The sequence below is a fragment of the Coregonus lavaretus genome (assembly GCF_964263955.1).
Source record: "Coregonus lavaretus genome assembly, chromosome: 33".
NCBI classification, from domain to species: Eukaryota; Metazoa; Chordata; class Actinopteri; order Salmoniformes; family Salmonidae; genus Coregonus; species Coregonus lavaretus.
The window spans coordinates 20271187-20325664 of record NC_140020.1 but is presented as its reverse complement, the minus strand read 5'-3'; the positions used below and the strand labels follow the sequence as shown (position 1 = coordinate 20325664).

Below are 54478 nucleotides of genomic sequence, written 5' to 3'. Positions count from 1 at the left end.
GTCTCGCTGTCTCTATCTGTGTCTATTTCTCATGCGCTCACTGACTTTTCCTCTAGCAGCAGTGTTGACACTCCAGCCAGTGAGGTCTTAACTGTTGTGGCTCGCTCTATGATAGAGCACTCTAAGCTAGGGCTGGCCCTCATGAATATCCAGGTACTATTTTGGATGCCCCTCCCCCTGGACCACGATGTCGGCATTTGATTGGCCACCGTCTACTCCAATGAGAGCCAGACTCTAAATCGGAATTTCTAGTAAGGATATCTCTCTTTGTCCTAATGAAAACATTCTCCAATAGTAAATTACAGCCTGGGAGGCTGACCATTTAAATGAATTGTAACATTTGAATAGAGTTGCAGTTGAGATGTGTGTGTGTGTTTGTGCGTATTTGCAGGGTAGGGGAGTAACTGATTACATGTAATCAGTTACATGTAATCTGATTTAAAAGAAAATGTAATCAGTTATGTTACCAGCATAAATATTGTAATCAGTTTACAGATACTTTTGAAAAACTAAATGGTTACATCTTGGATTACTTTTAAATTGAGAAAGGATGCTTGCAATTTGTTTTTGACCTTTCTGTTTTCTCAATGACATTGAATTCAGCACTGAAAAAAGGCACAAGTTTAAGTTTCTTCCACCTGAGCGAGTCTGACCACAAGTCATAGACTACTATGATGACACACCAAATGCATTTGATATATCCTTTTTGTCTTCTGCCGCTTAATGGGAAAGTAATCTGAATGTAATCAGATTACGTTACTGAGTTTGGGTAATCCAAAAGTTACATTACTGATTACAATTTTGGACAGGTAACTACCCACTGGGCACACACTGGTTGAATCAACATTGTTTCCACGTCATTTCAATTAAATTATGTTGAACCAACTTGGAATAGACGTTGAATTGACTGTATCGGATTACATTTATAAAGTAACCTAGCCAACCCTGCGTGTTTGTAGTGAGGGAAGTGAGTACTGAAAGCTTTTGTCCTACTGTGATGATATCTGATCCTAAAGGACATTCTATACATACATCTATCTAGGTTGTGTGTGTATTTCTTCATGTGCGAGTGTGGAGTGTGGAGTGTGTGTGTTTGTTACTATGTGTCCGTGTCCTACTTTATAACAGGTGCCACAGCACTGCCTCCAACCACCCCCAACCCCAAACACACACACACATGCACGTCGACTTACTTTATTTAAAGCCCTGATTGACATAAGTTTAGGAACTCAGTGATGCAAGCCTCCCTAGCTGTTTAACTCACAGATACCCCGTCACCAAACCTAGATCTGATAATCAGTCACTAAAATGTGCCTAATATGAAGCTCTGACCTCTCCCTGACTGACACACATACAGTGAGGGAAAAAAGTATTTGATCCCCTGCTGATTTTGTACGTTTGCCCACTGACAAAGAAATTATCAGCCTATAATTTTAATGGTAGGTTTATTTCAACAGTGAGAGACATAATAACAACAACAGAAATCCAGAAAAACGCATGTCAAAAATGTTATAAATTGATTTGCATTTTAATGAGGGAAATAAGTATTTGACCCCCTCTCAATCACAAAGATTTCTGGCTCCCAGGTGTCTTTTATACAGGTAACGAGCTGAGATTAGGAGCACACTCTTAAAGGGAGTGCTCCTAATCTCAGCTTGTTACCTGTATAAAAGACACCTGTCCACAGAAGCAATCAATCAATCAGATTCCAAACTCTCCACCATGGCCAAGACCAAAGAGCTCTCCAAGGATGTCAGGGACAAGATTGTAGACCTACACAAGGCTGGAATGGGCTACAAGACCATCGCCAAGCAGCTTGGTGAGAAGGTGACAACAGTTGGTGCGATTATTCGCAAATGGAAGAAACACAACAAGAACTGTCAATCTCCCTCTGCCTGGGGCTCCATGCAAGATCTCACCTCGTGGAGTTGCAATGATCATGAGAACGGTGAGGAATCAGCCCAGAACTACACGGGAGGATCTTGTCAATGATCTCAAGGCAGCTGGGACCATAGTCACCAAGAAAACAATTGATAACACCCTACGCCGTGAAGGACTGAAATCCTGCAGCGCCCGCAAGGTCCCCCTGGTCAAGAAAGCACATATACATGCCCGTCTGAAGTTTGCCAATGAACATCTGAATGATTCAGAGGAGAACTGGGTGAAAGTGTTGTGGTCAGATGAGACCAAAATGGAGCTCTTTGGCATCAACTCAACTCACCGTGTTTGGAGGAGGAGGAATGCTGCCTATGACCCCAAGAACACCATTTCCACCGTCAAACATGGAGGTGGAAACATTATGCTTTGGGGGTGTTTTTCTGCTAAGGGGACAGGACAACTTCACTGCATCAAAGGGACGATGGACGGGGCCATGTACCGTCAAATCTTGGGTGAGAACCTCCTTTTTCTTTTTCTTTTTTCTTTCACCTTTATTTAACCAGGTAAGCCATTTGAGAACAAGTTCTCATTTACAACTGCGACCTGGCCAAGATAAAGCAAAGCAGTGTGATAAAAACAACAACACAGTGTTACATATGGGGTAAAACAAAACATAAAGTCAAAAATACAATAGAAAATATATATACAGTGTGTGCAAATGTAGCAAGTTATGGAGGTAAGGCAATAAATAGGCTATAGTGCAAAATAATTACAATTAGTATTAACACTGGAATGATAGATGTGCAAGAGATGATGTGCAAATAGAGATACTGGGGTGCAAATGAGCAAAATAAATAACAATATGGGGATGAGGTAGTTGGGTGGGCTAATTTCAGATGGGCTATGTACAGGTGCAGTGATCGGTAAGATGCTCTGACAACTGATGCTTAAAGTTAGTGAGGGAGAAAAGAGTCTCCAGCTTCAGAGATTTTTGCAATTCGTTTCAGTCATTGGCAGCAGAGAACTGGAAGGGATGGCGGCCAAAGGAGGTGTTGGCTTTGGGGATGACCAGTGAGATATACCTGCTGGAGCGCATACTACGGGTGGGTGTTGCTATGGTGACCAATGAGCTAAGATAAGGCGAAGATTTGCCTAGCAGTGATTTATAGATGGCCTGGAGCCAGTGGGTTTGGCGACGAATATGTAGTGAGGACCAGCCAACAAGAGCGTACAGGTCACAGTGGTGGGTAGTATATGGGGCTTTGGTGACAAAACGGATGGCACTGTGATAGACTACATCCAATTTGCTGAGCTGAGTGTTGGAGGCTATTTTGTAAATGACATCGCCGAAGTCAAGGATTGGTAGGATAGTCAGTTTTACGAGGGCATGTTTGGCAGCATGAGTGAAAGAGGCTTTGTTGCGAAATAGGAAGCCGATTCTAGATTTAACTTTGGATTGGAGATTCTTAATGTGAGTCTGAAAGGAGAGTTTACAGTCTAACCAGACACCTAGGTATTTGTAGTTGTCCACATACTCTAGGTCAGACCCGTCGAGAGTAGTGATTCTAGTCGGGTGGGCGGGTGCCAGCAGCGTTCAATTGAAGAGCATGCATTTAGTTTTACTAGTGTTTAAGAGCAGTTGGAGGCTACTGAAGGAGTGTTGTATGGCATTGAAGCTCGTTTGGAGATTTGTTAACACAGTGTCCAATGAAGGGCCAGATGTATACAAAATGGTGTCGTCTGCGTAGAGGTGGATCTGAGAGTCACCAGCAGCAAGAGCGACATCATTGATATACACAGAGAAAAGTGTCGGCCCAAGAATTGAACCCTGTGGCACCCCCATAGAGACTGCCATAGGTCCAGACAACATGCCCTCCGATTTGACACATTGAACTCTATCTGAGAAGTAGTTGGTGAACCAGGTGAGGCAGTCATTTGAGAAACCAAGGCTATTTAGTCTGCCAATAAGAATGCGGTGGTTGACAGAGTCGAAGCCTTGGCCAGGTCGATGAATACGGCTGCACAGTACTGTCTATTATCGATCGCGGTTATAATATCGTTTAGGACCTTGAGCGTGGCTGAGGTGCACCCATGACCAGCTCGGAAACTGGATTGCATAGCGGAGAAGGTACAGTGGGATTCGAAATGGTCGGTGATCTGTTTGTTAACTTGGCTTTCAAAAACTTTCGAAAGGCAGGGCACGATGGATATAGGTCTGTAACAGTTTGGATCTAGAGTGTCACCCCCTGTGGATGGGTATTCCAGCATGACAATGACCCAAAACACACGGCCAAGGCAACAAAGGAGTGGCTCAAGAAGAAGCACATTAAGGTCCTGGAGTGGCCTAGCCAGTCTCCAGACCTTAATCCCATAGAAAATCTGTGGAGGGAGCTGAAGGTTCGAGTTGCCAAACGTCAGGCTCGAAACCTTAATGACTTGGAGAAGATCTGCAAAGAGGAGTGGGACAAAATCCCTCCTGAGATGTGTGCAAACCTAGTGGCCAACTACAAGAAACGTCTGACCTCTGTGATTGCCAACAAGGGTTTTGTCACCAAGTACTAAGTCATGTTTTTCAGAGGGGTCAAATACTTATTTCCCTCATTAAAATGCAAATCAATTTATAAAAAATTTTGACATGCGTTTTTCTGGATTTTTTAGTTGTTATTCTGTCTCTCACTGTTCAAATAAACCTAACATATAATTATAGACTGATCATTTCTTTGTCAGTGGGCAAACGTACAAAATCAGCAGGGGATCAAATACTTTTTTCCCTCAATGTACACACATACAGTTGAAGTCAGAAGCTTACATACACTTAGGTTGGAGTCATTAAAACTCGTTTTTCAACCACTCCACAAATTTCTTGTTAACAAACTATAGTTTTGGCAAGTCGGTTAGGACATCTACTTTGTGCATGACACAAGTAATTTTTCCAACAATTGTTTACAGACAGATTATTTAACTTATAATTCACTGTATCACAATTCCAGTGGGTCAGAAGTTTACATACACTAAGTTGACTGTGCCTTTAAACAGCTTGGAAAATTCCAGAAAATGAAGTCATGGCTTTAGAAGCTTCTGATAGGCTAATTTACATAATTTGAGTCAATTGGAGGTGTACCTGTGGATGTACTTCAAGGCCTACCTTCAAACTCAGTGCCTCTTTGCTTGACATCATGGGAAATCAAAATAAATCAGCCAAGAACTCAGAAAAAAATGTGTAGACCTCCACAAGTCTGGTTCATCCTTGGGAGCAATTTCCAAATGCCTGAAGGTACCACGTTCATCTGTACAAACAATAGTATGCAAGTATAAACACCACACGCAGCCATCATACCGCTCAGGAAGGAGACGTGTTCTGTCTCCTAGAGATGAACGTACTTTGGTGCGAAAAGTGCAAATCAATCCCAGAACAACAGCGAAGGACCTTGTGAAGATGCTGGAGGAAACAGGTACAAAAGTATCTATATCCACAGTAAAATGAGTCCTATATCGATATAACTTGAAAGGCTGCTCAGCAAGGAAGAAGCCACTGCTCCAAAAAACCCATAACAAAACCAGACTACGGTTTGCAACTGCACATGGGGACAAAGATCGTATTTTTGGAGAAATGTCCTCTGGTCTGATGAAACAAAAATAGAACTCTTTGGCCATAATGACCATCATTATGTTTGGAGGAAAAAGGGGGCTACTTGCAAGCCGAAGAACACCATCCCAACCGTGAAGCACGGGGGTGGCAGCATCATGCTGTGGGGGTGCTTTGCTGCAGGAGGGACTCGTGCACTTCAGAAAATAGATGGCATCATGAGGAAGGACAATTATGTGGATATATTGAAGCAACATCTCAAGACATCAGTCAGCAAGTTAAAGCTTGGTCGCAAATAGGTCTTCCAAATGGACAATGACCCCAAGCATACTTCCAAAGTTGTGGCAAAATGGCTTAAGGACAACAAAGTCAAGGTATTGGAATGGCCATCACAAAGCCCTGACCTCAATCCTATAGAACAGAAAAAGCGTGTGCGAGCAAGGAGGCCTGACTCAGTTACACCAGCTCTATCAGGAGGAATGGGCCAAAATTCACACAACTTATTGTGGGAAGCTTGTGGAAGGCTACCCGAAACTTTTGACCCAAGTTAAACAATTTAAAGGCAATGCTACCAAATACTAATTGAGTATATGTAAACTTCTGACCCACTGGGAATGTGATGAAAGAAATAAAAGCTGAAATAAATCATTGTCTCTACTATTATTCTGACATTTCACATTCTTAAAATAAAGTGGTGATCCTAACTGACCTAAGACAGGGAATTTTTACTAGGATTAAATGTCAGGAATTGTGAAAAACTGAATTTAAATGTATTTGGCTAAGGTGTATGTAAACTTCCGACTTCAACTGTATGCACACACACATGCACACACACGCCAGAGTGTGACTCTAGCAACTTGCCACCTCTGGCACACGAGCAGGTAACAAATGTGTTTCAGAGTCACTTGTTTTCAACTTTTTCCCTTATGACCGAGGAACGTTTTTCAAAGAGGAGCAACAATATTCAAAAGCTGAGAGACTTCTATGAAAAGGGGGTGTTAGAATTACCACTGGAGCACATTGACTTTATATGAAAAATAAGACCATCATCAACACATTACTATGCCTACATGCTTAAGGCATACTTTGAAGACACTCCACTTGTCTTCTCTACAAGGCACATATTTTCATTTTCTTTCCTTTACTAAAGAATTCAGAACCCTCTTAGCCCTCAGCAACATGTCCGGGCTGAGTCTTACGAAATCTCTGATCACTGGATGGTGAATCACTTAACAGAGAGATTCTGCCTGCGATCAGCCAGTGGCCAAATCACCCCCACAAAGCCACTCAACTGGATTACTGTATCAGGCAGGCTTAGAGGAAAGAATATAGAGAGAGGTATACAAAAACACAAACAAAACACAAGACACAAATCACAGAAAGAGAGAGAAGGTAAGAGAGAGAAAAAAAGAAAAGAGGAAGAAGAGAAAGACTGATCAATAAATAGAGAGAAAGAGGTGGAGGGTAAAGTGATCAATGTTAAGCAATGCTGGGGAGGTCCACATACTGTCTATTATGCTGACGTCCAGATAACAATGACTGTTTCCAATTGTCTTTTCGAATTTCATTAGCTGGTCGTCTAACTCAAAGGAAGGTGATGCAGGGGTGAACAGCATAAATGTGCATACAGGATGTGTTTCTGTGTGTATGTGGTTTTGATATCAAAGCAGTGGAAATGGACACTTCAGATTCAAATCTACGTAGTCTGAGTAGTGTTCAGTGTTTTGAAGTGAACCTAGCCCCCCCCCCCCCCCCCTCTCGCTTTCATACGCACATAATGTACAACACACAGTATCATGTTCTGAAGCGACCCCTGGAAAACCAAACTGTAGCAAGGCGAAATCGCTTTGCTAATCTGCTTTTTGATAAGCCCCAGACATCAGACTCCATAGAGTGGTTCTTATCACACAGGTAATGTGCTCCACATTAAACACCTCACTCACATACACACATATGACGCATTAAACACCTCACTCACATACACACATATGACGCATTAAACACCTCACAAAACACACACACGTGTGCACATATATACAAACAGTAGACAGTGGGGTCTGGAATTATTGGGTCCCTTGATAAAGATGAGCAAAAAATACCTGTAAAATAACCCAAATACTGAGCTATATTGTATGCTCAAAACATTTTAAAAATACATATTTCTATACTAATACAATTTCTCAGAGAAAGAGATTTAATTTAAGAAGAAATACAATTTTTTGGGGGATCCCCTGTTTTCAATGCTCCAGCACCCTCCCCTTGTGAGGATAATGACACTGAGCCTTGTTTTATGAGATTGGACACGTTGGGAAGGATCGTAGACCATTCCTCCATACAGAATCTTTACAGATTCTTGATACCCTTTGTCAGAGCTTACGAACTGCCCTCTTCAATTCAAGTCCGGAGACTAAAATGTTGATTTTGTGGTCAATGAACAATTTCTTTGTGGATTTTGATGTGTGCTTGGGGTTATTGTCCTGCTAGAAGATCCACTTGCGGCCAAGTTTCTGGCTAAAATGTCCTGGTACTTGGTAAAGTTCATGATGATGCCACTGACCTTAACAAGGGCCGCAGGACCAGTGGAAGCAAAATAGCCCCATAACATCAAAGATCCACCACCATATTTTACAGTAGGGATTATGTATTTTCTACATATGCATTCTTCTTTCGAAAGGCCAAACCCACTGTTGATGTGGCCAAAGACCTCTATTTCACGTCATATGGCCATAGTGTCATATTATCTGCGTCTGTGTTAAGTGCTGCTATCATATACAATCACTAAATCTCAACCTAATCCCGAATGCAGATGTAACACATGAAAATAATCTTCACAGGGAAATGATCTTCAATAAACCATTTAGGAAGAATAATGTCTATGTTGGTGAAGTTTCCCTAATAGATTTTAGTAGCTGTTACTACCAATGGATTCTTTATAGCCTGAGCCAAGTTATTGTGCTGTTTTGTTCGGTCGTACACATTGACTAATTCAAGTTCAAAGCCATAAGCAAATTTAATAAGGAGGGGAGAGCAAAGATTATTTATTTTATCAGTTAAGTCGTTGTTTGAGCAAGATTTACATTTTATTTGGCACAAAGCAGTCATCCTGGGATGGAATACAACAATAGCGAGACACACAAGAGCAGGGCCACAGTGGCGTCTAGCTAGCCACTTGAGTTTAATATCACGGAAATTCGTTTGTTCACTTGCTCTAATGATAATACCTGCATCACCTTACCAGACCGTTCCTATTTACTAAAATACTCATGTATTTTAATGCATTTCTGAATAAAACACATGAAACAAACCTGGGGTACTGTTCTGTATTTGGTGCCCTAAGCTTAATGTCATTTTTTATGAGCTTCACGAAAATGGATGTCCAGCATAGTAAATACATTGGCTTTTTCAAGGAAGATTGACAAGACTTTTGTGGAATCTATTAAAATAAAGATCACATTTTCATGCTCGATAAGCTCTCTACCCAGAGGTCGATGCTGTGTAGCCTACCCTCTCAAAGCTCTGAAAAGTAGAGACCTGTAACACAAAACCAAGCAGTCAGCATTGACCATGGTATGGATTACTTCAGTTTTCTCAATCTGAGCGAGTGGGGGAAGCAACCCTCAAACCTCACACTGTAAAAATGGCAGAGTAAATTTAACTCTAATTTAAGGTTTAACTCTGTTACAGATAACGTTTGGTCCCAGTCTTAAAAAGAGTAAAACATACTCTGGCAATAGAGTTATTTTTTCAGAGTTGTATATGCTCATATTTAGTGTTGATATTTAACTCTGCATCATTGGGTTTCACTCTGTACAGTATTAATTGAAAATAACTCTCTGCAGTGTTGTTCAGTATTCTAGAGTTAATTATTTAGAGTAATGTTTACTCTCACAATATAATCACAATAGTTAATTCAACTCCTATTGAGACGAACTCAACACTATTTTGGGGTCTACATGGTCCCATTTGAAGTGAAAGGGTGGAAAGTCTAATTTACATATTTCTATGTCATATTATGGTGGCTTACAATGTGACATCCTATCTCTATTCATATCCAGCAATCACCCACAATTTACACTCAGAATGCATGTCAGAGCAGGGAGTAGAAAACTAGTGTCAGAGTCTACTAACAGTACATAAAATAAGCTGGAACAGCCTTCTCAGTAAAGGTTTAAATAAATCCAACCCTTTACAGATTAGATTAGTTTAGGAAAATATATGTTACATATCATTGTGTAGCATAAGATCAAAAACAATCAATGTACATGCGAAAACACAGATATTGAAACAAACAATTCAAAAAATCTACCTGAAACAGAGCATGCTGGGAAATATGACAATGGTGCCCCTCCCACATATGTGGATGCTCCATAGTTTTAACTCCCTGTCTCTGGTTACTCTTAATGGAGTTAAAAGTACTCCGTCCCATTCAACTCCAGTTATCAACACTAACTCCAGTAGAGTCAATTTAACTATATATTTTTTTTTACTGAGTGATGTCAACTCACCTTGATTTACTGTACACCCTGCCCAATCCCAGCACCCCCTCCATAGGGACAGCTGTCAGATTGCGTTCCAAACCAAGAGTGTCACTTTCTGGTGTCCCTAACCCCCTACTGTCTCACCTCATCATTCTTCATCTGGTCCTTCTGACATCATCACTGCGAGACGCACTGAGAATAATCAGTTTAGCTATCATCTAACTCAGTGCAATCCATCAATTACTTAGACATGTTGTAGGCAAACACTCTTGTCTAACTGCACAGATATAGTACATACTATCTGACACTTAAGTGGTTTAAAGATGTCGAGATGGAGGGAGAGAAGGAGGGAGAGAGATAGACAGATAGAGGGAGGAGGACTGGAGGAAGGGGTAAGGAGTAGGAGAAGAGAGAGGGAGGGAGAAACTATACGGATGGGTCTTTGGATAGATAGACTGATAGATTGATAGATTAGTGCCAAGATGAGCAGATTTGTCAAAATATTGATCAGTCACTCACACATTGAATATTGATCAGGAAACAGGATGTATTCACTATCAGAGCCTTGCCACCAGTGGCTGATCCCTTCCTGTGTGGGAAACTGTAGTAGAACCTCTGGGACCACCTGATCACGCCACTGACCATAGAACCGCCACTTAGTCTATTGGGACAACCAACTATTCAATGGTTTTAAATGGTTTCCACCGCTCACATGACCTTGTATGGTCCCGTTTGGAATACAGAGGGAAGAAAAAAACACTGTTGGGTCACTGCCGGACCATAACCACCCTATTGCAGCTGTCCCTAAATATTTTTGTATGGATTGCCCCCTAGTGGAGTCCTAAAAAGCCAACATACTTTCTTCCTCCCTTCATTGGAGTAATCACTGATCTGAAACTATAACGTGGAACACTTGCTTTCACCTATGATAGGTTTAACCTCTCTCTCTCTCCCTCGCTCTCCTTCTATCTCCCCAATTCCCCTTCTTTCTCTCTCTTCCCCTCTGTCATTGTGTTTAGCAGGTCACCCACCAACCTGTATTTTCAGGTTTTTATGTAAGCAGACCTTTATTAACCACTGGATGATTACAGAGGATGTCCTCTCAGCAAGGAGCACAGGATTAACAAATTCACTTCTCTTTCTCTATCTCCCTATACACAGATACACTATATATACAAAAGTATGTGGACACCCCTTCAAATTAGTGGATTCAGCTATTTCAGCCACACCGTTGCTGACAGGTGTATAAAATCGAGCACAACGCCATGCAATCTCCATAGACAAACATTGACAGTAGAATGGCCTTACTGAACAGCTCAGTGACTTTCAACGTGGCATCGTCATAGGATGGCACTTTTCCAACAAGTCAGTTTGTAAAATTTCTACCCTGCTAGAGCTGCCCCGGTCAACTGTAAGTACTGTTATTGTGAAGTGGAAACGTCTAGGAGCAACAACAGCTCAGCCGCGAAGTGGTAGGCCACACAAGCTCACAGAACGGGACCGCCGAGTGCTGAAGCGCATAGCACATAAAAATCGCCTGTCCTCAGTTGCAACACTCACTACCGTGTTCCAAACTGCCTCTGGAAGTAATGTCAGCACAAGAACTGTTCGTCGGGAGCTTCATGAAATGGGTTTCTATGGCCGAGCAGCCGCACACAAGCCGAAGATCACCATGCGCAATGCCAATGCCGGCTGGAGTGGTGTAAAGCTCGCAGCCATTGCACTCTGGAGCAGTGGAAACGCGTTCTTTGGAGTGATGAATTACGCTTCACCATCTGGCAGTCCGACAGCCAAATCTGTGTTTGGCGGATGCCAGGAGAACGCTACATGCCCGAATGCATAGCGCCAACTGTACATTTTGGTGGAGGAGGAATAATGGTCTAGGGTTGTTTTTCATGGTTCAGGATAGACCCCTTAGTTCCAGTGAAGGGAAATCTTAACGTTACAGCATACAATTACATTCTAGACGATTCTGTGCTTCCAACTTTGTGGCAACAGTTTGAGGAAGGCCCTTTCCTGTTTCAGCATGACAAAGCGAGGTCCATACAGTAATGGTTTGTCGAGTTCAGTGTGGAAGAACTTGACTTGCCTACACAGAGCCCTGACCTCAACTCCATCGAACACCTTTGGGATGAATTGCAACGCCGACAGCGAGCCAGGCCTAATCGCCCAACATCAGTGCCCGACCGAACTAATGCTCTTGTGTTTGAATGGAAGCAAGTCCCCGCAGCAATGTTCCAACATCTAGTGGAAAGCCTTCCCAGAAGAGTGGAGGCTGTTATAGCAGCAAAGGGGGGATCAACTCCATATTAATGCCCATGAATTTCGAATGAGATGTTCGACGAGCAGGTGTCCACATACTTTTGATCATGTAGTGTATCTCTCTAAATTACATATCTTTCTGTCTCTGTCCTCCTGTCCTTCCTGATTCTTTAAACTCTTCCCTTTCTCTCTCTTTCTTTGTATCTCTCTTTTTTGTTCTGCTCGCCTCTCTCCTCAAAAATGTTAAACAGAGATATAGAGAAAACTAAACAAAAAGAGGGAGGGAGAAGATGCCCAAGGTTACCACGGCTCTCCACACCTTATCTCTGTTTTATTCTTTGTCATCCTCATATCTGGCCTTTTCTGCATACACACACCTGCTTCCCAGGCCTATCACGGGGCACATCTCAGGTGTGAAGCTGCCAGGGTGGTGCTTGCACAGGTGGAATACTGTTAGTCAGCACCTGACCCTCTCAGCATGATGTCTCAAACTCAGACACCTGCTGACGACAGCAGGAACCTCACACACACACGCACGCAGGCAGACAAACAGGCAGAGACACACTCTAAAGATCGGATTACCTGGCCTACCACACAGTTAACCTCTCTCTCCACAGGTGGTATAATCTTACTCTGTCTGGATGTCAGTTGACTTAATACACAGGGTTTTTAGGTGCCAATTTCCTCACACTTCCTCCCACCTCTCTTCTGTTCTTCCTCTCTCTCACTCTCTCCAGTTCCTATACCCATTCTCCTTCTTCCATTTTCTCTCCCTCATTCTCATTCTCATTCTCTCTGTACCGTCCTCTCTCTGCCTCTCCTTCTCTCTCTCCAATTCCACTCCATCTGTCTCTTTTTTCTCCCCTCCTCTCTCCTGTCCCTCCCCCTTCTCCTTCTCACATACCTGTCCCTCTCTCTCTATGCCCTCTACCTCTCCCCACCGCCCCTCCCTCTCCCTCTCTCTCGCTCCTATAAAGGTGGATAGGTTGAGCAGCAGCCAGTTAACCAGGCTAACACAGACCAGTGGGTCTCAGCTACGCCAGGAACACCACTCCAAATGTAATTTTCTGCAAGATTACACATGATAATGACGGTCCTAGGAGGACCGCCATAATTGATGTCTTCCAATTATAGATGTATAACTATCGATCTGTCAACACTAGAGAGAGGGAGGCAGTAGAGAGGGATTGAGGGAGGGAGAGAGTAAAGCTCTGTAAATAAATGTTTACTTAACCGCTGCGAGATGGAAAGAAGGATGAATATGTATTGGAAAAATGACAGAGAACAACTCAGTACTGACCAACTTGACCTTAAAATGCAGGCGGAAGATTGAGGAATGTAATAAGATAGCTATTCTCAAAACTAATTGTGGGTAATGGCACACACTGTTTTGGGAGAGCAGAAAGCCGATAGAAACCTAAGTGAGGTGGGTATACCTGAGTACAGGACAGACCTCTACCACCTGGACAAAGGAAACACACACACACTCACACACACATTTCTATCCCAGCCCAAATGCCCTCTAGCCAACTGCCCTGGTCAAAATACCCCACTCAAGATACACACTTTCAAATACCCTCTAAATGTCCCCAGTCTAAATATCCAACAACAACATCTCTTAACACCCCATCCAGCCCCTGCCCTGTCCGGCTCAGTACTCACTCTCACTGTTTCCTCCAGAGCCCTGCAGCCAGCTGCAGTCAGTCAGTCTCAAGGACAAATGCCTTCAGCTCTACCCAGCTCTCTTCCTTCCTCTCCTCTCTGTGGATCAGCGATGCAGCAACACAGACCTTTCTCTCCTCTCCTCTGGACCAGCGCTGAGTTCACTTACCCCACTCAGTCCTGAGTGTGTGTGTGATAGGGGAAGAGGATAGAGAGGAAGTAGAGGACACAGCTCTTCTGCATTGCCATAGATACAGGGATCGCTGTAGCAGCCTTGCAGAGGGGGGGAGAGGAAGGGAAAGAGATGGCATCACGTTTTAGTGAGGTTCTCTGTCAGCATGTGAGTTTGATGCAAGTACACTACATGTACAAAAGTATGTGAACACCCCTTCAAATCAGTGGATTCGGCTATTACAGCCACACAGTTGCTGACAGGTGTATAAAATCGAGCACACAGCCATGCAATCTCCATAGACAAACATTGGCAGTAGAATGGCCTTACTGAACAGCTCAGTGACTTTCAACGTGGCACCGTCATAGGATGCCACCTTTCCAATAAGTCAGTTCCTCAAATTTCTGCCTTTCTAGAGCTGCCCCGGTCAACTGTAAGTGCTGTTATTGTGAAGTGGAAACGTCTAGGAGCAACAACGGCTCAGCCTCGAAGTAGTAGGCCACACAAGCTCACAGAATGGGACCACCGATTGCTTTAGCGTGTAAAGATAATCTGTCCTCAGCTGCAACACTCACTACCGAGTTCCAAACTACCTCTGGAAGCAATGTCAGCACAAGAACTGTTCGTCGGGAGCTTCATGAAATGGGTTTCCATGGCCGAGCAGCCGCACACAAGCCGAAGATCACCATGTGCAATGCCAAGCGTCGGCTGGAGTGGTGTAAAGCTCGCCGCCATTGGACTCTGGAGCAGTGGAAACGTGTTCTCTGGAGTGATGAATTACGCTTCACTATCTGGCAGTCCGACGGACAAATCTGGGTTTGGCGGATGCGAAGAGAACACTACCTGCCCGAATGCATAGTGCCAACTGTAACATTTGGTGGAGGAGGAATAATGGTCTGAGGCAGTTTTTCATGGTTCGGGCTAGGCCCCTTAGTTCCAGTAAAGGGAAATCTTAACGCTACAGCATACAATTACATTCTAGACGATTCTGTGCTTCCAACTTTGTGGCAACAGTTTGAGGAAGGCCCTTTCCTGTTTCAGCATGAAACTGCCCCTGTACACAAAGCAAAGTCCATACAGAAATGGTTTGTCGAGATTGGTGTGGAAAAACTTGACTGGCCTGCACAGACCCCATCAAACACCTTCGGGATGAATTGGAACGCCGACTGCGAGCCAGGCCTAATCATCCAACATCAGTGCCCAACCTCACTAATGCTCTTGTGGCTGAATAGAAGCAAGTCCCCGCAGCAATGTTCCAACATCTAGTGGAAAGCCTTCCCAGAAGAGTGGAGGCTGTTATAGCAGCAAAAGGGGGACCAACTCCATACTAATGCCCATGACTTTGGAATAAGATGTTCGACAAGCAGGTATCCACATACTTTTGGTCATGTAGTGTATATCAGTCGAGTTCATACAATTTATGAAGCATGTTTTTGAAAAAATAGCATTTTTATGTTTTCTGAGTGAGGTTTTCTTCTGTTGCTTTTTGCTTGAGAGAAACAGAGAGAGAGAAAGAGAGACATGGTAAGACACACTGAACCCACATCTGCTCATAATACCAGGGGATTGTTTCACTCAGGCCTTCAGGTTTAATGAACATTACATTGACAATGGTAACACTTTATTTTACAATCATATTTCAGTTGTTATTTACCAGGTAAATAGATGAGACTATTAAGTAAAGTGCAACCAATATAATTTTTTCACTTTATAGAACATGTTACTGTCTACCGTACACACTGGGAATTGTAATTGTAAAGACATTTCCATGTGATGGTTGCTACACATACCCAGCAAGTACAGCATGATTGGGAAACATGGTTAGAATTTTGTTTGGCTTCTTTTTAAAGCCCCCATGAAGAATGTTTTATGTCATGTTTAAATCATCACTGTATGTCTAATAAATCACTGTGTTTATTTCAAATACATTTTTTATAATTTATTTTCCAGAGCCTCCTTGCCATTGAAATGCTCAGTCTGATCGTGTGGGCGACGTGTTGATACACATTTAAATATATTTACATATACAGCCCTGATTGGTAGATAGGATCGTCTAGACCAGGGTTCTTCAATTCCGGTCCTGGAGGGCCGAAACACTTCTGTTTTTTATTTCTACCTGGTAGTTAATTGCACTCACCTGGTGTCCCAGGTCTGAATTAGCCCCTGATTCGAAGGAGAGGATGAAAAACAGAGGTGTTTCGGCCCTCCAGGACCGGAATTGAAGAACCCTGGTCTAGACTATAGCCTACCCCACTAAGCCCTTCAAAGTAGGAGGATAGATATGCAAATAAAAGATGACTGGTCATTGGTCAGAATAATTAGATCAGATTGTGATGTCATGATCTGGGCCAAAAACTCCATCCCACCTGAACAGGCTGAAATTCCAGGCATTTTTTTCAAACAGCCCTTACACAAAAGGGGCAATATGATAATTCTCTCAATTTCCGAGTGTTATTTCGACCTCAGTGTGGAAATGTCAAAAAACAACAACAAAGGAAATCAAGTTGACTCCACTGCCCCTTTAATAAAATAAACACTATTCTGGAGTGTTCGGGGTTGAACATTCTACTTCAACACCATACATACATACAATGATTTCATTTCCTGAATCATTCATGACACTTCCCTCAGGAATACCATCTATAGTGCTGGCACAATTACCGTATATAACCGATGGTTATGAATGAAGACCATCATGAAAATAAAATAACAGCTGAATGAAGATGGGACAGCCGGGCATTCATGCGGTTGAGTCCGTTTCTGCGTTAACATTGACTCAAAGGAATAATCCTTTAAAAAACGATCTATTTTTCTTTCTTTCATTAGTCCACTGTTGATACAGTCCCAACATGTTTTGCATGTCAGCAAGTTTTCAATAAATATAATTTTTGGAAAAATGCATCATAATGATGTGGAAAGTTACACTGCCTCTTGACTGCTGACATGCAATACATTTTGGGACTGTATTAACAGTGATTAATGAAAAAACAAGCAAGGTGCAACAAGCAAGGTGTTGTAGCAAACAATAATCAAAGCTTGAGTTGAGATGAGTTGGTTATTTGAATCAGCTGTGTAATGCTAGGGCAAAAACCAAAATGTGCACCAGGACCGAGTTTACAATGCCCCATCCCTGCAGCACAACACATAGAAATAGGATGAATAGAATGTTCCTGGCAATTTGACTTGTACACTCGCAGTGGCTGCCTGGTACTGTATTGAATAATTTGTAGAACGTTCATTCAATTGATGTTAACTGATGTGGCTCATGCAATGGAATATATATTTTTGTAATCAGTTGAGTTGAATCAAAAAATCACAACACATATTGATGGGTACACTTCCTGCTTTTACTTCCTGCTTTGCTCCTATGGGCACACTCGCAATGGCAGCCAGTCCACCCATTATGCAATCATTGACTTGAATGGGGACGCCAGTTCGATTCATTCTGTTTCTATGGGAGCACATGCAGTCAGGAGCAGAGGAGAGGAGAAAATGAGTCTTAAAAAATAAAATAATCATCGTCATCTACACAATCTAACATAACTGACCAATATCCCAAAGGAACCATTTGATAGTTTAAAGACATAAAAAATAAACATTTGCCAGTACATTACATTAGCGCTATACCAGAGAAACTACAAGTAGGATAATTGTAATTACCTTTACCTAATGCAGTACTCAGCCATCACCTTTTAGTACTAACCCAGTAAGAACTAGCTGCATATGTTATTCCATTATAGTTACCCTGGAATAACGCCAACGTAATGTAGTGTTGCAAAACATATTTAAAAGCAAATATTACTTCCACCACATGCACACACAATAGTGATTTTGATGCGTACAAGGATATTCACCTAAAATATATTTTTTGTCATCCTGTGCATTATCAGAACAATAACCATTGATTGAAGAGAAATGATTTTCTGGTGAAACTGAGCCTTTTAGTGTGCTGTGCAGTACACACAGTCCAACAACCTGGCTAGTAGCATACAATCAAACTCAACTACAATGCCTGGTAGTCTTCTATTCATTCCTTCTCTTTTCCCTGGTAGAAACGTTGGACATCCCGAGTACAAATCTGAGGTGGGAAACCCAACGCTCCATGCACTTTCAGTCTAACCAGGGCCAAAACTTTCCCTCGGAGTTTCGGCCCTGGTTAGAGTGGAAGTGCATGGAGCGTTGGGTTTCCCACCTCAGATTTTCCTTTCTGTCTTCCTATTAGCTAAAACTGTTCTTGCTGACTTGCATCCTTCCAGCTCTGCTGCTCTATCAGAGTATCCTTCCCAGAGCGTGTTGACCACAGTCCTCCCTGCTCTCAGTAGGGTCCATGTCCATCGAGGCCTACTGGCCTGGCCTGTTCAGTTGGGGCCTAAAGCCTGAGGCTCAGTTAAAACCCAGACCCGCTCCCTTGGGTCTCTGTGTGGCCCGAACGGGCTCGGTGATGCCCCTGCCCTCCGGACCCAGGCCCATGCCGGGGCTCCAGCCCATACTCTGCAGCATCCGGTTGCCCATGTTGGTCTCTGGGATGGGCACCGCACTCTCACCTACCACCCCTAGAGAAGGAGAGATAAAAGAACAGGAACACAGAGTTACAACATAAGAAGAGATGGAAATAAGAGGAGAGTATGTTAGAGGGGGAGAGTGAGACATAAGAGAAGGAAGGAGAGACTGAAAGAGATACGAGCAGAGCAAATTATCTTGATGAAGGCTTAAGGCTTATTGATTAAGCAATTTCATTCCCCCTCCTGGTATTAACATTTTCCACTCACCTAAAACACACTACTAACAGAGGTAGAGGTGAAGGTTGGGAAGGGAGCAGGAGAGGGTTTGGGATACACAGCCGTGATTGGCTTAGGGTTAATCTGGTATCTCTCTGTGACTGCAGAGCCTGCCAACTGACTACTGTCCAATCCAGGTTAGGGAGGAGGGTTGAGAGCTAAAACTGGATTTAACAGGGGATGGTGAGGTGGGGGGGGGATTGGGAGTGTGTCAGTGAGTGCAGTGGTGTGTGTCAAAGAGTTTACCTGTGGGTGGAGGTAAGCCAAGGGGTGCTGCTTTGCGTCTCCTCTTGACGTCCCCCGTACACAGAGACCCCAGGTGACCACTCGTCTGCCTGCAGAACCACAACCAGGAAATAAGCCTCATTCATTAGCATCCATCTGTTGGCAACATCCTAGAAACAATGTGCTGTTGTGGATGGAACAGCTGTATCATTTGTCTGTTAGATCCTTCGCTGATTGGATCATTCCTCCTGTACCTGCTGGCCGTCTTTACTGAGCAGCTCCTCCGATGGCCTCTGTCTGACCATGAGTCCCAGTGCATCTAGAGAGAGAGAAGAAATGAAAAGCCAATAGCAAATGTAAAATACGTCTATCTGGGCATTATCAGCCATAAATGTATAACAGCCGGTACTGTTCTGAAGGTGCAGCTAAGTGATAAACATGTCTTACCTGTCCATGTTCTCTTCTAGACCCTGGACTAAACCATGGGCTGTGGAGGACACATAGGTTCGTTTAGTTTATTTGCACACAGTCATGTCAAATAGAGAAAAATACAGAAAATAAATAATGTGTAGACAGATATTCTACAAGTCAGGTGACTGCGAGGGAGGTAAAGTAGACTGACTCATGCGAGTCCTGGTGGTGTCGTCCCAGCCGCTCGTTGAAGGCTTGTCCTGAGCTGCGCTGAGAAGCCTGGCCCTGGGGCCCACCATGAAGCCGGCTCAGCCTGGCCTGGAACCCTGCCACAGGAGAGGCAGCAGAGTGCACACATCATAGACTGGAATAGGGGAAACGCTACGGCAGCTGTAGAGGCTACATGATAAACCCTGTGCAGTAAATGCCCCCTACTGGCCATATGACAGATCACAACTCTTCTTTGTATAAAATTCATTCTACCATCATGCAAAGAAAAAGAGTGACAAGCGGGACTAGTAATCAAAATGGTACTGGGCCCAGAGATACAAACAAACAGGCAGACATATAAAAAGACAGGTCTGGGTCCAGCTACCTCTCTGTGCCCCGGGGCTCATTATGGGAAAGGATCCGGTGAGGATGCTGTTGAAGACAGGGTCAGCCAGGTCCAGTTCCTCCCCTGCCTCTCTCTCCCACCAGGGAATCACCCCCGCCACCCCACATGCTCCCCCCGGCTCCCCCTCATAGAACCAGTCACTCTGCTCATCGTCACCTGGGAGACGGGAGGAGGCAAAGGTTAAAGGTTAGGGCTGAGAAAATAGGTTCCATAGAAAACATTTACTTATTTAGATTTTGGACCAACTTTTTTAAGACATGTTTTATTCTTGTTGATAACACTGTATAAATGACATACGCAGTGGGTGTAGAAAATGTTTTTAAATAATCCTCATTTAAATATGTTTCTGCCTATAATTTCAGATATTTGGAAGGCTATTTGTTTATAATTAGATACATGCAGCTTGTCTTCGGTCATAACTTGCTGACCTATAAATCAGTACTGACAACAAATGAAAATGTTATAAATTGATTGATTGAATGAATGCATCAATAATATAGTTGACGTCTGTAAAGTTGTCTCATCCATTACTGCTTCTCTCACAGCATGAGACATCTAGGGTTCTGGGAGAAAAGCTCTAACACAAGGTAATGATTCTTCTCTTGCAAGATTTTCAAAGGACATGTTGAAATAAAGGCTGTACAACGATACAACAAGTTTCAAATTAGATTTCAGCTCGTCTTGGATGCATAATGTTATGTGAATAAAAAAAATCTGCTTTAATATTGCAGACAGATTGTAACTTCCATCAATGTAATTGTCTGCATCACTTCCAATCCCCCATGTTTTTCCCCCCCACACATATATACATACATACATACATACATACATACATACATATATACAGTGGGGAAAAAAAGTATTTAGTCAGTCACCAATTGTGCAAGTTCTCCCACTTAAAAAGATGAGAGAGGCCTGTAATTTTCATCATAGGTACACGTCAACTATGACAGACAAAATGAGAAGAAAAATCCAGAAAATCACATTGTAGGATTTTTAATGAATTTATTTGCAAATTATGGTGGAAAATAAGTATTTGGTCAATAACAAAAGTTTCTCAATACTTTGTTATATACCCTTTGTTGGCAATGACACAGGTCAAACGTTTTCTGTAAGTCTTCACAAGGTTTTCACACACTGTTGCTGGTATTTTGGCCCATTCCTCCATGCACATCTCCTCTAGAGCAGTGATGTTTTGGGGCTGTCGCTGGGCAACACAGACTTTCAACTCCCTCCAAAGATTTTCTATGGGGTTGAGATCTGGAGACTGGCTAGGCCACTCCAGGACCTTGAATTGCTTCTTACGAAGCCACTCCTTCGTTGCCCGGGCGGTGTGTTTGGGTTCATTGTCATGCTGAAAGACCCAGCCACGTTTCATCTTCAATGCCCTTGCTGATGGAAGGAGGTTTTCACTCAAAATCTCATGATACATGGCCCCATTCATTCTTTCCTTTACACGGATCAGTCGTCCTGGTTCCTTTGCAGAAAAACAGCCCCAAAGCATGATGTTTCCACCCCCATGCTTCACAGTAGGTATGGTGTTCTTTGGATGCAACTCAGCATTCTTTGTCCTCCAAACACGACGAGTTGAGTTTTTACCAAAAAGTTATATTTTGGTTTCATCTGACCATATGACATTCTCCCAATTCTCTTCTGGATCATCCAAATGAACTCTAGCAAACTTCAGACGGGCCTGGACATGTACTGGCTTAAGCAGGGGGACACGTCTGGCACTGCAGGATTTGAGTCCCTGGTGGCGTAGTGTGTTACTGATGGTAGGCTTTGTTACTTTGGTCCCAGCTCTCTGCAGGTCATTCACTAGGTCACCCCTTGTGGTTCTGGGATTTTTGCTCACCGTTCTTGTGATCATTTTGACCCAACGGAGTGAGATCTTGCATGGAGCCCAGATCGAGGGAGATTATCAGTGGTCTTGTATGTCTTCCATTTCCTAATAATTGCTCCCACAGTTGATTTCTTCAAACCAAGCTGCTTACCTATTGCAGATTCAGTCTTCCCAGCCTGGTGCAGGTCTACAATTTTGTTTCTGGTGTCCTTTGACAGCTTTTTGGTCTTGGCCATAGTGGAGTTTGGAGTGTGACTGTTTGAGGTTGTGGACAGGTGTCTTTTATACTGATAACAAGTTCAAACAGGTGCCATTAATACAGGTAACGAGTGGAGGACAGAGGAGCCTCTTAAAGAAGAAGTTACAGGTCTGTGAGAGCCAGAAATCTTGCTTGTTTGTAGGTGACCAAATACTTATTTTCCACCATAATTTGCAAATAAATTCATTAAAAATGATGAAAATTACAGACCTCTCATCTTTTTAAGTGGGACAACTTGCACAATTGGTGGCTGACTAAATACTTTTTTCCCCCACTGTATACACACACATATACATATCCTTTTTTAAAATCTATTTCCCTTTATTACTTTCCAACCCCACCACCCCTTCCCTAATTGGAGTAAACTAGTGAACAACAATGCTTAGGCCTCTACTTCCAGCTTATACATACTATATACATTTTATGGACACAGTCAATTTTACAATAATTATATTTAGTTTGTTTTTACTCCTGAACTTCCTCTACCCTCAACCTCTACGATCATTTTCTTGATGTCCATCCGGTTTGCTTCTATATTTACATTTACGTCATTTAGCAGACACTCTTATCCAGAGCGACTTACAAATTGGTGCATTCACCTTATAGCCAGTGGGATAACCACTTTACAATATGTATTTATTTATTTAAATTTTTTTTGGGGGGGGGGGTCATATCTTTCTAACTGTGCACTTTCACAAAAGCTCTCAACCTATATACAGTGGGGGAAAAAAGTATTTAGTCAGCCACCAATTGTGCAAGTTCTCCCACTTAAAAAGATGAGAGAGGCCTGTAATTTTCATCATAGGTACACGTCAACTATGACAGACAAATTGAGAAAAGAAAAAATCCAGAAAATCACATTGTAGGATTTTTAATGAATTTATTTGCAAATTATGGTGGAAAATAAGTATTTGGTCACATACAAACAAGCAAGATTTCTGGCTCTCACAGACCTGTAACTTCTTCTTTAAGAGGCTCCTCTGTCCTCCACTCGTTACCTGTATTAATGGCACCTGTTTGAACTTGTTATCAGTATAAAAGATACCTGTCCACAACCTCAAACAGTCACACTCCAAACTCCACTATGGCCAAGACCAAAGAGCTGTCAAAGGACACCAGAAACAAAATTGTAGACCTGCACCAGGCTGGGAAGACTGAATCTGCAATAGGTAAGCAGCTTGGTTTGAAGAAATCAACTGTGGGAGCAATTATTAGGAAATGGAAGACATACAAGACCACTGATAATCTCCCTCGATCTGGGGCTCCACGCAAGATCTCACCCCGTGGGGTCACAATGATCACAAGAACGGTGAGCAAAAATCCCAGAACCACAAGGGGTGACCTAGTGAATGACCTGCAGAGAACTGGGACCAAAGTAACAAAGCCTACCATCAGTAACACACTACGCCGCCAGGGACTCAAATCCTGCAGTGCAGACGTGTCCCCCTGCTTAAGCCAGTACATGTCCAGGCCCGTCTGAAGTTTGCTAGAGTGCATTTGGATGATCCAGAAGAGGATTGGGAGAATGTCATATGGTCAGATGAAACCAAAATAGAACTTTTTGGTAAAAACTCAACTCGTCGTGTTTGGAGGACAAAGAATGCTGAGTTGCATCCAAAGAACACCATACCTACTGTGAAGCATGGGGGTGGAAACATCATGCTTTGGGGCTGTTTTTCTGCAAAGGGACCAGGACGACTGATCCGTGTAAAGGAAAGAATGAATGGGGCCATGTATCGTGAGATTTTGAGTGAAAACCTCCTTCCATCAGCAAGGGCATTGAAGATTAAACGTGGCTGGGTCTTTCAGCATGACAATGATCCCAAACACTCCGCCCGGGCAACGAAGGAGTGGCTTCGTAAGAAGCATTTCAAGGTCCTGGAGTGGCCTAGCCAGTCTCCAGATCTCAACCCCATAGAAAACCTTTGGAGGTAGTTGAAAGTCTGTTTTGCCCAGCGACAGCCCCAAAACATCACTGCTCTAGAGGAGATCTGCATGGAGGAATGGGCCAAAATACCAGCAACAGTGTGTGAAAACCTTGTGAAGACTTACAGAAAACGTTTGACCTGTGTCCTTGCCAACAAAGGGTATATAACAAAGTATTGAGAAATTTCTGTTATTGACCAAATACTTATTTTCCACCATAATTCGCAAATAAATTCATTAAAAATCCTACAATGTGATTTTCTGGATTTTTTCCCCTCATTTTGTCTGTCATAGTTGACGTGTACCTATGATGAAAATTACAGGCCTCGCTCATCTTTTTAAGTGGGAGAACTTGCACAATTGGTGGCTGACTAAATACTTTTTTCCCCCACTGTAGCTGTACCATGATATTTGCATTGCTACTAAGTAACCCTCCAATTGTTCTCCACTATTCCCCCCGCTAAAGCCCCTCCCCATCCAAAGTTGGGCCGTCATCCCAGTGATCGGCATACCACCCCCGTCCCCCCGGATCCCTAGGCCCCCGAGAGGACAGGAACCATCCATCGAAAACAGCACACAGAGCCACCCACAAAACAGAAGCAGGTCAACCGCCAAAAGCATTTCCAACACTCTCACCTCAATATATATATATATATATATATATATATATATATATATATATATATATATATATATATATATATATATATATATATATATATATATATATATATATATATATATATATATATATAGCTATTTAAAAATATATATCTATTCAAATATCTTGCATATCTTAATTTCCATCATTATCAATTAATATTCGTAATAATGTTGGTAGTTCATGCGTAGGATTGTTACCTATAACCTGGATTGCCATTGTATTCCATTACATTTTAGCAAACAATTATTGTGCTTCATCCTATATTCTCCCTAACATCCTTACCCCCTTGCAACAGACGTGGGATAAACACACACACACACACACTCTAACACACTCAACCATAAGATCAGATGCTCAACGGTTCTTACATCCCAGAGCCCAACTCAAGAAAGGACCTGATTTACGAATGCATATACAGTTACAGCTGTATAAAAAAAGCATGCAAGATTTAGCAAAAATTGACAACAATGTGAGATTTGATTCATCTACAGTGAGGGAAAAAAGTATTTGATCCCCTGCTGATTTTGTACGTTTGCCCACTGACAAAGAAATGATCAGTCTTTCATTTTAATGGTAGGTTTATTTGAACAGTGAGAGACAGAATAACAAAAAAATCCAGAAAAACGCATGCCAAAAATGTTCTAAATTGATTTGCATTTTAATGAGGGAAATAAGTATTTGAACCCCTCTCAATCAGAAAGATTTCTGGCTCCCATGTGTCTTATACAGGTAACAAGCTGAGATTAGGAGCACACTCTTAAAGGGAGTGCTCCTAATCTCATCTTGTTACCTGTATAAAAGACACCTGTCCACAGAAGCAATCAATCAATCAGATTCCAAACTCTTCACCATGGCCAATACCAAAGAGCTCTCCAAGGATGTCAGGGATAAGATTGTAGACCTACACAAGGCTGGAATGGGCTACAAGACCATCGCCAAGCAGCTTGGTGAGAAGGTGACAACAGTTGGTGCGATTATTCACAAATGGAAGAAACACAAAATAACTGTCAATCTCCCTCGGCCTAGGGCTCCATGCAAGATCTCACCTTGTGGAGTTGCAATGATCATGAGAACGGTGAGGAATCAGCCCAGAACTACACGGGAGGATCTTGTCAATGATCTCAAGGCAGCTGGGACCATAGTCACCAAGAAAACAATTGGTAACACACTACGCCGTGAAGGACTGAAATCCTGTAGCGCCCGCAAGGTCCCCCTGCTCAAGAAAGCACATATACAGGCCCGTCTGAAGTTTGCCAATGAACATCTGAATGATTCAGAGGAGAACTGGGTGAAAGTGTTGTGGTCAGATGAGACCAAAATCGAGCTCTTTGGCATCAACTCAACTCGTCGTGTTTGGAGGAGGAGGTATGCTGCCTATGACCCCAAGAACTCCATCCCCACCGTCAAACATGGGAGGTGGAAACATTATGCTTTGGGGGTGTTTTTCTGCTAAGGGGACAGGACAACTTCACCGCATCAAAGGGACGATAGACAGGGCCATGTACCGTCACATCTTGGGTAAGAACCTCCTTCCCTCTGCCAGGGCATTGAAAATGGGTCGTGGATGGGTATTCCAGCATGACAATGACCCAAAACATACGACCAAGGCAACAAAGGAGTGGCTGAAGAAGAAGCACATTAAGGTCCTGGAGTGGCCTAGCCAGTCTCCAGACCTTAATCCCATAGAAAATCTGTGGAGGGAGCAGAAGGGTCGAGTTGCCAAACGTCAGCCTCGAAACCTTAATGACTTGGAGAAGATCTGCAAAGAGGAGTGGAACAAAATCCCTCCTGAGATGTGTGCAAACCTGGTGGCCAACTACAAGAAACGGCTGACCTCTGTGATTGCCAACAAGGGTTTTGCCACCAAGTACTAAGTCATGTTTTGCAGAGGGGTCAAATACTTATTTCCCTCATTAAAATGCAAATAAATTAATAAAAATTTTGACAAATGCGTTATTCTGTCTCTCACTGTTCAAATAAACCTACCATTAAAATTATAGACTGATCATGTCTTTGTCAGTGGGCAAACGTACAAAATCAGCAGGGGATCAAAATACTTTTTCCCCCTCACTGTATATAGTCTAACTTACTGATATTGAATATTATGTTTTTATCTTGAGGTGATTCGCACCGCTGTGTATTCAATACGCCATCTTGTCTTTTGGAGTCTTGTGATTTTAATACAGTCTGCTTTTATGAAAGTGTCAATTGCATAATATTGCACATTTACACACGGCCCCTATTCGTATCTGCCCACTTGCAATCGCTCAAGAGATGCTGAAAGACATATTTCTACATTTCTGTTCCAGAGACAAAATTAACATTAGGTGTGTCACTGCACTGCAATAAATACTTAATTCTGCACAAGTTAATTTTATTTTAGGCTACATGTGAGAGGTTATAGGCCTACAGTCAGTGTCCAGATTTCAGTTACTGATGAATCTCAAGTTCAAAGGTGCGGTAGACCAGGGGGTGCTGCCGCACCCCTTCTTCCGCCATCCCTGTAAATGGCAAGATTTGGTGGCCAGTAAAATAGATTGATTACCTTGCCTCCCCTCGTCATTGGTGTACAGTCCACCATCACTACTGTTGCTCACACTGCTGGTCTCACTAACAAAGAGAGAGACAGAGAAAGAGAGAGATGAAGGAGAAAAGATGGGAGTGTGAGAAGGAGAGATGATGGGTAAACAAGAAAAGTCTGAAGTCAATTTTCATTGTCCATCATACAGCGAAACCTCTGAGGTAGAAGGAGACTTGCTGTGGGGAGAATAACCTTAAACAAGCCTCCCAAACACTGCTTTTCAACCAGGTGAGTGTACCTGTGAACGTATAGGCCTACACAAAGGAGCAGGGAAACAAAACAGACAAGAGAAACACTAACCACCTGTCACTCATGTCCTCATCTGAGCCCTTCTGCTCCTCAAACTCCATCTTGTCCTTGGGCCCCGCCTGCCGCATAATGGCATCCCCACTTTCCACCACATCAGTCACCTCCAGCCCGAGCCTGTGGGCTGCCAGTTTCCTCTTCTTCACCCTGCTCTTCCCTCCTCCAACTCCACCACCAGTGAGCTCCATCCCTGCCCTGCCCTCAGCCGCGCTCACCCCAGGGATCCTGCACCCTGCGTGGGGCTTGGGGACAGGCGGGGGACCTAGCATGGTGGTGGTGCTATTGGAAGTCACTGGCTCCAGAGGGGGATCGACGGCCATGCGTTTGACCTTGCGCCGTCGTCTCAAACTGCGGGACCCCTCTGTGCTCCCCACTCCTCCTAGGTCATCCTGCCAGAGGGGGCGCTTGCCACGTCCTGTGTCAGGGTTCAGGGGGGTACGGCGCTTGGGCCCCAGCTGCTCGTCAGAGTCGCTGTTGTCACGGGCATGGCTGTTACTGCTGGCAACGCTGCCTGTGGTGGCGCGGTAGTCCTGACAGGAAGTGAGCGAGGGAAGAGAAGTATAGAAAGAGGAAAGACACATGCCAGTTAGACAGTATCTGTTTTCATAAGGAATATGCTTACTGTACAGTTACCAAGGTACTGTTCCTTTACAATTACAATAAGATAAGTGAGGTTTATTGAGGACCTGGACCGCCCGAGACCCCCTCCAAACCTTGTGTTCGTCCAGGCTGGACTCGGAGCCCTCACTGAGGTGGCCAGTCTCCCAGGGCGGGTGGGGATTGTCAGAGCGTCTCTTCCTCCCTCGGCGTTTCCGGGCCTGTCTCTTCAGCAGGCAGCCCACGGCCAGCGCGTGGTCCCCCCCATCCCCGAAGCCCCCCCGCGCCGCCTGCTCCGAGCTCTCCTCCAGCGCCGACACCAGGTCATGGACCAGCTCGTCCATCGTCCGGCTAAAGTGTCCCGGGAAGGAGAGAAAGGAGGTGTTAGCGTGTGGTACAAACGGTGAAGAATATATATATTTGTGTGTGTATAGCCCAAATCGTGTGTGTGTGTGTACACTACTATCCTGGTGGTCCTCTGTAGCTCAGCTGGTAGAGCACGGCGCTTGTAACGCCAAGATAGTGGGTTCGATCCCCGGGACCACCCATACACAAAAATGTATGCACGCATGACTGTAAGTCGCTTTGGATAAAAGCGTCTGCTAAATGGCATATTATTATTATTATTATTATTATTATTAACATGTCAGTGTGGAAAACTGTCCCATGGCATGAGTATAACCTGGCATATATCTATTAGTATTATTATCTGTAATGAAAGGTGTTCCAGTGCACATACCATCTTAATGCTAGCTAGGTATTAACGGCAGCCAAATGTTGGATGAACTTGCATGCAGAGTTTGGGTTAGACGGCCCAGGAACAGCCAATGTGTTAATCCAATCCATGGAGATCTGACCCACATTTAAAAGCTAGCATAGTTGGCTAAACCACAAAAGAAAAGCAAGCTAGTTAGCTAAATCTAGAGCCACAGACTCGCAATTTGTTACTTATCGTTAGTGGCCCATTTTGCTGTCAAAATGTCAACATCTGATAGCTAGGTAGCCGATGAACGTTGTAATGTCATCAAAATATAAGCAGCTGTCCTGCCAGGTAGCTAGCTAGCTATGCTAATCAGCTAGCTAGCTAGCAATTTTCTCAGACATCACTTACCAGCTGGTTCCCGCTTTACTGAAGGTCTTTAAATTAGCTGCACCGAACATTAATGCCCCCCAAAGCCTGTTACTTTTAACCAAAAATAACGGGAACACGTCTAAATAAGGGAGTAACCATTATTACAAAGCTAGCCTAACAAATCTGCGAAAACGCAGTCGAGACACTTTTTCTTCTGTTGTGTTGTGGTTGGCTACCAACGTTAATGGTGCATTACTGCCACCTACTGGACTGAAGTGTCTCTCCACCAACTTTGTGGGAGTCCATGCTTTGTACACCTGAGGAAACATTAGGCTATCCATTCTTGAAGTTGTTGACAAAATTGCAAAATCTCTGTTTGGTTGGGGATCATTGGTGGACAGCAATCTTCAAATATTGTCACATAGCAGAGATTTAGAGATTTGGTGTGGGTCTGGCCTACAACATCTGTGAGCCACGGTGATGCTTACGACCCAAGGGCAGACATGGTTTTATGGGGAGCCATAGTTTAGTTTGATGGAACAATTCAATTACAATTCCTCCCATCAGAACAATAACAATCTAAGATGTTACCTAGGCTTTGCTCTTTTGTTCCAAACTCCCCACTCCTTCCCAAAGTGTAGGCCTACCCACAACATGATAGTCTCAGAAATCCCAGACCTAGGGCAGCGACAGCACTGTTCCAGGACTCTAAGCTCAAACATTATTTGGTACATTGTGGGAGGCAATCCATCTGTCTCTAGAAAGACTGACACCATGATGCAGCAGTAGTGTACAATTGTTCTATATGTCATCATGCATTTTTTGTTGTTGTTGTTAAATATAACATCTAGAATAAAATACAGCATTTATGACTGAAATCAGTTTATTACAAATTATATGATGGTACAAATCAATGTTCATGATGATGTACAAACTGGTATGTAAAGTCCATGGCATAACATCTGTAAATATATTCAGTACAACAAAAATATTAAATAAATAATTTGGAAAAACAACATTGTAGCCTTCAGTATGACCATAACATCAAAGTCATTTAAAAAAACTGTTTTTGACGAATAGCAACAGATATTCACATACAGTTTGGTTTGCACTTTGCAGTAATTTTTTCCCGCCCCAATTGTATTTTTATACAGCTTGAGTTACATGCATTGTAGCAAAAACTAAATTAATATTGAGAAGCAAGTAGCCCAAAGCTGACATCACCCATAGCAGCAAAGGTGACATAATCAGACCAATAGCCAGTCAGATGTCTGTTCTGGGTAGGTGACAAATCCATACATTCTCAATAGCTTTAGGGTCAGTGAACACCATGGCACCATTGATGACTGAAAAAAAAAAAGCTTTACATTTAGCATAGATATGATCTGTTGTAGGATTAAGTACTTGACAGAAATCAAACTGATAAGTGATACTCTAAAACAGCCTATTAAAACCTCAATTTCAGCCACAAGTCATTGTATTTACTGCTTAATTAAACATACTGCTTTATTTTCAGTTCCACCCATGGGTTATGAGGTGTATCTCAAAATGAAAAAGTGCACATTTGGTGAACTAGCCTGAACTCTCACCCAACTAAACTACATAATTATGTTACACATGCATAAAATTGTTTTTTTGTCCGTTCTTATTCTTTAACTTACATCTATACAGGATTCATCACACACAATCCCACACATCCCAGCTGCCTTTGCAGACGGAGGGAATAAACTGTAACATTGGCTCAGCCCACAACAGCTACATAACTCACAGGCATTCTTAGTGCACACACACATTACATTTTTTACATTTTAGTCATTTAGCAGACGCTCTTATCCAGAGCGACTTACAGTTAGTGAGTGCATACATTTTTCATATTGGCCCCCATTGGGAAACGAACCCACAACCCTGGCGTTGCAAGCTCCATGCTTACCAACTGAGCTACAGTGGACAATAAGGAACTGCTCCATTCTACCTTTACAGAGCTAGTGCACTACAATACAGTCAATTTTGGGCCAATTTACTAATTTGAAGCACATAGGTTCATTCATCCCTTCAAATCCTCAAACATTCTCTCATTCAGACACACCAGAACAAGAAGCTACATCAGTATCATACTATCAACTACCCTGACAGAAATATAGTGCCACTGCCAATAACATGAAATCACAACCATGACGCTTTATCATTGATAGTGTCAGCCAAAGCTTGGTACAGAATTACAAAATGTAGGACTTAAATAATACCTCAGTCGATTGACCTAAATTAACAAATTCATTAATTAAAAAAGGCAGCATATGAAAATGTTATGCCAAGTATGCTTTTCCCCCTCTTTATGATGCTGTATAGTGTATACTGCATTTATTTGGGATCCCAAACATTGTATGACACACTTTTCTAACATTCTGTACGCACAGCATTCATATAGAACAAATCAACTTGAGAAAAAAGGGAGAGTGGTGGTCAGTCAGTTCATTCAGTAGCTATTTGCCAAGCAGTAAAATATCCCAGTCGTTCAGGAATATTCAATGAATCATATTTTACAAGACAAGCACAGAACACTACTAACACCCTCTCTAATGCTGCTCTGTTTTGGCATGTCATTGAAGTAGCCCATCACATGTTCTCATGGACACCTAGGAGTGTTTTCATCAGGATTATCACTATGGTAACAAAGAATGTGCAAGGATGTAGCCTGTCTTATCTTGGGCATCTGGCCAAACCTACAGTACTGGGCTACTACACATTGTACAGAACAAGTAGACAAGGCATATGGACATTATTTTGTACACAATCCACTTATTAAAGCGACAAGCTACAACTTATTTTACTCAGCTTTGCCTACTTAAAGTTGAGCTTGTACAATGTGGAAGAAGCAATTCTAAACAGCGGTACTCAAGTTACTTACAGTACACCTTTACCAGTCACAACGCATACAGTATACTGTATCCTGTATCATGATAGTTTTACATAAAAAATGACAGTGTGGTGAAGGGAGGCAGTCACCACCAGGAGATGCTACAGAAGCCTGGGAACACTGATCAGGCCATAAAGTTTGCCCCTTTGGGGCTTCGAGTGGTCCTCTTGGTGCTTTCGTTGGGATTGGGTTTGGAAGTGGTGGGGCTGGTTGAAGGGCCCGCACCACGCTGTCTGTCCCCAGGCCCAGCGGGCTTACTGGGGGATTTCTTCTGCCGCGAGGGGGACTTGGTGGCCTGTCCTCCTGAAGCAGCAGCAGCCACCGCTGCCACCTTAGGGTTCCCACTGCCAGCTCCACCGGGTTCCACAATGCTGTTGATCACTACAACAAAGGAACATTCCGTGTTCTATTAGATTCCATAGGCCTACTGGATCATATGCTTTCAGCTTTATTTAGATGTCCTGAATAGGTCATGCAGACATGAAGCCGTTCAGGAAAAGCAATTCTACATTGCACTCCCAGTACATTTTAGGAATATATATATATTTTAACAACAAAGAATAACCCATGTGTAACTCTTACTTTCTAGTTGTTTCTGTACTCTTCTCAGCTCGTTCAGGATAGAAGAGATTTCCTGTGACAGAATTAAAACGATTGCATTTTCCCATATAATGTCCTCAGTTTTACACCAAAATGGCTACCAATGTAAGATGTGACTGGCTACCAATGCTGTACCTTATTTGATGTTTTGAGGATAGGGACTTCGTTTTCAGCATTGATCTTCGCTTCAATCTCCTCCCAGGCCTCAGTCTTGTTGTGGAATAAAACCCTGACAGAAAAAAAAACAAAGGACTGTATAATCTAACAGAGCCAAGCAGAGAGGAAATCACTGACTAGCTCTTTTCCATTACATACAATTATGTTAAAATAACACAAGGTAGGAGCCAAGGTACATCAAGTTCCCTTACTTCATTTTCTCAGCCAGCTGTTCTGTGTTCTCCCGAATGGCCTGAGAGAGCTGAGAAACAGGGTTCAACATCAAATTGTCCAAAATCACCTAGAGGGAGAAAATGGTGGATGTCAAACACCCAAAGTAGTTTCCCATGCATTAATATACTTTAGTCTAATTCCCAGAAGACCAAAACTAACTGCAACAGCTCATTTTGTTTCTGCGTGAGCCAGCTTTGTAATAATTGTGATATACCTAGGTTTCCAAATCATTGATAGTTAGTGAAAGTACTATTCTAAAATGGAGGAGAAACAAGTGTGACAGGTAAGTGACCTCTTCACGGTTCCACCGTGGCTTAGAGCTTGGGTCTTGGTCATTCATGTTAGGATCCATGTCCATGACAGCAGCAGAACCTGGCGATAGTAGAACCTTCTGGTAGTTTAAGCTGGCCTCAGGGATATGTTGGACCAGCTGGAAAGAGAATAGAATCAGTGCATGGTCCGCACGTTCTGAACAACTGACATGACCATGACTACTGAGACAGTGCCTCAAGGCCTTCTACTGTACTTCAAGGGCACAGTGAGAATAAAAAAAGTTACAATATCTTTGTTATATTGTACTAGAGAAAAATCGACCAGTGTGACTAGTGCTTTGTGATTACATGCTCCAAGGCAACATGCGGTGGTGAGAGCAGTTGAACTGTGAGCAGTGAATTTTAGTTTTGCTGGGATACAAGCCCGGGAAAAAAAAGCGACATTAGTGGAACATGAAAAGGTATCTGTTGCAGTGACAGTGAAAGTCTGTAGTGAGCCAGTGACAGGCAGGCAGGCAGTTATGGTCCTGAAAAGCTGTCACCATAAACGCTCATTAAGAACACATACAACATCCCAGTATGATATAAATCAGAATCTGTAGCATGACAATCCAGCAGCATACAAGTGTTTGGATTAGTGATGATAGCCTGAAGAGTGATGATAGCCTGAAGAGTGATGATAGCCTGAAGAGTGATGATAGCCTGAAGAGTGTGGGAGGTGAAGGGAGAAAATATAAACCGTTGCAGGACAGACAGAGAGACAGAGAGAGACAGACGGATGTATCTGAGGTATGCACCTGTGATGGGAGTACCACTCGCAAACATGTACATGGCCTCTGTACAGTAGAGAACAGAGACATGCTCATGATAATCTAAAAAATTAGAATGGATCCTTTGCACATGTCAATGAGCCTGTACATCATTTTGATGTAAGATATTTAGTGGCACATGTCTAAAATAACTTATAGAGGGAAGGAAATTCCCATAGGCTGCAGTGCAGTTTATTATGCATTAGAACATTACAAAGGGATGGAAATAACTGTACATAGCGTGAGGTGCAGGTCAGGGGGGCATGTTTGAAGTGTATTATGGGTAGTGGGCGGGCACACCTCTTCCCGGCTAGAGATGGGGATGGTGGAGGCGGGCCCGGGTGTGTTGGGTGCAGAGCTGGGTGAGGGGTTGGTGCCCATTCCAGAGGAACTCTGGGAGTCCCCATCCCCCGCCACATCATGAATCTCACGGGCCAGGATGGCAAGGTCCTTGGCCAAGTCCTGACTGAGCCTGGGAAGACACAAACAAGTCACGACCACATAAAAAATACATACGTACAGAATGCATGTTCTACAGCTGCCAATCATAAGACTCAATAAGTGGTTTCAGCCAGGTGATACACAGTGACGCCATAGTTAGTGCCATTATGCCACCCTACTTTGCTATCTCGGCACTGTGTGTGGTCCAGTTCTGGTAGTGGTCATCCTCATTCTGGACCTCGTCCTCCTCAGTCTCCAGTGAGCCGGACTTGGACCGGGCGACTGCTGCTGCTGCAGCCTTCTCCTTCTGGGCCCGGGGAGTCTGTGTGGCAGCAGACGTGTGGGAGGAGCGTTTGTGTTTGGGGGTTCCAGAGCTGGCCTCATATTCCTCCTCAGATGTGGAGGTGTAGTCTGAACCCTTCTGCCTTCGACGGGAACCTACCAGATAACAGCACAGTTGTTCATTTGATCCATATCTCATGCAGTTACAGCATACATAAAAAAAAAAAAAGATTGTATAGGTGCAGTGAAATGTGTTGTGTTAAAGGGTCAGCCATGAAATGCGGCGCCCCTGGAGCAAATTAAGGTTAAGTGCCTTGCTCAAAGGCAAAAAAAAGTTTACAAAAATAAATACATTAAAAAAAAAGTTTCAGCAGAAATCGGGCCTCCCCCCAGCCTTACTCAGCAGCAGCACCACCTTTATAAAAAAATCCTGGGGAGAGCCCTGATGAATATTAATAACAACATTAGTCATTGCCAGACCCTTGGGATTGCCAATACTACTCCACAATAGATACTGATACGTAATACACCATCTATGCATAATATGGGTCACTAATTTACAGTGCCTTCAGAAGTATTCACACCCCTTCCTTGACTTTTTCCACATTTTGCTGTGTTACAGCCTGAATATAAAATGGATTAAATTGAGATGTGTTGGTCACTTGGCTACACACAACACCCCATAATGTCAAAGTGGAATTGTTTTTTCATTTTTTTTTTTATAGATTAATAAAATGAAAAGCTGAAATGTCTTGAGTCAATAAGTATTTAACCCCTTTGTTATGGCAAGCCTAAATACGTTCAGTAAAAATGTGCTTAATAACAAGTCACATAATACGTTGCATGGACTCACTCTATGTGCAATAATATTGTTTAACATGATTTTTGAATGACTACCTGATCTCTGTACCCCACACATACAATTATCTGTAAGGTCCCTCAGTCGAACAGTGAATTTCAAACAAAGATTCAACCATAAAGACCAGGGAGGTTTTCCAATGCCTGGCAAAAAAGGGCACCCATTGGTAGATGTATTTATTTATTTATTTTTAAAGCAGACATTTAATATCCCTTTGAGCCTGGTGAAGTTATTAATTACACTTTGAATGGTGTATCAATACACCCAATCACTACAAAGATACAGGCGTCCTTCCTAACTCAGTTGCCGGAGAAGAAGGAAACCGCCCAGGGATTTCACCATGAGGCCAATGGTGACTTTAAAACAGTTACAGAGTTGAATTGTTGTGATAGAAAACTGAGGATGGATCAACAACATTGTAGTTACTCCACAATACTAACATAATTGACAGAGTGAAAAGAAGGAAGCCTGTACAGAATAAAAATATTCCAAAACATGCATCCTGTTTGCAACAAGACATTAAAGTAATACTGCAAAATATGTGGCAAAGCAATTCACTTTTTGTCCTGAATACAAAGTGTTATGTTTGGGGCAAATCCAATACAACACATTACTGAGTACCACTCTCCATATTTAAAAGCATAGTGGTGGCTGCATCATGTTATGGCTTGTAATCATTAAGGACTGGGGAGTTTTTCAGGACAACAAATAAATGGAATGGAGATAAGCACAGACAAAATCCTAGAGGAAAACGTGGTTCAGTTTGCTTTCCACCAGACACGGGGAGATGAATTCACCTTTCAGCAGGACAATAACCTAAAACAGGTCAAATCTACACTGGAGTTGCTTAACAAGAAGACAGTGAATGTTCCTGAGTGGCCGAGTTACAGTTTTGACTTAAATCAACTTGAAAATCTATGGCAAGACCTGAAAATGGTTGTCTAGCAATGATCAACAACCAATTTGACAGAGCTTGAAGTATTTTGAAAATAATAATGGTAAATGTTGCACAATTTTAATGAATGTGAAATTTTTTCTAAAAACATGTTTTCACTTTGTCATTATGGGGTATTGTGTTTAGATGAGTGAGATGTTTTATTTATTTAATCTATTTTGAATTCAGGCTGTAACACAACAAATGTGGAATAAGTCACCGGGTATGAATACTTTCTGAAGGCACTGTACATGCACATCACATTTCGGATAAATGTCAAAATGACAAATAGCTATGTGATGACGTCCGGCCAGGAGCTGTGTTTCTATGGAAACGGCAGCAGGCAGCATCATCACACTGCTTCGTAGCGACTACACTGAGCTCCTACAGGACAAGCCAAAATACAGCCTACCAGCATGCATCTCAAAAGGGAGACTGAGTCACATTCACTATGAAGGGTGGAAAAGGTCACTTCAACTCATTGTCATGCCCTGTTTCAATACTCTGTGGCCCGTGATTTTATGTGCACCAGAACTAGACATTTTATCACATACAGTGCCGTGAAAAAGTATTTGCTCCCTTTCTGATTTTCTCTTTTTTTGCATATTTTTTTATACTGAATGTTAGCAGATCTTCAACCAAAACCTAATATTAGATAAGGGAACCTGAGTGAACAAATAAAAAAAATGTATACTTATTTTATTTATTTAATTAACAAAGTTATGCAACACCCAATTCCCCTGTATGAAAAAGTAATTGCCCCCTTACACTCAATAACTGGTTGTGCCACCTTTAACTGCCTACAATGACTGTAACCAAATGCTTCCTGTAGTTGTTTTGGTTGAAGAACATTCAGTATAAAAAAATATGCAAAAGTAGAGAAAATTAGAATGGGGGAAAATAGTTTTTCACGGCACTGTATGACTTTTAAATCAAGAATAACAATTCATTAGTGTAACGTGAAAATGTGTCTGTTGCAGTGAAAGTCTGTATTGAGCCAGTGGCAGGCAGGCAGTTATGGTCCTGAAAATTATCATTTATGGTGACCGCTTAAGAACACATACACAACATCCCAGTATCATAAAAATAATACATTTGTATCATGACAATCTCCGGTCAGTCTTAAAATGTGATATACAGTATACACTCGTAGAAAAAATGGTTCCAAAAGGCCATAGGATAACCCTTTTTGGTTCTAGGTAGAACCATTTTAGGATCCAGGTAGAACCCTTTTGGGTTCCATGTAGAACCCTCTGTGGAAAGGGTTCTACATGGAACCCAAAAGGTTTCTACCTGGAACCAAAAAGGGTTCTACCTGGAACCAAAAAGGGTTCTACCTGGAACCAAAAAGGGTTCTTCAAATGGTTCTCCTATGGGGACAGCTGAAGAACCCTTTTAGGTTCTAGATAGCACCTCTTTTTGTATGAGTGTATGACTTTTAAATCATAAATTACAATTCAGGATAAAAAAACATGAATTCTCTGCATTGCTTTGTGCAAGCAAATAGCATGGCTATGCAGATTGAGAAGTTACTCAATGGTGACTTCAATAATACTCACTGGTTGTGCTGGAGTATTTAGCCCCGCTGGAGCGTGTGCGGGTGAGGGGCTGCTTCCCAGGAGCTCCGGCTCCTCTTTTGGCTCCCTGCTTGGCCCCTGCTTCACCCACTGAGGTCTTCCTGACCGGCCCAGTTGATTCTGCACTCCGGTTGGAGAAGCCAGGCCGGGTTGTAGGGGTGGTGATGGAGGACTCGTTGTCACTAGGCGTAGTGAAGGAGCCTGCTCGCTTCCTGGGCATGGCCAAGATGTCCAGTCTGGAGAGGAGCTTCTTCCCATCAGCAGACACCTTGGAGGGAGCACCGATGTGGTCTGAGTTCTGGGATCCCCGGTCAGTCTCAGTACCATCATTGTCAGAGTTCTCTCCCAGGCGTGCCCTGCGCAGCATGGATGCTCTGGTGGGCCGTGGTGCTGACAGGCTGTTGGAGCGGATCAGTGCCTGCTGTGCTGCACTCTTGGGGGTCTTCCCATTGTCCTCTTTCTGTAGGGGAGCTATGAGCTTCTTATTGCAGCTGGCGGGTCGGGAGCCGGTCTCATGGTCAGAGGCCGTGTCAGGCCAGTGCTGGCTAGAACCCTGCTGGTCCCCTAATAGGTCCAGTGAACCGCGGTTCCCCGTGCTGCGCCGCATCTGGAAGCGCTTGGCCTGCTCGGCCTTGCTGCTGGAGTTATCACCGGCAGCTGCGTGGCTGCGGCGTTTTTCTGACAGGCGCTCGCGGGCCGTGGGCTGGCGGTGGCCCTTCTCCTGGACAGACGTACTGGAGGAGGACCTGGCGGCCGTCCTCTTCTTGGGGCCTGTGGTGACGGGGGTGTTCTTGTTGCTGACGAGACTGACGGTGCTGGCTGTATCCACATCTGATTCCCCAGACAGAGAGTCATCCACGTGACTGGAGGAGCCTCCTCTCTTAGAACTGTGTCCGGAGCCTGAGGAGGGTAACTTGACCTCCAGGGAGGAGAGAGCAGCGTCTGCGGTTTCCCTGAGGAAGGGCTGTGGGTCCTGGGCCGTCTCACTCCTCTGCTCCATGTCCCTCAGGGTGGGGTGACTGGAGATGTGGGGGAGCCTCTTGATCTGGACGTCGTCACTGGGTCGCTCCTTGGTGAAGCTTTCCTGCCTGACGAATGAGGAAGTCCCTAGAGCGTCTTTAGACTCCTTGTCCTGCTGGGAGTGGAGGTTTGGAGCGGAGTTGTTTGGCTTGACGCCTGACCTCCGGGGCTCATGGCTGCTCAGGTGCCTAATGAGGACGGTGGTGGGGGAGGTTTTGGCAGGGGCTTCTCGCCCCCTCTCAAGCCCCTGAGACAGAAAAGGGCTTCGGGCCAGGTCCGGCTTGCTTAAGCTACATTCCTCAGAACCAATGTAAAAGGAGGTGGACTTGGTAGACTGAGTCGGAGACAGCTTATCTTGACCCCTATAGTGAGGTCCAGTGTCCCCGGGCGAGGTAGCGCCACTCTTCCTCCCCTGGCTCTTCCTGGTCCTCTCCAGTACAGAGCCATCGTCAGAGCGGCTGGCATCACTCAGGCTGTCTGGGTCTACATCGTCCTGGACACACAGCCTCTGGGTGGTGTCCTGATGCCGGGGCGTACCATTACTCCTCTCCAGGGGGGTTTCTGGGCCTGGGTAGGGGGGTTCGTGGCGGATCAGGATGCTGGGGGTGGGGCTTTCTGGCTTCTCTCTGTCTCCAGGGGGAACCTGGGGAAGCAGTCTCCTGATCCTACAACTCTGGCTCCCATCTGACTCAGAGTTATCCACGCTGTGGCTAGGCATCAACCGACTCATCAATCGCAAATCTAGGAAAGAGAAACATATTTTAATTCAGGCTTTTTTCAGTTTGCTCACATAAGTTCTGAGCAGAGCGGTCAGTGGGTGCAGATGACTCACCTCCCTCTGCAAATTCCCCTTGAGGTGGAGTAGAGCCTGGTTCTGCATAGCTGTCTGCCAGACCAGCCCAGCGAGAAACCCACTTAGGCCCCTCCTCCTGTGCTGCAGTGTTAGCAGACGGCACCTGAAACAGTGGAGGAAACTATGAGGGGTTAGATACAGAGGATAAACATAATTATAATCTCCTTCCAAGAACAATCCTTACATTTTAAAGAGGCACTGTAGAAGCCAAAGGGAGTATCAAGGAAGGACAAATGATAACCATGCATAGGTTTGAGGTGGAACATGCAAACGTTTTAGGTCCCTTATTTCTCCCGTAGCGTAGGATGGTGAGGTTACCTGGAAGGGGCCTGAGGGGGCCCCACTGAGAGCAGCTGGGTTAAAGCCATGCATAGACACTGCTTTCATTTGATCCACAGTGCTACCGTCGCTAGGCCGGAGCATTGCCAGCTCGTCCTTGCCATCATTAATGATGGGTCTATACACTCCGGCATCACTGTACTCCGGTGAGTCGAGGACACCAAACACCTGTCAGGGAGGGACAGAGCATGCATGAGGTAGGTAGGAGAAGAGAAGGGACAATGGGACTTTGCAAGGGGAAGAAGGAAGGAAGGGGTGGAAGGGTGTACTGGGTAGGGGGAGGAAGTTCTAAGCATGCGTCCCTCAAGGTATTCTTATTAAGGTATTATATTGTTTATTCTAGAACTATACCACTTGTAAGAATCGTAGCATTTAACGTCAGAATCCAAACAGTTGAAAAGATACAGTACAATAATTACACGCAGCATGTGAAAAGGTCCACCATCCCCCCTAAGAAGTCATGGTGTTGGCAGACTTTAAAAATGGAGAATGAGTAAGGTGAACCTCTGGCTGCTACCTTCTCACCTGGTCGATCATGTTGCGTGCCTCCTCCACCTCTTTGTCCTGGGACTCTGTTTCGATGGTGTATGTGCCGGCATCACTCAGACTGTCCTCTTCCTCGTTCCTCACCACCCTGGAGGCTTTAGGGTCCACCCCACACACCCCCAGACCCAGGGGCATTAGAGGGGGCATGGAGGGGACGGCTGAGCAGACTGGGGAGGCAGTCTGGACAGGGCTGCGGGAGGGGGGGTGGGAGAGGGCTAGGACTGGGGAATGAGGGGCAGGAGTTGGAGAGTAGGAATGCGGTGCAGAGGGTTGCAAGGGGGTGGAGGGATAGGAAACAGATGAAGGGGGGACTAAGGGAGACGGAATGCGGGTGTGAGAGGGTGACATCATCATCACCGGGGGAGCGGACATGGGAGGAGACGTCTTATCTCTGGTGGGGGACAAGGCTCTGTGGCCTGCATCCTTCATCATCAGGAACTCTGCTGTAAACTCCTTGGCCATCTTGGACTTCTTCCCCACACTGCCAAAGGGCTTGATGGTGATGCCAGAGGAGGCGCGAGAGGAAGGCCCAGAACCGGAGGCAGAGGAAGAGGAGGCACTGCCTCCACTCAGGGGCTCCTCTGTCTTCTCCCTCTTCAGGGTGCTAGACCTCTGGGGCCCGCCGTGGCCCTGGCCCCTCAGAGGAACAGTCACCTGCTGGGTGGGGGGGATGTGTCCGTGCATGGAGTTTGGCCTCTCCCCGCCCTTCCGCCGCTCAAGCTTGGACTTGAGGGCGGAGTAAGAATCTGCATGGGCGGGGTTGGCTGTGAAGGACTGTGAGCGTTTTTTGCGGGGGTTGTCGTCAAAGAACTCTATGATGAATGCTTGCTGGCTGAGGGGCTCCTGGGGGTCGGGCTTAGAGGGGCCCATGGTGGGGGAGCGAGCCTCAGGAGGGCTTTCAGACAGGGGCCTCTCGGGGGCCACAGGAGAGACTGGGGTCAGTTTGGGCGGAGAAAACTGAGGCTGGAGTAACCTTTGTGACGGAACTGACTGCTGCGACGGAACTGACTGGTCTGTCTGGTGTGGCTGGACTGACTGGTGTGACGGCACTGACTGGTTGGACTGAATCGAATGGTGCGACTGGACTGTCTGCTGTGTCTGGTGTGACTGGACTAATTGGTATGACAGCACAGTCTGTTGTGACAGTTCTGACAGCTCTGACTGGGAAAGCGCAGACTGGATTGAATGTTGCGACTGGATCCGGTGATGTGACTTGCTTCGCTTCCCTTTCCCTAAAACCGGGTCCTCAGAATCACTCTGGGTCCCATCGTCATGGTGGTGTCCTAGAAACAGATAAATTCAAACCACAAATGAGGGACAGAAAACACATAAACAGCCCCTTCCCATACCTTCCAAGACCTTATAGATTTCTATGAACGTTTCTATTTGAAAGTACCACTCTCTTACCTTTGAGGCTCTTGATGTTGACGGCCTGGTCACTCTTGACACTGTAAACATCCTCACACGTGGGACGCCTCCTCATCATTCTGACATCACTGTGCACCAACCAATCTGCCACCTTGCACTCGGCTGACATCACCTCAGTGGGCGTGGTGGCCTGCTGCTGCTGTTTCCTCTGGCGCGAGGAGAACTTGGTCACGTGGTCCTTGATCTTGATCTTGCCTGGGGTGCAGTCATCAAACTCTATGGTGAAGGAGGCGTGGCTCTGCACCACGGGGGGAGTGGGCGAGGTGGGGTGGGGAGGGGCAAGGGGCGTGTCCGTGTCCTTGGTGGGGATCTCATGGAGCTCTGCCCCCGGGGACTTGGGATGCAGCTGGAAATCCTTGGTAGGGATCTCAAAGTAGCTGGGCTCCCGATGATAGGGGAAGATGGACTTGCCCTGAGCGTCCCTGTACTCTAACAGGGAGCCATTCACCTCTGAATCTAACGCTGAACCTTCTTTTGGAATCTCTGCAAATGGATAGGTGTCAAAGCACCAATTAGGCTACACAAGCAAATTAAAAGACAAGCACAAACCATTTTTTGTTTATTTATATTCTTTAAAAAGGAAATGCAAACATTTTAACATGAAATGTAATAAAATGAAAATAGTATGAATCGAGGATTCACTGACCTGGGTGACCCTCCTCTGGCCTGAGTCCCTCACTCTGCTGTCCTTTGCTGGCCGCATCCTCCTCCCCCCACCACGAGGGCTGGCCATACAATGGAGTGGGCCGGGAGGTTGGAGTCTCTGAACACGCACCATGCACCCACGCGCACACACACACAGAGCCAAAGGAGAGAGGAGTCATTTCTTTGCAGCAGTCATCATCTACTATTGGTCCACTGGGAGTTTAAAGGTTTGTCTCTACCCCACTAGAATACATCAAATCAGACATACATAAAGCTTGTTATTTATGACATAGTATTTCATCCAATGTGTCCAACACATCCAGTGGATCTTGAGGCAGCGTTCTTTCAAGGTTTTTACTGCAAAGGCTGCAGTGTTGAGGAGAATAACTCTGTGTTGATTTGAGTGTGGATTCAGTTGTTTTCCACTAGCTTATACTTATATCATCAAAGCCTCACAGGGCAAGGGACTCATCAGCCAGAGAGGTCACAACACAAGCAGCCTATAAAAGCTTTTGCATCAGCGCCTTTAGTCGATAGATAGTTGATCATGACCTGTTTATGGCGTAAGGATTACATGAACCTTCTGGCAGAGCACTTGACAGGGGGGGATGCCAGTGTGAATTACACAGAGCTAAAATCAAGCAGGCCATCGGTGCTGAGCTGAACTGTGACTACGGGTGCGGTCGCCGTCACCATGGAGACTGGATGTGACCACATGCAGCCGCCGAAGAGGGTGAGGGAGGCAGAGAGCGGGATGGAGGGATGAAAAGAGGGGGAGGGGGAACATGTTCTGACGGAAATAGGATGAGCTGATGCCGACATCACGGTCAAGGGACATGGACGTTTGCTTTTTCTTTAGAGGAGCAGAGCAAAGTTAAAATCCTCATCATCCTAACACACCATACCATTCCAGGTATTAGTGAGTCACAGTTGATAAAATCAGAATGATCTAGGATATTCAGCCAAGTTAAACAGCTGCGTTTGTATCATTAAATAAATACACCATGTCCCTCCACCTCAGATGCGGAAGGGCAACATAGGCGGATGCAGTGGATTGGGACGCAGCCAAAAAACAGATATCTCTAGCTTAAACTGACTGATTTCGATGGGGATTTTTGTATTATGTTCATTAGATTGACACAATTTTAAGGATTAAGCAGTGAAATAAATGAAGAGAGAGCAACCATGATGTCCCAATTCCCTGAGTTGTCATGAGCTCAAAGCTTATACCAAATAATGTAGTTATCCAAACAGGTCTATCAATATGAGCACTACGTGTAGACCCCTTACCAATGAGCTTTGTTTGATGAGAGAAAAAAAAAAACTACTGTGGGAATATATGGTGGAAGAGCATTTAAACAGGTTTGAAGCCTTCGCTAACGCTTACCTTGAGACAGAGATTTCCTGTCTGTCTTCTCTAGCTTGGACTTGTCATCCAGGTGCTCAGCCCTCTTCCCTTCTGAGGCTTTCAGACCCATCTGCAGCTGGCTGGTGTACTTCTCATGCTGGAACAGCAGGAGGTGCAACAACTCACAAAAAGAACACACTCAAGTTGCCCAAGAAAGATCTAGCTAAATGAAGCGATGGTAGGCCAGAACTGTCTGAAAAGCTAGTCCAGGTTAGGGTGTAGTGTTTAATATAATCTATTAGCATAGAAAGCTGACCTTGAGTGCCTCCTCTGGGACCTTGTGTTGGCTCTTCTCCAGGATGTACACATGGGAATGTAAATACTAGGTTAAGGCAATAGCCAACCACATCACAGACAAGCATTTCAATCAAATTCCAAAGCCGATATTCATATATTATGCATATATGGCACAAGAATTATGCATTTATGACATGAGTGAGAAAAAGGATATCATATCCGAAGCGAATGACATCAGACAGCTTTAGGGTGATGTAGGTCTGATCTGGGATCCTCAGGTCATTCACAAAGGTCTAGAGGGGAACACAACATGGTTGGTTACTGTAAACAGGAGTTATTGAAGGATGACATGTAACATGAGTCTCCATGAGGTCCTGGGATAGACACTGTGCACCACTCATCCACCTTCAACACAAGAATTTCAGTGGTATTTCAGTCCGGTACAGAAGAGTAACTGTATGGTTAAGGCCAGGGTAAACTAGTGGCACTGCCCACTGGACCACAAATGAAGACAAAACAACCCAGATGCAAACAGGAGATGTTTGCTAGAGATGTAACGATGCAGAGATAAAGGCCCTTAGATACAAGTCCTTAGCCTAATGGTAGCGCAGTGCTGATTTGACATGATCGATCTAGTCTAGTGAAAGCTACTTGGAATGTTTCCATGTTGCCCGCCTACTACTGAGGGAAGTCTGCATCAGCAGCACAACAAACAGTTCTGTTAAATATTTAACAGCTAGTCTCCCGCTCCGACCCAACGATTTCCCATCTCACAGCACTATCTGGAGGCCTTTACAATTTAAAAGGAAAATAGTTCCTTGACTATTCAGTAAAATGGACTCAGCAGCACTTTTGGGCCGCAGTTGTCATGTTGTATATGTCATTATGAACTGGGTGGTTTGGGTCCTGGATGCTGATTGGCTGAAACACCATTTCAGCCATGTGATTATCAGACAATATACCATGGGTATGACGCAAAAATATGTATATTTATGCTGGTAACCAGTTTATAATAGCAGTAAGGTGTTGTGCCTAAGAACAGCCCTTAGCCGTGGTATATTTAAGCAATAAGGCACGAAGGGGTGTGGTATATGTCCAATATACCACGGCTAAGGGCTGTTCTGAAGCCTGACACAACGCGGAGTGCCTGGATACAGCCATTAGCCGTGTTATATTGGCCATATACCACAAACCAAGACTGGTTACCAATTTAATTAAAACAGTAAAAAAAAAAATTGGGGTCATACACGTGGTATATGGTCTGATATACTGTACCACGGCTTTCAGCCAATCAGCATTCAGGGCTCGAACGACCCAGTTTATAATGGCCAATATACCACACCCCCTCAAGCATTTTTGCTTAATTATAGCAAGTAAAGACACAGCATTTACATTGTCACTGCACAGTAGCCTACTCATAATTCCCTGCTTCTTTTAGCTAGCATTAACACACCATGTAAAAGAGATAAGTGCCATTACGTGCTTGCTTAAGCTGGTTATCTACTATGCTAGGCTTAGAACTACTTAATAGAATACTGAAACATCTAGGGCCTTTTTATCTCTTTCTGTCTCTGTGTGTAGTAAGGGGAGTCCTTGTACCAAACACAGTTTAACTTTCTATTGAAAGTATTTTAGCTTGTACCTTCCTCTCTACCCCTCCCTCCCCTGGGTACTCACTCCATTGAGGCTGCCTAGGTCTTTGACCAGGTGCTCATCGGTAGCAGGGTTGTAGTTGATGACGGCATGCTGCTTGTCCACACTTCGAGACTAGAAAAGAAAAGAGAACCATGGATGGTTACTTGCAGAGCAGGTTTACTTCAACTGTGCCCTACAATTACAATAACGCTAAGGTAGTGGGTTCGATCTCCGGGACCACCCATACACAAAAAAAAAATGTATGCACGCATGACTGTAAGTCGCTTTGGATAAAAGCGTCTGCTAAATGGCATATTATATTATAATCTCTTTTTAGATAATTTGATACTACATATGTAGGATCTTAATTTGATCACCCTGTTGCAGGAGAAATGTCCTGCATTTGAAATTTCTGACTTCAATTTCCCTTACAAAAAAATGTATCAATCCCTATAAAAATGTCCATGAATTATAATCCACATTTCCTCTTGCTGCAGAATTATAGTCCTGTTGTAGCGAACTGGCTCAAATTAAGATCCTAAATCTGTACCATAAGAAGTACCATTACTACACATGCCGGACAGTGACTGTAATTCCTATAATGTACATTCTGCAGTGATGCAATTTGCAATACTATTTTCAATACTTTGCAATATCTCCATTACTCATATGAAGTAAGCAACATGTCAATACTATGTATGATACTCTATACCCTCACGCTAGGAAGTTTATGGTTACACGCGCATATGTCAAATACTTGATTCAGTCCCTATGGGAACCAATGGAACAGAACCAAAAGTACAAACTCATGCCAAGAAGACATGTAGCCTAACTCCTCTTGCTCAACTACACGTGAGGGAAAGACTTCACTAGCTAAATTCAATACAATTCACCATAAGACGCCTCAAACTAAGCCACGTGGCATCCATTTTACCACACGTGTTATTTTCTTGTGGGACGTGACTATGCAAGAGTTAGAATACTCTCACAACCATATCACCATTTAAAGATTAATAATGAATACATACCGTACTATCTAAAAGCATGTCTTTGTCTCAAGAATCTGAGCGATGCATGTCCAACAGGCCTCTATAAAAGGCAAGTGAACTGGAGGATGACTCACTTGATAATTAATAGTATCTAGTTGTATTTGGTGAATTGTATGAATGATGAGCAAAATGTACTTTACATTCACATCCTCCTACTCACTACTGTGCCTAATACAAATGCCTTGAACATGGCTGTGCAGAGTACACTAACGCAATGGCAAGCTTCACCTTGATGGTCACTACTAAAGAGCAGTGTTCGTCTATCCATTTCTCAATACATTTCCCACCCACAAAACAGTACAGATACTAAAAAGTTGGCCATGTCAGTTGAAAAGGATTTCCCTACTATGACAGGCGATAAGGCTAGATAGCAGAAGAAAGAGGGAAATGTTCCAATGGGTTTATATCCAGGAAGTGAAATGGGACAGGAGCCATCATCCAAACAAGTATCCAGAGTGCTTCAGACAGTGACCTGAAGCAAATCAAATTTTATTGGTCACATACACGTGTTTAATAGATGTTATTGCGGGTGTAGCGAAATGCTTGTGTTTCTAGCTCTGACAGTGCAGTAATATTTAACAAGTAATATCTAACAATTTCACAATATATACCCAATACACACAAATCTAAGTAAAGCAATGGAATTAAGAATATATAAATAAATACATGGACGAGCAATGGCAGAGCGGCATAGACTAAGATACAGTAGAATAGTATATACATATGAGATGAGTAATGCAAGATATGTAAACATTATTAAAGTGACTAGTGTTCCATTTATTAAAGAGGCCAGTGATTTCTAATCTATGTATATAGGCAGCAGCCTCTAATGTGCTAGTGAAGGCTATTTAACAGTCTGATGGCCTTGAGATAGAAGCGGTTATTCCAGTCGCTCGGTCCCAGCTTTGATGCACCAGTACTGACCTCGCCTTCTGGATGATAGCGGGGTGAACAGGCAGTGGCTCGGGTGGTTGTTGTCCTTGATTATCCTTTTGGCCTTCCTGTGACATCAGGTGCTGTAGGTGTCCTGGAGGGCTGGTAGTTTGCCCCCGGTGATGCGTTGGGCAGACCGCACCACCCTCTGGAGAGCCCTGCGATTGCGGGCGGTGCAGTTGATACAGCCCGACAGGATGCTCTCAATTGTGCATCTGTAAAAGTTTGTGAGGGTTTTAGTTGACATGCCAAATTTCTTCAGCCTCCTGAGGTTGAAGAGGAGCTATTGCGCCTTCTTCACCACACTGTCTGTGTGGGTGGACCATTTCAGTTTGTCAGTGATGTGTACGACGTGGAACTTGAAGCTTTCCACCTTCTCCACTGCGGTCCCGTCGATGTGGATAGGGGGGTGCACCCTCTGCTGTTTCCTGAAGTCCACGATCATCTCCTTTGTTTTGTTGACGTTGAGTGAGAGGTTATTTTCCTGGCACCACACTCCCAGAGCCCTCATCTCCTCCCTGTAGGCTGTCTCGTCATTGTTGGTAATCAAGCCTACTACTGTTGTGTCATCTGCAAACTTGATGATTGAGTTGGAAGCGTGCGTGGCCACGCAGTCATGGGTGAACAGGGAGTACAGGTGGGGGCTGAGCACGTACCCTGTGGGGCCACAGTGTTGAGGATCAGTGAAGTGGAGGTGTTGTTTCCTACCTTCACCACCTGGGGGCGGCCCGTCAGGAAGTCCAGGACCCAGTTGCACAGGGCGGGGTTCAGACCCAGGGCCTCGAGCTTAATGATGAGTTTGGAGGGTACTATGTGTTGAATGCTGAGCTATAGTCAATGAACAGCATTCTTACATAGGTATTCCTCTTGTCCAGATGGGATAGGGCAGTGTGCAGTGTGATGGTGATTGCATCGTCTGTGGATCTATTGGGGCAGTAAGCAAATTGAAGTGGGTCTAGAGTGGCAGGTAAGGTAGAGGTGATATGATCCTTGACTAGCCAAGTTGCTGGGCTAGTTCAGTGCAAAAATCACCGTTAAACACATAATGATGAAAGACTTAGTGATACTGAAACCTGATACAATAGACAAAGGGTAGTAGTCCAACTCAGTCATGAACCACCTCAGCTGGGGGCTCCATACCACTGAACAAAATACTCTATGGCAGTAATGGCACTAAAAAGGCCACAATGGCAGTCTACTCTCAAAACAGTATTTTTGTACAAGCATTGTATCTGCTTTCAATAAATTATAACATCATGACAAATAATCCAGTTCAATAAAATGGTGTAGCTGCACCAGTGTGTCATATATTCAAAATAGTGTTTTGAGCTACACAATACCGTCATTGTTGCCAGATGTATGAGGTAGCTTTCACCGCTAAACAAAAAAGGGGGTGATAAATAGTGCTGAATCACAGACACTGCTGTGGCTAAGCAGGTAGGAAAGAAGGACAAAGGCTTGTTATCTGTGGCCAACAATATGGAGGGAGTGTAAATTACACACAACACAGGGAAGAGAAGGCCTTTCTCCCCTTCAGAGGGCTTCGGGAGGATGAGGAGACTGACTTTAAAGTGCAGGTATACTAACAATTAGGTTTAGATAGAAGGAGCGGGTGAGAAAGCATTAGTCCTATAACACAATATTGTTCCAGGATGGCAATAGGCCCGCCATTCGCCGTGTGAGGAAAAAGTCCATCTCAGCTGTTACTATTGGCAACGGACGGCCACATCGGAAGACACTGTGAGGCAGACAGTTCTGAATCATCAGGATCTCCGAGCTGGCGCCATGGCAACTGCCAGGAACTATATACTGTATATAAAAAAAACTGGGCGCATTTTGGATCATGTCAAGGTTGACAACTCCCAGTGCTCTAAATGGCCTCTTTTTCACTGCAGACTTTTGTTGATAACTGATGTCTTCATCTAGTAGCAAATCAGAGTGTATCTTTTGTATTGACATCTAGGCGTTGCTTTTTGTAATATCAAGGGCTGAGGCTTTGACTGGCAAAAGCCTGACACAAATAGTAGATAGACGCTTTTGTCATTGGCTATTTCAAAGTCCAGTCGTCTTTTTCAGAGTAACGTTACAGTCGTCTGAACTACGCATTGAAATGGGACATCAATGTGGCTATAAATATCTGTATGTAAAATGACAGTTGTTGTTGTTCTACCCACACATCAATAAGGTAGTGATCTCCAGCCGACAGACAGAGTGCTACCCCTAACCGGATGACAACCTTATCGACATATACCATCTCATTAAACATACCAACATAAGAGACCTTTGTTGAGAGGCGTCTGCTTCCTTCAGTGATTTCTGTGATGTTTGATGTCCATTTCCCCTTGATGCCGCCCCTTCCTACTGTATGGTAGCCAATCAGATTGTTCTAAAAACAGCCTTTACCATAACACAAATAGTCAGCCAGTGTTTCTGGAAGGATTCTCAGGAGGTGCCCATTTTTGTCTTAGCCCAGCACTAACACACCTGATTGAACTAATCAACTAACCACTGAGCCCTTGATTAGTTGAATCAGATGGGATACAACTAAATTGGGCACCCCCTGAGGGTTCCTCCGAATGGGTTGAAAAAACACTGGTCTATGCTACTGCACTGTAGAAACGCTTGCTATCTCTAGTTATCTGCGCCTGAGGATAAAATGATGCATTTGATTAGAGAGTAACATAAAAATGAAGCCTTTAAAGGAGGTCGTCAGGTCAGGGCCAGGGTCACATCACCTACTTGCAGCATCAGCTCACAGTCCTCCCGGCCCACGAAGATCATCTCCCGTGGAAGCCGGTGGCGGGTGCCAGAGCTGCTGACCAGGAACCATGATGTCACGCTCATCTTCACAGGCCCCCCGGGAAACCCCTTTGCATCCTGGGACACACAGGAGACGCATACAGTATGTCTGGGTAGGGCATGTGCAATGTACAGTATGGTATACATTCAGGGAGGAGGCCATCATCATAATCATGCTCGATCATACTGACCAATTGTCCCTTAACATATGTTACAATTTCTTTGCCATCATAAAATGCATCCAGTGCACAGATCTCTCCACTGTCCCAGTGTTGTGGTAACACACAAAGTGCCGCACACTGTCAAGTCTTATAGACACATCAGCAAATAGAGTTAAATGATGGCTAGAGAACTTCAGAGAACTGTAACCTATTCATCAACTCAACCAACAAACTATCAACTGCTGATTTCAATGCTGTCACTATCCATTGTACATCCATCATCTCACTGTAGGCCTAGCTATGGATTACCTTGAGGGAGCAGGACATGAATTGATTGACCTGTTATTTGATTTCACTCATGGGACCACTCATACTGCATTTCCAACATGCCTAATCATACTGCATTTCCAACATGGCGTGCAGGATGCTGATTCACAGGAAATGACATGAGAAAGGATGGTGGTATCAGTGAAAAATCAAAGGCAGACTCATGCTTAGGTGGAAACGAGACAGAGCCTATTTTCAAATGACACTAATGAAGCGTTCCGTGAGAATGATCAGTAACTACTGTTTGTCACCAACAGGGAATGGTACTGTAGCTAGGGCAGTGATGTAGGTAAGCCCATAGCCCTCTGGGTAGAAGTCAGCTCTGCTATGACACCGCAAGCTTTGGGACTGGTGGCAAGGGATGTGAAACAGAGGGCCCAAGATGCTACATGTGGAAACTAAAACACTGGAACCACACCCTAGACCAGGGACGGCCAGCCCTCTCCTGGAGAGCTACTGGCTGTTCAGGCTTTTGTTCCAGCCCTGCTCTAACACACCTGATTCTACTCATTTGCTGCTCATCAGGATGCTGAATCACGTGTATTAGATCAGGGGTGTTAAGCACAGGGGGATACTGCTAGCACGGCAATAGTGATATAGCACAGCCTTATAACACTGTGAAATGAAGGGGGGCTTTAATAGCAGCAAACAGCATCTGAGGCCTTTTATCTGTAATCTGAATGCTTATCTTTCAACAGGGAGGTTTAAGCTTAAGAGGGCCTGTGTCCTGCAATGGACAAATGTGGTGTTGCTCTGATACCAAAACGAAGGCAATAATGCTCACATTAGAAATAAATGGAGAGGGGTAGATGGAGAGGTCTTTATAGCAGCTATAAAGTATATGTAATTGTTTTTTTCTCTGTCTTAGCCCTACAGCACTGTGCGTTTATTTCTTAAAACCATGGTTTTGTGTAATATCACTTTTCATAGAGGTTTCTCGTGCTCAATACTTTGTCCCTAACTAGAATCCTCACTACAATAGCTCTGTGTTACAGTGAACACCAGAGAAAGTGATATTGCTGCTAAGTAGGCCCTAAAGACACCCAAAACCAGAGCTGCCCATACAAAATAACAACGTAGGCCTATGGTGATATTATTACTACATAATAGGTCTTAGCAACATACTGACTATAAGAAAGCAAATGTTAGGCTTATCTCAAATAGAAACATATTTCTGAAGCTAATCTTAATGATTCATAACCACACGTATTATTCATACTAAGAATGCATCGCATCAATTTCCACACTCCATTGCAGGCCGGTGTCAGAAGCCAATAAGATGCACGTGATAGCCTACAGAATGTCTGCAGGCCCTCTATGAAACATGTACCGGTATAGGATAATTGAAATCCCAGTTACATTCAAGCTCAGACTAAATGTGTCCTTGAGGCGACATGACCCGTTTCTCCAATAGTTCAATCCAATGCCTTTAATTTGTTAAATAACCCGATCAGACAGCGCAGCTGGTGCCGAATGCTTGAGAAGTCAAACCGACTGGATGATGATGATAATTATGTCTGCTTATATGCCCAGCCCAGCCCTATTGCTATTTCGCATAGGCCTACTACGATACAATGTATACAATTGATAGGGCGCAATAGCCTAATAGCTATAGGCAGAGGATGTAACTGTCGGAAATGCGATGGGCAGAATGCTACAATTAATGTAGCTAACATTAAAAGGGCGTGTTTAGCGTCAATATGCTGTAGCAGGCTACTGCCCCATTCTGTGAATCACGGACAAGCTAGATCTTTATCGTTTTAACCCAAAATATCGCCGTCGACCACACCAAATAAGATAGGCCTAGGCCAGTGGCATGATAAACTAATGTCATTTTCTAATATTGAAATCATCGCACAGTCATAGCACCTACCTACAATATTCCAGATGCTGCTCCCCACCAAAAAGCAACAAACGATATCACCAGCCTTGGCGCAATCCCTTGACGATTCTGTCTGTGGTCAAATTTGGCTTAAAATCGATGTAGTTACGCGGGTCCAGGTGAATAACATGCACTTCGGGTGGTGATATCGATGCTGCTGTTATGGCATTTCTGTCTAACCAGCGCGCCGCCTCCAAACGCTCTGCAGGACAAGCGACGAATATTAGATGCTCAGTTATCTGGTGGTGCACCTGCTCTAATGTAGGCCGAATGCAGGATTATAAAGCGACGTCTATCCCAAATAAATATGAACAAGCGTTGTCTAACGAAGATTTGTTTACAGATCCTTGTTGAAATATTTTTGGATATTGAAAATGTGGTTTAAAAATCATTCACGTGAGGGGCATTGGGCACCGTTATGTGATGACGTCACGTCTTTTGTTTTCATTATAATAAAACAATTTTGTTGTGTAGGCTAACAGCGAATTTGGAACTGCTGATATGAATTCAAATGTTGCAAAAGTGTGTTATTATTACGGATATTGACTATGCCTTCTCATCCCATCCAGACTGTCAGGTAGGCCAGGTAGACTAAATTATATGTCTATACCACGCCCTTTTGGAAAGCCTGTAAATCCACGCCCTTGATTACATAGTAGCCTATAGGAGGCTATTGAAATTGGTGTAATTTCTGTTAATGGTCAATTATAAATAATAATGAATTCAAATCAGCCTCCTGTAAAACTATCATGTCATGGATGATTTAGATGCTTAATTTGCCCATTATGTGCCCAAAAAAATCGAATGCTTAACCTTTCATGT

General features: G+C 43.9%; 2 protein-coding genes across 3 annotated transcripts; both read right to left on the bottom strand.

The window, feature by feature from the left end:
- Positions 1 to 16537: 16537 nt before the first annotated feature.
- Positions 16538 to 29542, bottom strand: LOC311108034 (G patch domain-containing protein 2-like). Of its 2 annotated transcripts, none has more exons than XM_084150674.1 (10): positions 29356 to 29542; positions 28361 to 28595; positions 27645 to 28177; positions 27306 to 27370; positions 20048 to 20224; positions 19664 to 19778; positions 19489 to 19528; positions 19296 to 19360; positions 19063 to 19151; positions 16538 to 18591 (listed from the first exon to the last, which is right to left on the bottom strand). In XM_084150674.1, the coding sequence occupies exons 1-10, from the start codon at positions 29403 to 29405 to the stop codon at positions 18422 to 18424; spliced, it is 1539 nt and encodes a 512-aa protein (XP_084006800.1). In that variant the 5' UTR covers positions 29406 to 29542; the 3' UTR covers positions 16538 to 18421. The 2 variants fall into 2 exon arrangements, with proteins under 2 accessions (XP_084006800.1, XP_084006799.1); XM_084150673.1 differs by having other exon boundaries at positions 27642 to 28177; positions 29356 to 29498.
- A 2812-nt stretch (positions 29543 to 32354) lies between these two features.
- Positions 32355 to 51331, bottom strand: LOC311108239 (centrosomal protein of 170 kDa protein B-like; the record flags this gene model as incomplete). Its single annotated transcript, XM_084150856.1, has 19 exons — positions 32355 to 32611; positions 32813 to 32864; positions 32966 to 33059; positions 33199 to 33287; positions 33513 to 33650; positions 34290 to 34328; positions 34602 to 34773; positions 34922 to 35180; positions 38377 to 40155; positions 40247 to 40370; positions 40586 to 40774; positions 41132 to 42435; positions 42560 to 43063; positions 43227 to 43343; positions 44613 to 44730; positions 44890 to 44946; positions 45083 to 45163; positions 46548 to 46637; positions 51227 to 51331. 19 exons carry the CDS (start codon positions 51329 to 51331, stop codon positions 32355 to 32357), a joined length of 5568 nt encoding a protein of 1855 aa, XP_084006982.1.
- Positions 51332 to 54478: the final 3147 nt, after the last annotated feature.

Excerpts from the sequence above, each read along its gene's own strand:
- LOC311108034 (XM_084150673.1), bottom strand. The coding sequence starts at position 29,405 with ATGTTCGGTGCAGCTAATTTAAAGACCTTCAGTAAAGCGGGAACCAGC. Across the intron at positions 28,178-28,360 it reads CCAGCCTGGACGAACACAAG|GACTACCGCGCCACCACAGG; the intron begins GTTTGGAGGGGG and ends ACTTCCTGTCAG. Across the intron at positions 19,529-19,663 it reads CACCACCAGGACTCGCATGA|CCCATGGTTTAGTCCAGGGT; the intron begins GTCAGTCTACTT and ends TGTCCTCCACAG.